This window comes from Castanea sativa, chromosome 1, assembly GCF_040712315.1.
Source record: "Castanea sativa cultivar Marrone di Chiusa Pesio chromosome 1, ASM4071231v1".
NCBI classification, from domain to species: Eukaryota; Viridiplantae; Streptophyta; class Magnoliopsida; order Fagales; family Fagaceae; genus Castanea; species Castanea sativa.
In genome coordinates, this window is record NC_134013.1 from 65949763 (window position 1) to 66021851 (window position 72089).

The following is a 72089-nucleotide window of genomic DNA, read 5'->3' on the forward strand; positions in this document are numbered from 1 at the left end:
TGCCCCCCTCTCCCCAAAACAAAAATTTATGACTATGCTCATGGTTGTTGTTGTTGTTGTATGTATGTATACATGCATAAAAATATACTTATACATATTTGAGATTGGATTGTGAAATTTTGTAATTAAGTTCATAAGATATCTTTTCTTCGAAAAAAAAATCATAAGATATCAAATTATTACTTGTAATTTATTTTTATAATTTATTAAACAAAAACCTTTTCTTTTTTTGAGAAAAAAAAAAAACCATTTGTTAGGAACCCGATGGTTCCTAATGGGGATTGATGGGAATTATAGGGGAATTGTAGGGATTTGACTTAATTCGAGGTAATCACCCTCCATAGAGAAAGAAAGAGATTAAGAGAGAGAGAGAGAGATGCACTAATGCACTAAGAAATTGGTTTATTCTTTAATTGGTATGCTTTACTATCCAGTTCTTATTACTGGCCTAAAATGAAGTTGGACATTGAGTTGTATGTGAAGATTGGTCTAGTTTACCAGCAAGACAAGGGCTTAACTCAAAAGGAAGCAGGTTTGCTGCAGCCTCTTCCTATACGAGAAAGTCCATGAGTTTCGGTTTTAATGGATTTTATTACTAGTTAGCCAAAAGTTAAGGGGATAGGTTCAATATTCGTAGTGGTTGATTGATTCTCAAAATATATTGTTTTTATGGCTACACCAAGTACATGTACAGTAGAGGTAGCTGCTGATTTGCGTTACAAAAATGTGGTGAAATACTTTGGGCTGCCTGAAGATATTGTAAGTGATCGAGACTCTTGATTTATTGGTTGATTTTGGACTATTCTATTTGGTTTGATGGGTTCATAGTTAAAGTTTTCTACTGCTAATCACCCATAAACAGATGGGCAAACAGAAAAAATAAATGTTGTGTCAGAAGACTATTTAAGGCACTATGTGACTGCAAGTCTAAAGAATTAGCTAGACTTGTTGGATTCTATGTAATTTACCTACAATTTGCATAAGTCTTCATCAACTAGGATGAGTCCCTTTGAGTTGGCTATGGGGCAGCAGCCTCTCACACCTCATGAGATTGCTAAGCAGTGTTCAAGGAGCAGGTGTCCTACAACGTACAAATTTGCTATCAACAAGCAAGAGCTAATGCAAGAGGCACAAGACAGCTTGTTGAAAGCGTAGAGGAGAATGAAAAAGTATGCTGATAAAGGGAGGAGGTCTCTTGAGTTCCAAGTTGGGGACAAGGTGCTGTTGAAAATGACACTGTAAATTTGGAGAAAGTTCGGAAATGAGGCAATTCACAAAGGTTTGATTCCTAAATATGATGGTCCATTAAGATTGTAAAGAGATTTGGTGTTGTGGCTTACAAGTTGAAACTGCCAGAAAGATTGCAAATTCACCCAATAATTCATATGAGCTTCTTAAAGTCTTATCATGGGGATGCAGGGGATCCTACAAGGAATGAGGCAAGGTGTGCCCCGCCTACTGTCATGGTCTAGTTTGATTATGAAGTGGATAGAATTCTTAACAAAAATGTGACAGGTTATCGAAAGGGAGGAAATATGATAACTTACTACTTGGTCAAGTGGAAAGGGACAGCTAAAATAGAGGCAAGTTGGGAGAAGGCATCTTCATTGTAGTAGTTTAAGAAAGAGGTGAAGGCATTTGAGGATACCCTACTGACGAGGACGTTGGCTTCTCTGGTGGGGGTGGTTTGTTAGAAGTTTTACGAGTTGCTGATGATGGCATGAAGAATTGGAGTGCTTGGAAAACATCAGGCTAATCACTTGGTTCTATGTTTTCTCAACACACCAATGGCTCCTTATGCTTATCTAATGAAGCTCTTAACTGCTTTTTGAGGGGGACAAACTCGGTCTCAGTGCTAAATTTAGAATGATAAGCAGTGATGAGGGACAGCATATGGAGGCACCTTTCTCCACATGATGCCCCAAGGCCATGGCAGAGGAAGACCATGGTGGGCAAAGATGGATTTTAATGATGAGCGACAATAGGTGGTGCTGACCCCATATGATGGTGTATGGCATTGGAGGCTTGGTTGATGGTTGCTTTATATGTGGCCTGGCTTGAGTGCAAGGCAGTGCTGGGTTGCTGTGATGATAATATGTTGTGCAAGGCATTGAGCTGGTTGGTGCTGGCAGAACGCATGGACTTGTGTGAGTGGACTAGTGGCAGCTGCTTGATATGCTGCAAATGGGCATGCTATGTGGGCTATGATGCTAATGAAAAGGGCTTAGGCAGGGGCCAAGCCTTCTAAAACGTGCTGGAACAATAGTGTGTGGGCTACTGGAGCATGGGCAAAAGCCCGATGATGATGTGCTGAGATAGGGGCTGGCATGTGCAGAGTGTGCAACAACAGTTACCAAGCAGTTCCTAGCTTTTTGGATGTTCAGACCTGCTGTGTAAGGACTAGAAACATGGAGAGCAAGCCAAGACAACATCAGTTGAAGGTGTCCTAAGTCAGACCACATGTGGCAGCAAGTCCTGGACAAGGGGGCAATTACCTAGCAGTAACTTCCATGACAGTTATTTCTGTGCATTTATCCTAGGTTGTTAGGGCTATCAATAGCAAAGTGTGTAATTTTAGCTTAGAGAATTTCATGCGTATTCTCTAGGCTTCCTTTGTACTTGATATTGAGTAGTAAAAGTTGTGGTTGGTGCACTGTAAAAACAGTGTGTATGTGTGTGTGTGGTGTATTGGCTGAGACTTAGTCAGGGGCTTAGTGCCATCACAGGTAGAAAATTTAAAAGAAAAATTGACCCTGTGACAATTGGTTTATAGGAGACTAGTTTTAATCCCATTGGCCCACATGACCTTATTCTATTGGTTCTATTATTCCTCATGTGCATTAACAATTTCAACATGTGTTAAATGTAATTAACATGCTTGGAATTGTAACTAACTAACCAACTAAATCTCAACACAACAATTATTATCCATATACTTATAGTATTCCTAACATTTCCTTCCCCTCAAAAACACCTTGCCCACAAGGCGTTGTTGTTGAATAGCATCTTCATCAAAAGAGATCTTCCAATAAACTAATACCTTAGTGACATTTTGATCACCATCTTCATGCATTTCTCTTTGACAAGCCGTCCCATGTGCATGAAGGTTTCTTCTTCGTAGATCTTCAAACTTTGCTCGAATTCTTGAGCCTTCAGTGGTTCTTCAATCTTCAATGTCTCATTGGTTCTTTGAAACTTGGAATGTTCTTTTATCCTCAAGATCTCATTTGATTCTAGAACCATTAAAATTGTTGGCGCTTGCATCTTGGATTCTTGGATCACTGACATTTGGATTTCCAATTATTGAATCATAGACTTTTGAATGGAAGCCTCCATTGGTGCATCAATAATTGGTTTTTAGAAGATTATCATCACCTTCTTTGTTGGTTCTTTGGACTGAACTTCAAGGGTAGCCTGTACATATATATCATTATCCACTTAGACACAAAAATCAACATCCTGGCTTGTAACAACAACAATAGATTCTTGGAATTTGATTTGTTCTTCGAATTTCATTGAATCAAGAGATTGTAACTCCTCTCCCGTCATGTTCTCAAGACCCTCTTGCAATCTTGAAAGCTTTTCATTCATGGCATTGTTAAACTTAGCCAAAGTCTTGACCTTCTCTAGAACATCGTTGTGAGATTCATACAAAGTCTTGACATCCTTTGAAACTTTGTTCACCATTTGTCGTAATTCTTTCCAAAGTTCTCTTTGGTCACATTCGTCCATATCAAGATTGATGGCTCTAATACCAATTGTTAGGAACCCAATGGTTCTTAATGGGGATTGATGAAAATTGTAGGGAAATTGACTTAATTCGAGGTAGTTACCCTTCGTAGAGAAAGAAAGAGATTAAGAGAGAGAAAGATGCACTAATGCACTAAGAAATTGGTTTATTCTTCAATTGATATCTAATATTAAATTACAATCATAGATTTATAGGAGACTAACTTTAATCCCATTGGCCCACATGGTTCTATTATTTCCCATAGACATTAATAATTCCAACATGTGCTAAATGTGATTAACATGTTTGGAATTGTAACTAATTAACCAACTAAATCTCAATACAAAAATTATTATCCATATACTTATAGTATTCCTAACACCATTTTATTTAATTAACTTAAATAATATAATTTTAAATATAATATAGTTATTAATAGTTAGTATTGATATTTTTGGGGTAAAATATTTAGTCATGCACTAACGCACTAAGAAATTGATTTATTCTTCAATTGATATCTAATATTGAATTACAATCATGGATTTAAAGGAGACTAACTTTAATCCCATTGGCCCACATGGTTCTATTATTTCTCATATTCATTAATAATTCCAACATGTGCTAAATATGATTAACATGTTTGGAATTGTAATTAACTAACAAACTAAATCTCAATATATCAATTATTATCCATATACTTATAGCATTCCTAACACTATTTTATTTAGTTAACTTAAATAATATAATTTTAACTATAATATAGTTATTAATAGTTAGTATTGATATTTTTGGGGTAAAATCTTTAGTCATTATGTTTACTATAGACTACAGATGAGGAAAATAATCGTGCTTAACATGTAATATGACTTGGTGATAAATCTTTAGTCCAACTCGATTTAATTTGTAATAAAAATGGATGAACAAATTCAAAAAATGTAATATTAAGCTCGGCTTGACTCACTTTTATCTCTCTCATTTATGGTGAGAGCGTGGACCACAAAGATCCAACGGTGGTACAATTTTTGTTGACAGTTTGTGTTTTTCAAAGACAACATGTGGACGAGGTTAGAAGAGAGAGTAATTAACTACTGGATATTGGAGGTTCTACTCAAATGTTAGTAAAAGAAATAAATAGATCTTTCTCAAAAAGAAATAAATAGATATAATTATTCAATTCTGTCATCTTATATTCTCGGTAATAGATTCATATTCATCATTCACAACATAATCACCATAGATTCTTATTTTGTTTTTGAATTTACTATTCACATTAATTTATTGTGATATTATTGATTTGTAAACATTGTGTAATAAAAATTGATAATAGTTTTAACCTTTTTAAAAGAGAAGTGTTACGTTCACAAAATTTTTATAACATTTTCACAACAAATTATAAGTGGTTAATTATTATTGGTTCAAATTTGAACCTAACACTAAGATTACTTTTTTGTTCTAACAATAACAACCAATAACAACCTGTCATTTAGTATTTTTTATAAAAATATTATGAAAATGTTATGCAAGTATCATTTGCCTTTTTAAAACCTCTAACGGAACAAGTCCTTAATATCCTAAACTAACCTAATAATTACTAGACTAACCTATTTTTTTGATGAATTAGTAGACTAACCTATCAACGTTTGACGTAGGCAACATTTTCATATTCTAATTAATATCGTTGATAGCTGTTAACAGCTATCCACGATATTTCTTTTACGTAAGTACCATCCTATAGCTATAGTATAGCTATAAGTGCGTCCAGCTATCAACGATATTTCTTTTACGTAAGTACCATCCTATAGCTATAGTATAGCTATAAGTGCGTCACACTTAAGAAAAGTCTTCTTGCAATAAATGACAATATTATGGTAGTGCACTTCAAATTTAAAAGTAGTATATATGGTACATCGTATAGTATCGTGCCGTAGAGGGGTAGCCCATTAAGTCTACTGTGATGTGTGACCTGAACCAATTTAGTTAATCACATTATTATTTTTTCCCTTACTTTTAAAGTGGATAATAAATAAAAATAAAATAATGTAATACTTGTTATGTGCTAACTTTTATATGATGTTATCTTTACTAATTTAATTTATAAATTTGTATTTTCTTATATGATAATGAAAAAATTTACTTGTTATATGCTATTGAAAAATTAGTTCTTATGTTATGTAATAATGGCATTACAGTAAAGTTAGCAAAGCTATCTTTTCTATTATCTTATTTTTCTTCTAAAAAAAATAATTTCATATTATACACATGTAATGAAAAACTAAAATCTTCTTGATACACACATTTTTCTATCATTCCCTAATTTTCTATATATATTTTTTCCTTCCATTCAAATGATCCTTAAACATTTATCAATTAAATCAATAAATGTATGTGTGGAACAAACTCTTTGTATAAGTTTAAGAAGAGTCAATTGGCAAAGTCTCTAATGGTTGAATAAAAAATTTAGGGTTCAATTCTCACCTACGCTAAAAACTTATTAGTGTCTTAGTCTGATAATAAGAGCACAATCATCAAAATGGGACACTAGAGGTCAAAACTCTAAATAAAAATAAAAATAAAAATCTATTTTTTTCATTTTCTTTAAAAAATAAGAAAATCAATTCATAAATCTAGAACAAAGAGTCTTCTACCTTAATATCCTAGACTAACCTATAAGTGGATCACACCTAAAATAAATTACACTCAAGCTTTCATTTATTTTCTGTAACCTAATTAGTATGTAGTACACTTCCAAAACATTTGAGACTAGGGCTAGGTGGTGGTGGTTGTTGTTGCTGTTGTATGTATACATGCATAAAAGTATATTTATATAGATTTGAAATTAGATTGTGAAAATTTGTAATCAAGTTCATAATTAAGAAGTCAAATTATTATTTGTAAATTATTTTTATAATTTAGTAAACAAAAACTATTTTTTTAATTTACTCAAATAATATAATTTCAATTATAATATCGTTGATGACGTGTAAATCGTCAGTCAAGTTAGTTCGTCCAAATGGTGCTAAACCCTCATCACTGCACCTGCAAAATGGGATAAAGGCTCTCCTGAGATGGTCACCGATGTAACGCCTGCCACAACATCTTTGATGTCAAAGTCAGTATGTAGAAATCTTTTTAGAGAAAATGAGAAGTGTAAAAGTATTTTTTGGGTAAGAATTCGGTACCTTTTGTGCTTATAATTAGTGTGTATGTATAGCTTTGTGGTTTCTAGCTGTTGAGGCCTTGATTGTGGTTTTAATGCTCTTCTTGAAACGCCTTAGGGCTAATTAATGCAGGTCTTGATGAGGCTTTAACGGTCTAACAGCTAGCTAGTAACTGTCCGAGGTATTGGATTCTCTTATTAATGACCTGCCTGCCTTCGTCCATGTCATGTTGAGGTGGACGACACTAACCCATGAGGTCATCCAAGTAAAGAGGTCTCGTCAGTCCCATCAGCTGCCTCCTAGGTTCCATGGTCGTTGTGGTGTGTCAGGACGACCATCAGAAGATGAAAGGTTTTGGACTAGACATGGCTCTTGGGGTTTTGTTCCACATTTAATGCATAGTGGCGACGCCACACGCAGTTTTGACCAGTGAAGTTAATGCCCCAATTGGGTGACTCTTGGTTTTCCCGTTGAATTTCAATTTTTTGTGCCTAGTTTTACTCAATCATTGCTCTATGCATCTTCTTCTCCATCTGTTCCCACGATTCTCTTCAAGTTTCTTCGCGTTTTGTAGTTTGAGCCTTTGCATTCAGTGGTTGCTCCTTTCAAGGTATGCTTATCTTCTCTCTTTTCCCTTGTTTTTTTTATGGCGTTGAGTGAATAGTGTTTGATTTCTGATTTTTTTCTCCCCCCCCTTATATTTTGTTTTATTTTTTTTAGGATTCTTCTCTTCCTCCTCCGTTTTTTGGTTTTCATGGTCAGTAGCTCTGAGGTTAGGGTATCTTACGCTTCAATTTCCTTCTTTTTTAGGTGCCTCTTGTGCCTTTTTCCCTTGGTTGAGAATTTTTTTTTTGAGGGTAGTAGTTTAGGCATTGTGTTGGGTGACCTGCTCCCCTTGCTTTGTCAATCAATTGACTGGTTTGAGGGTTTGGTGAGAGAACGAGGGATAATGTTTGAGGTGAGGTTGAGTGAGCTTGAGACTGGGTTGTCCTCTAGCGACTACCTAGTGGAGGAAGATACCGTCGTCTCCGTCCCTCGCGAGGTTAAGGCTTTCCATGCCCTTGGGGAGGTTTATGGTTTAGACGGTGAGACGCTTTCCAAATTTAGGGGTAGATTCCAATTCCTTGATAGGGTTAGGGTTCGTCTTCCTCGTGAGGATGAACGAGTTTGCCACTTCTCGCTTGGGGAGGTATGCTTCTACGAGTTTGCCTTCTTGAAAGAGCTCAGATTCCCGGTCCATCCTTTTATCATGAAGCTTTTGAACCATTTCACCAGTCCTTCGTCAGCATTATCAATTTATTATCTTTCTTTTTGGCTCACAGCTTGTCACTACTAACTTTCTTACCTGCTATTTTGTGTACAGTTAAGAGGTGGCCAAAGCTTAAAAGCAGATATAGGCAACGTGTTGAAGCAGCCATCGAGTACGCAAGGACAATCGAAGATTTTGATGATCTTGTTGACCTGCAGACTCTAACTTTTCACTGCCTTGGTCCGGAGCCCTCTGCCTCTGTCTTGCGTAATATAGAAATTGAATAAAAGAAGAGTAAGTGTTTGTTGAGCTCGTCCATGTTGACCTTTCTTCACCTTTCTTCCTTCTCTCTTCTTCTTCTTATTTTTTTTTTTAATTTTTTTACAAGTGTTTTTCTTTTGCAGGGATGACAACGAAGTTTAATCAGGGGATGTACGCATGAATGTGGGCTAAAAGGAACGAGCCCCTTTCCAACATTGGGACCAGGGCTGTGCGTGTGATGGATTAGGGGGCCTTCGTCACTCCAGGTACCCTAGCCACCCCCGAGATTGAGACAACGAGGACAGCCTCCCTGGCTACCTCAGTCGAAGAGATCATCCCCCAACGAAAGAGTCCATGGACTAGTGACAAGGGGAAGGATAAAGCTGACTCTTGTTCGTCTAGTGTTTGAGACGATCCTAGGGTTGTGGTAGCAAGGGTGCAAGAGACTTTTACTTCCGAGGAGATGAAAGTGTTCTCGGGCACGTCTCCCAACGAGGTTGTGGGTCGTCACTTTCACAAGCTCGTCCAACTAGTGTACTTGTGCAAATTCATCTTCTTCTTTTTTGGCATTGTCTTGAGGTCTGGTTCCTTTTTTCTTCTTCTTTTTTGCAGGTGTTGGGGGAGAGCCTTGACATCACCTCAGAGTTCCTTACTAGGAGGCGTCGGTGGCTTCGGTGGCGTCCCTAGTGGAGGTTTTGGAGGTAGAAAACTCCAAACTAAAGAAGGAACTAATTACTGCTATGGGTGAGGCTAACATCGTCAAGGAGCAGGTTAAGGGCCTCTCTAACGAGCTGAGGGTGGAGAAACAGTTAGTCTTGGAGAAGGACAAGCAGCTTTTGGCCGTGAAGGAAAAACTCAAGACGATTGCTGCTAAGTCCGTGGAGGCCTTTTAGACAACGAAGGAGTACAGCACCGTCCTCTTCAGCTGGTACTTCAAGGGTTTTTAGTTCATGAGGCGGTACCTTGCCAAGCACCCCACCGGAGTGGATCTAGAGAATCTGGATTTGGAAGAGGTGGGCAAGAAAATGGGAGCTGACGAAGTCTCCTAGCGCACGGCTTCTGAGGACAATGCTCCTACGAGTGCTCTTCCTCCACCTGCTGCTAATGCTTGAACTTGCTTTATCTATTTTTTCTTTGTGATTTCTTTATATATATATATATATATCTGTGTGTGTGTGTTTTTTGGGTGCCCAGTATGTTTTGGGCTTTCTGATTCTAGTTTCAGAACAATGTTTTCATTTTACTTTAAGAACGATGTTTTTGCCCCAGTGTTTATGGGCTTTTAAATATAATGCTGGATGCTCGTTATTTTTGGGCCTTTAATCATAATTTAGTACTTACTTGTTTCTGCTCCTTCCTTGCATGATACTTAGTGAATGTGTGTGGTCTTTGTCTACTTCGTCTATATGCGTCAGTAACTTACACTACTGTTACTTAGCTCGAATTTTCGCTGACTCACACTTAATGAGTGGGTCTTGATCCGTTAGTAACTTGCATTCGTCTAGGCAGGATCTTGTTGCAATGCTAATTTTCTTTGACTCACACCCAATGAAAGGTTTTTGTCATTCTAGGCTTCGTCAGTAACCTACATTCGTCTATGTGAAATCTTGTTATTTAGCCAATTTTCATTGACTTACACCCAGTGAAGGGATTTTGTCATTCTTTGGCTTCGTTAGTAACTTACATCCGTCAGAGCGGAATCTTGCTACTTAGCCAATTTTCTTTGACTTACACCCAAAGAAGGGATTTTGCCATTCCTTGGCTTCGTCAGTAACTTACATCCATCAGAGCGTAATCTTGTTACTTAGCCAATTTTTGTGACTTACACTCAGTGAAGGGATTTGTCACTCTTTGGCTTCGTTAGTAACTTACATCCGTTAGAGCGGAATCTTGTTACTTAACCGATTTTTGTGACTTACACCAATTTAAGGGATCTTGTCATCTCTTGACTTCGTCAGTAATTTATACCCGTCAGAGCGGATTCTTGTTACTTAGCCAATGTTTTTTTTTTTTTTTTGGCTTTTAAACTAGTAGGTATGTTTGCACTAAGTCATTGGCTGAATAATCCTTTTTATTACTTTAAAAAATGAATACAATTAATTGTTACATGTATTGATGATACTACTTCAGGTGCTCAATGTTCCATGGTCGTGGCAATCTTTGCTCATCTAAGGTCTCCAGGTGGTAACGGCCTTGTCTAGGATAATGGACGACCAGGTAGGGTCCCTCTCAAGTTGGACCGAGTTTCCCTTGGGCCGAGTCCTTGGTTGCTGGGGTGACTTTGCGCAGGATAAGGTCTCCTATGTCAAGTCATCTGAGCTTCACTCTCTTATTGTAGTACTCGGCCATCTTCTACTGATATTTAGTCATTCTGCTGGAGGCTTCGTCTCTGATCTCGTTCAAGCAATCCAGGTTGATCTTTAGTTTATCGTTGTTGCCTTCTTCTTGGAATGTTCCTTGTCTTATGCTAGTTATTCCCACCTCAACTGGGATTACTGCATCATTGCCATAAGTGAGTCTAAAGGGGGTTTCTCCTGTCGAGGTTCTAGTTGTAGTTCTATAAGCCCACAAGACATTGGGTAATTCCTCCGGCTAGGCTCCCTTAGCGTCATCCAGCTTGGCTTTGATGATCTTGAGCAGTGTTCGATTAGTTACCTCTGTCTGTCCATTCGATTGTGGGTGTCCTGGGGATGAGTATTGGTTCTTGATCCCTAGGCTTGGGCAAAAATCCTTGAAGCCTTGACTGTTAAATTGCTGTTCGTTGTCTGATACGATCATTCATGGAATCTCGAACCTACAAATTATGTTCTTCCACACGAAGCTCTGGATTTTTGCCTCAGTGATGGTTGATAATGCCTCTACTTCAACCCATTTTTTGAAGTAGTCAATAGCGACTAGTAGAAACTTTACCTGCCTTTTAACTCGGGGCAATGGGCCGATGATGTCAATCCCCCATTGTGCAAATGGTCATGGGGAGGCCATCGTCATCAACTTCTCTGCTAGAAGGCATTGAACATTCTCAAGCCTCTGGCATTTGTCACATTTCTTGACGAGCTCCCTCGCGTGCACCTACAGAATAGGCCAGAAGTAACCTGTTCTGATAACCTTGCTTACCAAGGATCTAGGGCCTGCATGGTCTCCGCAAATCCCTTCATGGATCTCCTCCAAGATGTATTTGGCCTTTTCTTCGTTGACGCACTTCAAGTACGGCAAGGAATAGCCTCTCTTGTATAAGGTGCCGTTCAGGATTGTGAATCTGGTTGCTCTCTTCTTGACTTTTCTGGCCTTCTCAACATCTTGCGGAAGGTGTCCATCTTGAAGGAAAGATATGATTGGGGTCATCTAGCTACTTGTGCTCTGGATTGCAAAAGTAGAGACTTCTTCAATGCTGGGCTACTTCTAGACTTCAATTTTCAAATCTGTATCTGTTGGCCCTGCTTCCGACGATGACTACCTCGCCAGCTCGTCTACCCCCATATTCTGGCTTTTGGGGATTTGTGTAAATTCCACTTGGTCAAACTCATGTACCAAAAGCTTTGTCAACTTCAGGTGCTTTTGCATCCTCTCCTCCTTCGCTTCGAACTCCCGCTTTATTTGACCTACAACGAGCTTGGAATCACTATAGAGGAGTATATTTTTGATTTCGTGACCCTTAAACCTATTAGTACTCCCTTGTATTTGCTTCGTTGTTAGTGGCCGAGAACGCTAACTAAACTCCATACATGAGCGTCTCTCCTTCGGGGGCAATGATGATAACCCCTACTCCGCCTCGTTTTTGGGATTGACGATCGTCCATTTTACCACTCCGTCCATTCTATCCTCGTCGGAGACTGTAAATTCAGCGATGAAATCTGCCAGTGCCTGCGCCTTAATGGCTATCCTGGGGTGGTACTCAATGTCGAACTGGCTAAGCTCGATTGCCTACTGAATCATTCTACTTGCTGCCTCAGGCTTGTTCATGGACTTCTTAATGGGTTGGTCTGTCATTACTAAGATGGGGTTTGCCTGAAAATAAGGTTGCAATTTTCGCGAAGCTACTACCAACGCAAACGCAATATTTTCAATCCTTGGATACCTGGATTTTGCCCCTTGGAAAGCTTGACTGACGTAGTAGACTAGGAGCTGTTTCCTTCCTTCTTCTCTAATCAAAGCTGCGTTGACGGCTGTGGATTGCTTAAGTAATGCTTGAGTTCTTGAAAAGCTACCTTGCATTCGTTAGTCCAAGCAAAAGCTTGCTTTAATGTCTTGAAGAAGGGTAGGCACTTGTCCATTGCTTTAGAGACGAACTTGTTGAGTGCTGCTATCCCCCCTATAAGCTTTTGGACTTCTTTGACGATCTTTGGTGACGTCATGTCAAGCATGGCTCGTACCTTCTCTGGGTTTGCTTCTATCCTCCTATGGGACACCATAAATCCCAAAAAATTCCCTGAGGCTACTCCAAACGCACACTTGCTGAGGTTCAATTTCATCTGGTACTGCCTGAGTGTGTTGAATGTTTCGCTGAGATCGTCCAAATGAGCAAGTTCCTCTTTGCTCTTGACGAGCATGTCATCCATGTATACTTCCATGTTTCTCTCGATCTGCTTGCTAAACATTTTATTCACTAACCTCTGGTAGGTTGCCCCTGCATTTTTCAATCCAAATGGTATTAGCTTATAGCAATAGAACCCTTGGCTCATGATAAAAGCAGTTTTCTCCTAGTCTTCTTCATCCATCTTTATTTAATTGAATCTCGAGAATGTATCCATAAACGTCAGTAATTTATGCGCTGCTGTAGAATCCACTAGCTGGTTTATCCAGGGCAGAGGAAAACTATCTTTTGGGCAGGCTTCGTTTAGGTTTGAGAAGTCCACTCACATTCTTTATTTTCCATTTTTCTTCTTTACTAGGATGACATTGGCGAGCCAATCTGGGTAGTAGACCTCCCGAATAAAGCCTGTTGACAACAACTTGTTAACTTCGTCTATAATTGCTTGGTTCCGCTTTGGAACGAAGACCCGTCGTCTTTGTTGGATGAGCTTCTTCTCAGGATCCACGTTTAGCTTATGTTGGATGACCTTCAGAGATATGCTTGGCATGTCCTCGTGACTCCATGCGAAGACGTCCATGTTTTCTTTAAGGAACCAGATGAGTCTCGTCTTCATCTCGGGACTCAAAGTCGTTTCTCCTTCGACCAACTCTACTGTCTCCAGGGCTTCCACCTTATCTTCTTCCCTCTTCTTGATCATCCATGTATGGTTTTCTTTTACAGCTAACACGGCCTAGTAACACTCCCTGACCAATACTTGATCTCCCTTTACTTCGCCTACATCGTTTTCTGTCAGGAATTTCACCTTCAGGCAATACATGGAAGTGGCTGCCTTCCAGCGCTTAAGTGTGGGCCTCCCAATGGTCACATTGTATGACGAGGGGCAGTTTACTACCAGGAAATCTAACTGTCGGGTCAGCTGCTATGGATAAGACCCTACCATGACTGTTAGCATTACTATACCTTTAAGATACACTCTGTCTCCACTAAAGCTAACGAGGAGGGACTAAAAAGGGCGCAGTCTTTTTGGATCTAGCCTCAATTGTTGAAAAGCGAAGAGGTAGCTGATGTCCGCGGAGCTGCCATTGTCCACGAAGATCCTCCTTGTATTGAACCTTTTTATCATGAGCATTATAACCAAGGGGTCGTCATGAGGTTGCTTCACTTCTCTAGTGTCTTCTTCACAGAAAAACATATCCCTGTCCCTTTGTCTCTGTTTTAAGGGGGGTATCCTGTGGATGCTGTTCACCTGTCTTTGATATGACTTCTTGAGGGATTTGAATGACCCTCATGTGGATAGCCCACCTGTGATGGCCTTTATCTCCCCGATCACGCTTGACGGACGCTGGGACGTGCGATCCTCGTCCTTTGGTGAGGTTTCACAATTGCCCTTATCATCGTCCCTGGTCCTACTGGGCTTTCCCTTCTTTATAAACTGCTACAGTTTCCCTTTTTGTATGAGCTCCTCTATCTGCTCCTTCAGGTCTCTGCAATCCTCTGTGTAATGGTCGTGATCTTTGTGGAAACAGTAGTACTTCTTCCTATCACATACGTTAGGTGACAAATGTAATGGCCTAGGCCATTTGAGGTAGTGCTCATCTATAATCTGCGCTAGAATTTTGTCAAAAGGCATAACTAAAGGAGTGAATTTACCGTCCGATGAGCTTTCTCGTCTTTCCTTTTATCCCCGTCATTAGTTTGATGATCTAAGTGTTCCCTTTTTCGTCCTCTTCGGTCATCCTCTTTCCTTCCTTTTTCATTGGTTTTCCCTTCATCTCTTATCGCGGCTAAAGCGAATTTGGCGTTCATATACTTTTGTGCCTTCAGGAGTATCTTAGCCATCGTTTTTGGAGGATTCTTTGCGAGTGAGACCACGAATTCCCTGGATTTCAGTTCGGCTTTAAAGGTTGTTAGCTGCACCTTGTCATTAGCTTTGTCTACCTCCAAAGTCTTGTGGGTAAAGCGCTTCACATACGACCCTAGGGTCTCCTTCTCTCCCTACTTGATGGTAAGTAAGTGGTCTGCTGGCCTCCTCAGGCGCTGTCCCCCGACGAAGTGGCGTAGGAAGGAACTGCTCAATTGTTCAAAGTTGTCAATGGACGAGGTGGGTAGCTTCGTGAGCCATTCCCTTGCGGCCCCTTTAAAAGTGGTAGGGAAAGAGCTGCACATTATTTCGTCGGGGGGTTGTTAGAGACCTAGTGTCGTCTTGAAAGTGTTGAGATGGTCCAAGGGATCCTTAAGCCCATCAAACTATTCAAGCTGAGGCAGCCAAAACTTTGACGGTACTGGGCACTCAAGAACTGCTTCCGTGAAGGGGGAATTTGTTGTCCTGACCATCCTGTCCAAGCTTCGATCTGTTTATTCTTTGATAGTGTTCCTTAGTTCGTCCATTTCCTTCTTCATTTCTCAAAGAAGCTCTGAACTTGGTTCATTTGGAATGGCTGGCCTTTGATAGCTTCGTCTCTAGCTATCCCCCTTGTCTTCTTGATTGTCTCTAGACTGGTTGGCTTCCAACTGGAGCCGCTACCTCATCTCCTGGTTTTGTTTGGTGAGTTCTTCTATGCTAGCTATAGGTGCTTGGATTTGCAGGGCTAGTGCTGCAGGGTCTTGGTTGGACTCCATCTGAACTTAGAGAATGACTGGAACTATATTCTCGATCCTTAGTGCGAAAATTTCATCCCCATAGACGGCGCCAAACTGATGATGTGTAAATCTTCAATCAAGTTGGTTCGTCCAGATGGTGTTGAACCCTCGTCACTGCTCCTACAAAATGGGACAAAGGCTCTCCTGAGATGGTCACTGGTGTGGCGCCTGCCACAACGTCTCCGATGCCAAAGTTAGTATGTAGAAATCTTTTGAGAGAAAATGAGAAGTGTAAAAGTATTTTTTGGATAAGAATTCGGTACTTTTTTTGCTTCTAATGAGTGTGTATATATAGCTTTGTGGTTTCTAGCTATTGGGGCCTTGATTGTGGTTTTAATGCTCTTCTTATAATGCCTTAGGACTTATTAATGCAGGTCTTAATGAGGCTTCAACAGTTTGACAGCTAGCTAGTAACTATCAGAGGCATTGAATCCTCCTATTAATGACTTGCCTGCCTTCGTCTATGCCGTGTTGAAGTGGATGACACTAAGTCATGAGGTTGTCCAAGTAAAGAGGTCTCGTCAATCCCATCAATAGTTATTATCAGTTAGCATCAATATGTTTATGGGTAAAATCTTTAGTCATTATGTTCACTATAGATGAGGAAAATAATCATACTTCAACATATAATATAACTTGGTGGTAGATCTTTAGTCCAGCTTAACTAAATTTATAATAAAAATGAATGAAAAAGTTCAAAAATTTTAATATTAAGCTCGGCTCGACTCATTTTTATCTCTTGTATTTATGGTGAGAGTGGTGATAGTGTGGACCTCAGATATCCAATGGTGGTACAATCTTTGTTGACAGTAAAATAAAAAATTGAAATGTGTTTTTCAAAAACAACATGTGGAAGAGATTAGAAGGGAGAGAAACTACAAACTGGATATTTAAGGTTATATTCAAATGTTAATATTAAAAGAAATGAATTATCTATCATCTTATGTTCTCGGTAATAGATTCATATTCATCATTCCCAGCATAATTACTATAGATTGTTATTTTATTTTTGAATTTACTAATAACATTTATTGTGAAATTATCGGTTTGTAAATATTGTGTAATAACAATTTGTAATAGTTTTAACCTTTCTAAAAACTCTAACCAAACAGGTCGTTAATATCCTAGACTAGCATAATAATTTCTAGGCTACCCTACCAACATTTGACGTAGGCAACCTTTTCTTATTCTAATTAAAGAACTGCTGATGATCTTAAATGGCCTTTATTGCTTTCCATTCCTCTTTTGCCTTCTTTGCTTGACTTCTAAAAGTTCTACCAGAAATACGGCGTAATTTGAAACCAAACCACAAGACTAACTACCTACGATCGGCAGAGAATAAATATACCCAGCCTTAGCAAGCATATTATAAAACCCATGCACCTCTGCGACTTTATGAAACCACAAAGCTTCTATCAACTCCAATGGCCACACTACTTTTGTACCCAGCATTACTTGTAGCAATAATTCTATGCTTCCTTTTTCTTTGTCATTTGAGATGGAACAAAAGCCGAACCATTACAAATTGGCCTGTTGTCGGAATGCTCCCAGGCCTTCTTCAAAATGCATCCAATGTGCACGAGTATGCTACCTGGCTCCTAAAACAAAATGGGGGCACTTTCAAGTTTAAGGGTCCTTGGTTCACTAACATGACCTTCATGGTCACGAGTGATCCCATGAACATCCACCACATGGTGAGCAAAAACTTTTGTAACTACACAAAAGGGCAGAAGTTCCAGGAAATTTTTGATGTTCTGGGAGATGGGATTTTCAATTCTGATTCTGACTCGTGGACATATCAGAGGAAGCTACTTCACACAGTGTTAAAGGACAACAAGTTTAAGTTGTTCTTTGAGCAATTTGTCAAGGGAAAAGTGGAAAAGAGCCTCATTCCAGTTCTTGATCATGTCTCAAGTTTTGGAATTGAGGTGGATTTACAAGACATTTTTCAACGGTTCACATTCGATAGTGCTTGCTTAGTGGTTTTGGGTTTTGATCCAAAATGTCTCTCCATTGAATTCCCAGATGTTTCCCATGCAAAAGCATTTGATCAATTAGAAGAATGTTTGTTATACCGACACATTGTGCCAGAAAGATGGTGGAAATTACAAAGAAGGCTTCAAATTGGTTCGGAGAAGAAGCTATCACATGCTTGGAAAGTTTTTGATGAATTTGTGTACGAATGCATCTCAACCAAGCGAGAGGAAGTGACCCTGAAGAAGGAGGAACTAAAATTCAACTTGTTGACAGCTATAGTTATGGAGGAACGAGAAGGAGAAATGAGTAGTAATATTACAAAATCCGACAAGTTTCTGAGGGACACTGCAATTAATCTCTTGGCAGCAGGGAGAGACACCATAAGTGCCGGACTCACGTGGCTTTTTTGGCTTCTTGCAACACACCCATCAGTGGAAGCCAAGATTTTAGAAGAAATCAAGGAGCATTTGTTGGACAACGGAAAGTCAAAGGATTTGAACCTAGATAAGCTAAGTAAGCTAGTTTATCTTCATGGAGCGGTATGCGAATCCTTACGCCTTTTTCCACCAGTACCTTTCGAGCACAAATGTTCAGCTCAATCTGATATTCTTCCTAGTGGTCACTCTTTGAGGCCAAATACAACAATGTTATATTCTTTATACTCAATGGGAAGGATGGAAAGCGTATGGGGTGAAGATTGCTTGGACTTCAAGCCAGAGAGATGGATTACAGAGTTTGGAGGAATAGTGCATGTACCATCTTTCAAGTTCATAGCATTTAATGCGGGAGCGAGGACTTGTTTAGGTAAAGATATGGCTTTCATTCAAATGAAAATAATTGCAAGCGCCATCATTTGGAAATACCATGTTCATGTGGTTGAAGATCATCCTGTTTCACCAAGTATTTCCGTTGTTCTTCATATGAAACATGGTTTGAAGGTGCGGATCAGCAAGAGATATGTCTGACAAAGAAATTTTAGTTCTAGCTAAAGTTGCATTTAGGCAAAAAATCACTCATGACCCTTCAAACCAACTTCGGCTATATATGTATTTCCTTATTTAGTTTTGTGTTTCATTGTAATTTTTATAAGTCAAGGTGATGTATTAGTCCTATATAAATGCCAATGCTCATGAGTCATGACCCTTTCACAACAGTAAAGAATTTTCCAAGAAATTGAATCGAAAAATTGAGATGAAAAAAGGGATTAAATTTAATAAGAATTTGGTGCTCAAGTCCTTATTTTTACATTATTCATTCGGTACTAGTGTTCAATATTAGAGTTCTACACAACCTTTCTGTTAGGACATATGTGATTGGATGTTAGGAACATATGTCAACATGTTATGTATTGGCTAATCCTTTTGATAAAACACACTTTACTTGTAACTGGGTAGATCTAGGATGTGTTTAATGCTTCAAGAAACAAGATTTCAAGTTCAAATGTTAAAGCCATACAAGTCTGTCCAAGCAAAAAGTGAAGAAGTGTTGTTCGTTAAAGCTCGACAGCTAGCATCTATCGAGATTTAAAGAACTGATTTCCATCCAATCCATGATTATGTGTTTGGACTTTCTTTTCTCACAACCCTAAACATATATAAAGATTATTTTAAGGGTCGTATCAGGTTGCACAGCTAAGAGAACAATTGCACAAGAGAATAATTCCTCAAGTGTGACCGGAAACCTAGTTTGCCCTAGTTTTTAAGAAGTTGCTGTGTTTGTACACTGTAGGGTTTTATGACCAAGCAACTTCATGATCTTCGAGTGTTGAAGAATAGAAGAACTTTGCAGCCAAAATCCTTCTTAAGTTGGTGATCAAGTCGCGTACTGGGATCCACGCATCTTTTGGTTAGTCACGTACTAGGAGCCATGCAATAAAAAGAGAGATTGTCACTACAAAACAAGTTCAATTGGGTATTGGGAAAATGGTTCAACTGTAGGTTGGTATAAGGTACTGAGATTACTTTACATGTAACCGCTTGTTTTGATAATAGTGGATTCTCGGGAATGGTGACCTTAAAATCACCCAGTGGAGTTTTTGCCGTGTAAGTTTTCCCTATTCGTAAACAAATCACCATGTCAAATTTAATTTCCGCTGCATTTAGTTATTTGGTGATTTGTTTGTATTGCCATGCTCATTGCATGTAATTGAACCTAATTAATTCACTTGACTAATTAATTGGTTAATTCATCACAAGAAGTCAATACATTTTTAGCCTATCACTTTCAAATTGCCCATTTAAGAGAGAGAGAGAGAGAGAGAGAGAGAGAGAGAGAGAGTCATACCCATTGAGATAGTCATACACAACCTTTCTCTCTTCTCTTTCCCTCTCCCCGTTTCCATATCAACGAGAGGAGATTATTTTCATCACTATCTTCACCATACTTGAGTGTTGAGAGTTTTTGGAAGCTGGGAATCATTGTAGCAATACCACAAATCCAAGGAGACTTGGTTACTTGCGGTTGGTGGCTTAACTCAGATCTTGCAACTAGATGAAGAAATGACATGGTGTAATAGGTTGTTAGCTAGAACTTGGAGAGTTCAAGTACGAGCATAGCATTAGGCTTAGAGGGTTTATTGTGTATTTTGTACTGCAACTATTAATCTAGTTTATGGTTTCAGTGTCGGTTTAGTAGATTGACCCCGGTTAATTAATTCAATTACCCAAGTTGATTATTAAGATCAAATTACATGTAAATCGTGGAGGCATCAACAAATCACCAAATAAACTAAGTGCATTGGAAATAAAAGGACTCTTATTTTTCTATGAGATTTATGCATTTTTCAAACATAGAAGTATTGACATTTAAAAAATAAAAGGCAAAATTGGTCCCAACATTTTGATAGCAGTCAATTTGATCTTATTTTCAACTTGCAATAAAATTAGTCTCCTACTGTTATCTTGTTAATAAAAAATGCCTACCTGACAAACGATGTGTATCATTGGCGCACATGTGGCTAATAAAATAGTAAAAAATTATTTAATTGCTACTTAAAAAAGCCATATCAGCAACTTTAATAAATAAAAAAAAAAAAATCAACATCAGAAAGGAAAAAAATTGTAAGATGAGAAATTTCTCCTTTTTCTTTTCTTTAAAAAAAAAAAGAAAAAAAAAGCCATCAAACACAGCAACCCATAAATACAAAAATCAATCTCAACCAATAAAATTCACCATAACCCAATCTTGTAAACCAAGCCAGACTCAAATACCTCAGAATCATTACTGGTACCTAAAAGTAAAACCCCCAACATAAAAGAAATTCATTATCTGGCTTAAGCACTTACACCAAGCCAAAACCCAAAATCACTTTCCTTTTCCGCACTAACTTCGATCTCTCTTTCGCTACCTTATGGGAATCCCACATAGCTGATTCCTTCAAGTTAGATTCGAGGCGCGTGAGGTTGAAGGCTTTACGGTGACGAGATCACCCAGCGGTAGTGGTGATTAGGAGGTCTATGACTGTGAGAGGGCTTTGATGGGACCTTGGGCCATGGTAGCTCATGGCGGCACACAAATTGCAGAGGTGGCGAGGTTGATTGTTGGGGTCGTCGATGGTTGTCAAATAGAAATTTAGAATATCAAAATTTTTAGGGTTTCAGTCTTTTTTTTTTTTAAATAATAATAATTTGAGATAGTTATTGTTGGTATAAGTAAGGAAAATTTGTTTAATAATAACCTTTTGTTTATGAATTGTGAATTAATCAATTGATTTTGTTAGTGTAAAATGAGGAGCAGTTGTTGAGTACTGTATGATTGTTCGTGTTCATGTGGCATGGGATTTGTTACTTTTGTGTTGGTAAATACATATTCGAAGGGTCAGTAAGTGATAATGATAAGTCTTATTGCAAGATAATGAATGCATTTTTTGGGTATAGCTTGATTTTTGTGTTTTTAGTTCCTCTGTTTGGCTAACAAGAAAGTCCAAGAAAAGCTTGATAATTTGTTTTTAAAAGATAATCCTTTCAAAAAAAAAAAAATTTGATGTGGATTTTTTATTCTTAAAAATTGCTGACGTGGTTCTTTAAGCAATTGAATATTATTTTAATATATTATTAACCATGTGTGTGCCAACGATGCACACCATTTGTCACGTAAGTATTTTTCGTCAGTAAGTTAATGGTATAAAGACCAATTTGACTACAAATTTAAGTTAATGGTATAATGACCAATTTGACTACAAATTGAAAATTACAGAGAACAAATTGACTGCTATCAAAATGTAGGAACCAAAATGATATTTTCACTAAAATAAAAAAGAAAAAAGCCCTTGAATACACTATGCCCATTCGATGAAATGACAATTTTTGCATTTATTCAACATGACCCATACATATGATACTTGACACGAATTCCGAAATGATGATAACAATTATATGGGTAAGACCACTTTGTCATCATCTATATATATAATTGAAACTTTTGAAATTCTCACAATTTTTCACGTCACCACTATTTTATTTTTCTTTTTTATGTTAGGTTCTTTTTATTTTAGGTTTTATATCTTATATATTTATTATTTCACTTCAATGTGTAATTATCTTATCAAGTGTTACAATAGTTTAGTTTAAGTAAAACTCTATTAGACATATGTTTCAAGAGCTTAAAAATTCTACTTCAACTAAAATTCTATAACAAAAATTTTAACAAATATAAATTCCTGCCATGATCGAAACCCTTCATACTCACTCAAATTTTCACAAAGAAAACACATACAGAAAATTGAAGTCATGGTAGGAAGTATGAAGGTTCAGAAGAAACAGAGAACTGAAAGAGATGATGACAAAGACCTTTGATTTTTTGTTCACCTCTTCAGATCTTGTCACATCATTATTATTTTTTAAACTTCATTATTATTTTTTAAAACCAATTTTTTATTTTTTTTTAACTACATGATCGGAGTCAAGAGAGACTCACGTTAGGGACTCTTCTCTTCCTAAACGTGAGTCTCACATTTAGGACTCACGTTCACAATTTTTCAAACCCAAATACACAGCTTCTGCAAGAGTAATTTAGATCACATAAACAAATTGAAACATGCCTTTCCCCCCTTCGTTCCTTATTTAATCCAAATTCATTATTTGCCACCTCACACTGAAATTTTTAAAACTTAAATCAAAACAGAAAAATCTAAAACCCACAAACCCAAATCCTTAAACAAATTTTGTTAGAGAAAATTTCTCAAAATCCAAATGGCTCTCGATGTTACTTCTCCTTCTTCATCTACTGCAATTTCTAAAGGTAGTTTATTTTCATAGTTTGAATGGAATTGTTTTTTTTTTTTTAAGGATGTTTGGTTGTTCTGATGATGACTGTTTGGTTTTTTTAGATAAACTCCATAAATTTATTTATAATCTTTTATATTATCGATGCATTTATTCTTTATTTAGCATGTTTACACGTTTTAATATTTGATGAGTTTTTTATGTTTGTGTTTTGCGGTTCGTATTGTACTGTGGTAATCAACATGGTTGCATGTTCAACTTCTAGCCAAATACAATAACAAACTTCCACCATCCACTACTTCTTTTCTTAGCCTCTTCATACGCTGCATGTCATCTTCCTCTTTGCTCACATTGGTAACGTATTGCATTGATTTGGTTTTTGGAGTGCCTTCAAAACTTGGGTTTGGATTTATTTTGTCAAAAAGGTATGTAACTTTTTCATCAGGTTTAATGTTAACAGAATTAAAGAACTCACAATCTGAAAATAAAAAAAAAAAAAAAAAATAGATAAATAAATAAAGGATCATGTTAATAAGTGCCCTTAGGGCATTGGTTAACAATCCATTTTAGGAAAGTTTTGACATCACTTTTATGGGAAATGAAAAAAGCTATCAAAATATTAATTGCTTTTCTTTTTTTCCCTATAAAAACTTTCTTTAAATGGATTATTAAATAATACCCTAAAGGCATTCGTTAGCATTTCCCATAAATAAAAATTAGAAAAGTGATTGTATTAGTTTTTTTTTTTTTTTTGTATGTTTGAAGTCATCACCATAGAATAGCGAAAATGTTGTGAGCCACCCCAATATGTGTTATGTGAAACCAATGATACAAAAAAAAAAAAAAGAATTTTCTAAACTTTTATTTTGAATAAAATTATTTATTTTCATTCAATTTCAATCATTTTCAAGTCATACATTTTTTAAACCAAGTCACAGATATTTAAGCAAAATAAATATTTTTAATTTTTACTGCAAAAAAATAATAACTATTTTTAATTTTTATTTAATATCCCGTTTATTGCACGGGTTAATGACTAGTTACTACTTATTACTATCATGCATTAATTTAAAGTAATAACTATCCCCTCAAACAAACTTCTTGTGTGTGCAACAATAATTTCCTGTTCACAAATAAACATGTACCAATTTAGCATTTACAGACAAAACGTGGAATGAAGTTTTCACTATTCCGTTCTCCTCACAGATTTATTGCCCCCGACAGATTTTCCTGAGATCACCATGCTCACCGGTATCTACGATCTGACAATGTAATGTCTTCTAGCAGCTAATTATTATCTGACACTAACCTATCGCCAACCTTATCTTAAACCTGAAAATGGATTTCAAAGTAATGGTACACCATTCTTCCTGGTCGTGCCTTGAGATCAAAAATTCATATAACATTAGGGAACTAATTAAGAGAACTTCATAGAACTCCGATGGCCATACTCTTGTATCCAGAAATACTTACCTAGATTTTTAGGTAAGTTTCTCACAAGGCTTGTGGAGTAACTCCTCAAGCATAAGGATTAAAACAAGACAATATCAAAAGTTGAGAATCAAATATACAATTAATATTCACGTATATAAAATAATAATTTAAAAGGAACTTTACTAATAAACGTGTACTAATTAGGCATCTATGGATAAATGTGGGGATGAAGTTTTCATTACTCCATTCTCCGAAAAGAAGGTTTGTCACCGACAACAAATCATAAAAGACAAAAGAACGTAATCTCTTCGGCATATATGCCACCCATCTGCAACCTTATCTAAACTAGGTAACAAACAAGTGGACTTATTTCTTTATATCCTAACTGATATTTTACTTCATTAGAAGGGTAGGCAAAGACTCTTCTATGCAAGCCTAAAAACTTCATACAACTTTGGGGCCTAAAGAAAACTTCATACAACTCCGATGGCCATACTTTTGTACCCAGAGATACTTGTAGCAATAATTCTATGCCTCCTTTTTCTTTGTCATTTGAGATGGAACAAAAGCCGAACCATTACAAATTGGCCTGTTGTCGGAATGCTCCCAGGCCTTCTTCAAAATGCATCCAATGTGCACGAGTATGCTACCTGGCTCCTAAAACAAAATGGGGGCACTTTCAAGTTTAAGGGTCCTTGGTTCACTAACATGACCTTCATGGTCACGAGTGATCCCATGAACATCCACTACATGTTGAGCAAAAACTTTTGTAACTACACAAAAGGGCAGAAGTTCCAGGAAATTTTTGATGTTCTGGGAGATGGGATTTTCAATTCTGATTCTGACTCGTGGGCATATCAGAGGAAGCTACTTCACACAGTGTTAAAGGACAACAAGTATAAGTTGTTCTTTGAGCAATTTGTCAAGGGAAAAGTGGAAAAGAGCCTCATTCCAGTTCTTGATCATGTCTCAAGTTTTGGAATTGAGGTGGATTTACAAGACATTTTTCAACGGCTCACATTCGATAGTGCTTGCTTAGTGGTTTTGGGTTTTGATCCAAAATGTCTCTCCATTGAATTCCCAGATGTTTCCCATGCAAAAGCATTTGATCAATTAGAAGAATGTTTGTTATACCGACACATTGTGCCAGAAAGATGGTGGAAATTACAAAGAAGGCTTCAAATTGGTTCGGAGAAGAAGCTATCACATGCTTGGAAAGTTTTTGATGAATTTGTGTACGAATGCATCTCAACCAAACGAGAGGAAGTGACCCTGAAGAAGGAGGAACTAAAATTCAACTTGTTGACAGCTATAGTTATGGAGGAACGAGAAGGAGAAATGAGTAGTAATATTACAAAATCCAACAAGTTTCTGAGGGACACTGCAATTAATCTCTTGGCAGCAGGGAGAGACACCATAAGTGCCGGACTCACGTGGCTTTTTTGGCTTCTTGCAACACACTCATTAGTGGAAGCCAAGATTTTAGAAGAAATCAAGGAGCATTTGTTGGACAACGGAAAGTCAAAGGATTTGAACATAGATAAGCTAAGTAAGCTAGTTTATCTTCATGGAGCGGTATGTGAATCCTTACGCCTTTTTCCACCAGTACCTTTCGAGCACAAATGTTCAGCTCAATCTGATATTCTTCCTAGTGGTCACTCTTTGAGGCCAAATACAACAATGTTATACTCTTTATACTCAATGGGAAGGATGGAAAGCATATGGGGTGAAGATTGCTTGGACTTCAAGCCAGAGAGATGGATTACAGAGTTTGGAGGAATAGTGCATGTACCATCTTTCAAGTTCATAGCATTTAATGCGGGAGCGAGGACTTGTTTAGGTAAAGATATGGCTTTCATTCAAATGAAAATAATTGCAAGTGCCATCATTTGGAAATACCATGTTCATGTGGTTGAAGATCATCCTGTTTCACCAAGTATTTCCGTTGTTCTTCATATGAAACATGGTTTGAAGGTGAGGATCAGCAAGAGATATGTTTGACAAAGAAATTTTAGTTCTAGCTAAAGTTGCATTTAGGGAAATAATCACTCATGACCCTTCAAACCAACTTCGGCTATATATGTATTTCCTTAATTAGTTTTGTGTTTCATTGTAATTTTTATAAGTCAAGGTGATGTATTAGTCCTTTATAAATGCCAATGCTCATGAGTCATGACCCTTTCACAACAGTAAAGATTTTTCCAAGAAATTGAATCGAAAAATTGAGATGAAAAAAGGGATTAAATTTAATAAGAAATATGGAGCTTAAGTCCTTCTTTTTACATTATTCATTCGGTACTAGTGTTCAATATTAGAGTTTTACACAGCCTTTCAAATTGCCCATTTGAGAGAGAGAGAGAGAGAGAGAGAGAGAGAGTCATACCCATTGAGACAGTCATATAAAACCTTGAGTGTTGAGAGTATTTTGAAGCTGGGAATCATTCTAGCAATACCACAAATCCAAGGAGACTTGGTTGCTTGTGATTGGTGGCTCAACTCACATCTCGCAACTAGATGAAGAAATGACCCGACGTAATAGGTTGTTAGCCAGAACTTGGGGAGTTCAAGTACGAGCATAGCATTAGGCTTGGAAGGTTAATTGTGTATCTTGTACTACAACAATTAATCTAGTTTATGGTTTCAATATCAGTGTTGCAAAGAGGTTTTTTCGTCTATGTTAGGTTATAGTAGATTGACCCGGTAAATTAATTCAATTATCCAAATTGATTAATTAGATCAAATTACTTGCAAATCGTGGAGGCACCAAAAAATCACCAAATAAACTAAGTGCAGCGAAAATAAAATAGACACGGTGATTTGTTGACGACTAAAGAAAATCTCTCGCAAGACAAAAATTTCACCGGGTAAATTTCAGGTCACCACTCCCAAGAATCCACTAAGCAAGAACAAGCGGTTACAAGTATAAAGAATCTTAACACTACCAGGCCAATTCCCAAATACCAACTTATAGTTGACCTACTCCAATCTCCATTTGAACTTGATCTTGTGGAAGATTTCTTCCTTTGCACGGATCCTAGTATTTGACTAACTCCTAGCAATTGAATAATTGTTGTGGGTTGCAAATTTCTTCACTCCAAAGTATGTTGAAGATTTAGAAGCACTTGGTTACAAAACCCTAAGGCTCACCAAACAGAGTAACTTCTCACAGAGAGTATGAATTCTCTAAATAAGTCTCTGTGTGTTCTCTAATTGAGTTTCTACATCATTGATGACTTTAAAATAAGCCTTTTATATGGTCTAGAGGTTTAAAGAACGAAACCCTTGCATTCCAAGTCATCATAGGCCAAAATTCAAATCTGAGAATTCTAAAATCATAGTTCTCTATAGATCGAGCTTGTGTCGAGAATTCTTCATTAAGTCTTAATAGATGCTAGTGTCGAGCTTCACTAAATCAGCTTTTCTTTATTTGTTTCTTGGTTCAATTTTCATGTCTATAATGATACCACTTGTAATGTAAACTTTACATACTTCTTGATTCATTAAACATAACTTAGATCTATCCAACTATAAGTAAAGCGCATTTTGTCAAAAAATATGCCAGTATATAGAAAATATGATCCTAAGAGTCTGGTTCTTAGATTTTCTTCTTTGATAATATATCCAATGTTATCTTGTGATTTGCTGCTCTATTTTATTGCTTTATGCTTTAGATATTTATATTTAGGTCCATGCAATATTCAATTGGTTAATAACTTATTTTTGAAATTAATTGCTAGCTTAACTTAAAAGTGGTTAAGTTGTAAATTTGAACTTTTGGGTCTAAATCCATACCTAGGATTTTAGGTAAGTTTTCACAAGGCTTATGGGGTAACTCCTCAAGCATAAGGAATAACTAAGACGAGATCAAAAGTTGAGAATAATTATCCCTCCAAAGCTAGGGTCCTTGGTTCACTTTCAATTAATTTTCACGATTAAAATAATAACCATCCCTTGAAAGTTGAAACAAACTTCTTGTAGATATAATTTCAAAAGGTAATTTACAAATAAACGTGAACCAATTAAGGATCTACAAATAAATGTCGAGATGAAGTTTTCATTATTCCATTCTCCAAACAGAAGGTTTGTCACTGACAACAAATCACAAAAGACAAAAGAATGCAATCTCTTCTACATATCACCCATCTGCAACCTTATCCTAAACTAGATTGTTGAGAAATATAGACCCCGATTGATAGAATTAACAAGTTTTAAACCCAAGTTGTAAATTAGATTTATTATTAATAAATCTTGTTAAAACAAATAAACATCAATATCATGCACAGAGGAAAAGTAAATAAGACAAGATATGATGACCTATGAAAACCAATGAAACAAACTAGTTTTACAGTAAAAAACCAATGACTTAACATAGTCAATTATCGAACTTGGATGGCTCAAGTACTAAGATAGCATTAGGGTTTATTCTATATTTTGTACTACAACTATTCATCTAGTGGACCGTTTTGGTGTTAGTGCCCCTGAGAGGTTTTTCTGCCTGGTTCTCGGGTTTTTCTCTTCAATAACATATCTAGTATTATCTTATGGTTTGCTTCCGTTTGATAATCTATTATATTGATTTATATGCTTCAGATGTTTATATTTTTGTCCATGCACTATTTAGTTGATTAATAACTTATATTTGTAATTAATTGATCGCTTTTCTTTAAAGTAAAGTTGATAGCTTAATTAAATATGGGTAAACTGTAATATTGAAATTTTGGGTATAAATTATCACCTAGGTTTTTAGGGAAATTTTTAGCAGCTTGTGGATAAAATTTTAGTAGTTTTTAGGAAAATAATATTGAAATTTTGGGTATAAATTATCACCTAGGTTTTTAGGGAAATTTTTAGCAGCTTGTGGATAAAATTTTAGTAGTTTTTAGGAAAATTATATATATATATATATATATATATATATATATATATATATATATATATATATATATAACTAAAGATCAGAGAAAATATAATAAGATTTTACAATTGAAATCTAATTTGTCCCATATGTCTCAATTTTTTTATTTTTTTTTTGGTGTGAAAAGTGGGATAACAATATAAATATCCATCCAAATATTCATTGTATTCACAACAATGCAAAAACCGAGTCCAATTAAAAAACTTTTTAAAAAGTGAAACACCATTTCATATCTCACAGGTTACAGAAAAACAAAAACAAAAAACTCAAATCTATAGAGAGAGAAATTTGATCACCACCACCACCCACCATTACGCCGACCTCCACCCATTCAGATGACGACTCGGCTAAGGTGTGACACGGCTTACAAGTTTTACCCTCTAAAAATGTTTGGTTCATTTTTAATTTAAATCTTATATATATATATATATATATATATATATATATATATATATATATATATATATATATATATATAGTTTGGTCGGATATGATTAGTGGGTTTGATTGTTTGGTGGGTGAAAAATAAATCTAAGCTGTGGAGTTGAAACCATGAATCCAGAGTAGAGACAAGGAGATAGAGAGTTGGAGTTCCACAGCAAAAAGTCATCAATAATATTCAATAAAAATGGTAGGAAGAGAGGTTCGGGAATACACCCACATAAAAAATAAAAAAAATAAAAAATAAAAAAGGTTCGAGAATACACCAATCATACTGACTCTAACATTATTCAATAAAAGGTTATTTTTCCATTGCAGCTTATCATTGTTTTTAATAGTGTAATCAAGGTTTTGAAACTTGGATTGGACCATACGGTCCGACCGGAAAAACCTCGAACTGCTCATTTTTGCAGTTCTTTTAGCCTTAAGAACCACTCTATAGGAAAAAAGCAAGAACCCGTGCAAATTGCGGTCGGACCTCACAGTTCTGGGAGCCGTGAACGGTTCTCATAGGTCCCTTTTAAAAAAAAAAATTAAGCCTTAAACGGCACCATACCGAAATATTTACTATTTTTTGTCAAAAAAAAAATATCCACACAGAAAACGTAAAAAGAAATTAGAAAACGTCTGATCTAACCCAGAAAACGTCTAACCTTTGTTTTAGTCTCTTTGCTTCACTCTCAAAAAACGTCTCACATAATCCAAACACGAAACACAAAACAAAATCCAATTCTTACAATAAAGTTGAATCAAAACAAGCAAATATGGAAAAAAGAAGAAGAAGAAGAAGAAGAAGAACAAGCCGATCTCCACCGGCTTGTCCTTTCAGCGACCTTGATCTCCACCGACCGGCCTTTATCTGCTCTCTCTCTCTCTCTCTCTCTCTCTCTCTCTCTCTCTCTCTCTCTCTCTCTCTCTCTCTCTCTCTCTCTCTCTCTCTCTCTCTCTCTCTCTCTCTCTCTCTCTCTCTCTCTCTGATGTGAATGTGATAACTGTGAAGTAAATGTGAGGTTGAGAGTAAAGTCAATGAGTAATAAATTGGGTCCGTATGAAAATGTGTGGTGGTCTTTAATCTTTATCCCTTAGTTTTTTTTTTTTTTTTAATGCAATCGTGTGGGTTTTTTTTTTTTGGATTCAAACGTGTGGTATTTAATATTAAGAAATGGCAATTAAAAAATGATACCACAATACTTTCATAATAAATTTTAAGTAATAGATTGTGATTAGCTAATATTGGTGAGTAAAAACATAATTTCAGTAGTGGGTTCAAATTAAAACTAGTAACAACTTTTCACATAAGATTTTGATGTGATTTTTATGAAAATATTGCATAAAATGTTGTAGATATAACATAACAATTCTTTCTTTCATCTGCTTTTGTTTGTATTGCTTTTTTATCTCTTCCTTTAATTTCATTCACTTTTGTTTCTAGTGCTTTTTTTAGGTTCGTGAATGTGAGCTAGACAGCTGGTCACATGGGAATTGGAAAGTGGAAATACAATCTGAGATTTTGTTTCTTACAAAGCCTTGAGCCCCACATGATATGATGATACATCATATCATATTCTTTTGTCCACTTGCCAGTACAAATTGATGATTTTAATTTTCTTTTTATAAAAAAAAAATGGTTATTATTATTATTGGATAGATATTTCATATTTGGGCTTGGGATAAATATAGTAGACATAGTTAAAATATGGATTTATAGTTTTAATTGGACTATTTTAGTTATTTTTTCTATTTTTTACTAATTTGATATTTATATATATATATTTAAAATAACTATTAAATTAATTATGACGTCATCAAGGTTCAACCCCGGTTCGACCTCAAAAATCTTGAACCTCTCCCTTTTACGATTCAATAAACAGTCCGGATTTCAAAACCATGAGTGTAATATTATGTTGGTTGTGTGATGTTTACAAAAGGCTATGCTTCATCCTTTCCAGGTTTTATAGGTTGTGCCATATGATGCGTTGACTAAGAATTTTGCATTTGTTGCAATTGTAGATAACTTTTAGTTGTCACTAGAAAATTCATTGGTTAACTCAGAAATGGTAATTAATTTTGTATTAGAGCAGCCTTTTGGTCCTCTTACCTGTAGCAGCCTGCTCAATGGTTTTGTATATAGTCATGTTTGGAGATATAAAACGTAATGCTGTGTTGTAAAGAAAGGGAAGGGTGGAAACTGGGATGTAACCAAAAGCTTTTTCATTCTTTTATTTATCGCACTTCAAAGAAAAAAGAAATAAGAAATTAATTAAAGGTTGGAGCTTTATTATTTTGATGTGGATCAAAGCAATTATTGCTGACTTCAGTGGTCCATTTTGAGCACTTGCAAACCTGAAATTGAGATTTAGCGAACCTGCCCTCGAACTGTCTTCTTAAAGCTTTCTTTGAAGGATAGTAAAATGATGTGGAAGACATATAAGTAAATAAAAATGCAAGCAATTTAACAGCACAAATAGTTACATAAAAAAAAAAAAAAAAAGAGACTCTTATTTAAGGAAAACGGTGATCAATTTTGTTGTGAACTGGTTTCTTTATCACCTAATGATTGCATATTCACCAATCTCTATCGATATAGATTTGCAATTCTTGGTTGAATTTTCTGTTGTAAGTCTCATCACAGACCTAAGTACTATAATTGGAAAATGCATAAATCTCATTGACAAATGTATAAAACCCCAAATTAGAAGAAATGAAAAGTATTGACATTTAAAAAATAAAAGAAAAAGCACTGTTTTGGTCTCTACATTTTGATAGCAGTTAATTTGATCATTGTTATTTTCAACTTGCAGTTAAATTAGTCTCCTACTGCTCATTAACGGAAAATACCTACATAACAAATGTTGTATATCATTGGCGCACATATGGCTAATAAAATATTAAAAAATTATTTAATTTCTACTTAAAAAAAGCCACATCAGCAACTTTAATAATAATAAAAATCCACGTCAGAAAGGAAAAAATTGTAAGATGAGAATTTGTTTTTTTTCAAGCCAACGAGCTTTTCTTGCACTTTCTTGTTAGCCAAACACAACAACCCGTAAATACAAAAATCAGTCTCCACCAAGAAAATTCACCATAACCCAATTTTGGAAACCAAGTCCGACTCAAATACCTCAAAATCATTACTAGTACCTAAAAGTAAAACCCCCAACGTAAAAGAAATTCATTATCTGGCTTAGGCACTTACACCAAGCCAAAACCCAAAACCCAAAATCACTTTCCTTTTCCGCACTAACTTTGATCTTTCTTTCGCTACCTTATGGGAATCCCACATAGCTGATTCCTTCAAGTTAGATTCGGAGGCGCATGAGGTTGAAGGCTTTATGGTGACGAGATCACCTAGTGGTAGCGGTGATTGGGAGGTCTATGACTGTGAGAGGGCTTTGATGGGACCTTGGGCCATGGTAGCTCATGGCGGCACACAAATTGCAGAGGTGGCGAGGTTGATTGTTGGGGTCGTCGATGGTTGTCAAATAGAAATTTAGAATATCAAAATTTTTAGGGTTTCAGTCTTTTTATAAAAAAATTTAATTTGAGATAGTTATTGTTGGTATAAGTAAGGAAAATTTGTTTAATAATAACCTTTTGTTTATGAATTGTGAATTAATCAATTGATTTTGTTAGTGTAAAATGAGGAGCAGTTGTTGAGTACTGTATGATTGTTCGTGTTCATGTGGCATGGGATTTGCTACTTTTGTGTTGGTGAATACATATTCGAAGGGTCAGTAAGAGCATTCTTATCAAACCTTTCAAATGCTAAAATTCTTATTTTTTTTAGCATTTTTAACCCAAAATCTTGCTCCATCAAACCTTGTAAATGGTAAAATTTTTGCAATTGGTGAACAGTGCAATCTCATATTTGAGACCGCATCGTTCACCAATTGTAAAACTGATATTATTTTTTTATTCAGTGGGGCCCACTTCCTTTAATTCTTTGTCTTCTCATTTCCGTGTCTTTCTCTTTCACCATTTCACCATTTCTCTGCTCACTCTCTCCCTCTACTCGATGTCTCTACCTTCCTCTCTGACGAAACCCAGGCTAGAGCATCAAGCCAAGCCAATTTTTTTTTTAATTCACTCAACGCTCTCTCTCTGCTCTATCTTTCTCTTTCCTCTCTCACTTCTTTCTTCTCTCTTCTCTCTGTGGTTCACCGATGAGTGGGCTCCGCCGATGATTTTGCTTCGGCGATTGTGGGATGCCGATGGCTGTGGTCTGGTGATTGTGGTCATGGATCGAAGGGTCCGATGGCTGTGGTCCGGTGGCGGCAATGGAGGTTTCTTCTTTTTCTTTTTTTTGTTCTGCGTGGTTCTTCTTAGGTCTGATCATGCGAGGCCAACACAAAATGACATGCTATCAAATCTTTGATTTGATTTTGGGTCTTGATTTGGTTTTAGGTCTTGATTTGGTTGGGATGGGTCTTGATTTGATTTACAGGTGCAAAAGAGGACGTTAAGCCACGTCGTGGAAGAAGATGACGACAGGGAGGGAAGTGGTGTCCGTGTCCTGTAAGTTTTGGTTCGGCGTGATGGGTCTACTGGTGGCAGCGATGGTGGAGGTTTCTTTTCTTTCTTTCTTTTTTTCTGCTGTGGTTGGTGGTGGTGAGTGGATGTGGAGCTTGCTATGATTTTTTTTTCTTTTTTGTTAGTGGTGGTTGTGGTTTGGGTGGTGGGTGGTTGGTAGTTTGGTGCCGGCGGTGCTGTGAGAAAGAGAGAGAGATAGACAGAGGAGAGAGAGGAAAAATAAAAAAAATTATTGAAAAATAATAAAGAAACATTATTTAAATGAAATGGTAAAAAAAATAAAAGTTTTGATATATATGGTATTGTAAAGTGGTGTGTTATATGTTATAAAATTGAGTTTTGAGAGGCTAAATGCTATATTTTTTGACATGTTTGATAAGAATGCTCTAAGTGATGATGATAAGTCTTATTGCAAGATAATGATTGCATTTTTTGGGTATAGCTTGATTTTTTTGTTTTTAGTTCCTCTATTTGGCTAACAAGAAAGTTTAAGAAAAGCTTGATAATTTGTTTTTAAAAGATTATCCTTTCATTTTTTTTATGTGGATTTTTTTATTCTTATAAATTGCTGATGTGGCTCTTTAAGTAGCAATTGAATATTATTTTAATATTTATTAACCATGTGTGTGCCAACAATGCACACCATTTGTCACGTAAGTATTTTCCGTTAGTAAGTTAACGGTAAGGACCAATTTGACTACAAATTAAAAATTGCAAAGAACAAATTGACTGCTATCAAAACGTAGGAACAAAACGATGTTTTTACTAAAATAAAAAAATAAAAAAGCCCTTGAATACACTATGCCCATTCGATGAAATGAAAGTTTTTGCATTTATTCAACATGACCCATACATATGATACTTGACACGATTTCCGAAATGATGACAACAATTATATGGGTAAGACCACTTTGTCATCAACTATATATATAACCGAAACTTTTGAAATTCCCACAATTTTTCATTTCACCACTATTTTATTTTAGGTTCTTTTTATTTTAGGTTTTATATCTTATATATTTATTATTTCTTTTCAATGTGTAATTATCTTATCAAGTGTTACAATAGTTTAGTTTAAGTAAAACTCTATTAGACATATGTTTCAAGAGCTTAAAAATTATACTTCAACTAAAATTCTATAACAAAAATTTTAACAAATATAAATTCCTGCCACCCTCATACTCAAATTTTCACAAAGAAAACACATACAGCAAATTGAAGTCATGGTACGAAGTATGAAGGTTCAAAAGAAACAAAGAATTGAAAGAGATGATGACAAAGACCTTTGATTTTTTTTTGACCTCTTCAGATCTTGTCACATCATTATTATTATTTTTAACATCATTATTATTTTTTAAAACCAATTTTTTTTTTTAACTACATGATCGGAGTCAAGAGAGACTCACGTTAAGGACTCTTCTCTTCCTAGACGTGAGTCTCACATTTAGGACTCTCGTTTACAATTTTTCAAACCCACGTACACAGCTTCTGCAAGAGTAATTTAGATCACATAAACAAATTGAAACACGCCTTTCCCCCCTTGGTTCCTTATTTAATCTGAATTCATTATTTGCCACCACACACTGAAATTTTTAAAACTTAAATCAAAACAGGAAAATCTAAAACCCACAAACCCAAATCCTTAAACAAATTTTGTTAGAGATAATTTCTCAAAATCCAAATGGCTCTCGATGTTACTTCTCCTTCTTCATCTACTACAATTTCTAAAGGTAGTTTATTTTCATATTTTGAATGAAATTGTTTTTTTTTTAAGGATGTTTGGTTGTTCTGATGATGATTGTTTGGTTTTTAAGATAAACTCTTTAAATTTATTTATAGTCTTTTATATTGTGGATGCATTTATTCTTTATTTAGTATGTTTTCACGTTTTAATATTTGATGAGTTTTCTATGTTTGTGTTTTGTGGTTCGTATTGTTATGTGGTAATGATCAACATGGTTGTATGTTCAACTTCTAGACAAATACAATAACAAACTTCCACCGTCCACTACTTCTTTTCTTAGTCTCTTCATACGCCGCATGTCCTCTTCTTCTTTGCTCACATTGGTAATGCATTGCATTGATTTGGTTTTTGGAGTGCCTTCAAAACTTGGTTTGGATTTATTTTGTCAAAAAGGTATGTTACTTTTTCATCAGGTTTAATGTTAACAGAATTAAAGAACTCACAATCTGAAAAAAAAAAAAAAAAAAAAAAAAAAAAAAAAAAAAAAAAAATTCATCACCATAGAATAGAAAAAATGTTGTGAGCCACCCCGATATGTGTTATGTGGAACCAATGATACAAAAGAAAAAGAATTTTCTAAAATTTTATTTTGAATAAAATTACTTATTTTCATCCAATTTCAATCGTTTTCAAGTCATACATTTTTTAAGCCAAGTCATAGATATTTAAGCAAAATAAATATTTTTAATTTTTGCTCCAAAAAAATAATAACTATTTTTAATTTTTATTTAATATCCCCTTTATTGCATGGATTAACGACTAGATAATATTAATTACTATCATGCACTAGTTTAAAGTAATAACTATCCCCTCAAACAAACTTCTTGTGTGTGCAACAATAATTTCCTGTTCACAAATAAACATGTACCAATTTAGCATTTACAGATAAAACGTGGAATGAATTTTTCACTATTCGTTCTCCTCACAGATTTATTGCCCCCGACAGATTTTCCTGAGGTCACCATGCTCACCGGTATCTACGATCTGACAATGTAATGTCTTCTAGCAGCTAATTATTATCTGACACTAACCTATCGCCAACCTTATCTTAAACCTGAAAATGGATTTCAAAGTAATGGTACACCATTCTTCCTGGTCGTGCCTTGAGATCATAAATTCATATAACATTAGGGAACTAATTAAGAGAACTTCATAGAACTCCGATGGCCATACTATTGTATCCAGAAATACTTACCTAGATTTTTAGGTAAGTTTCTCACAAGGCTTGTGGAGTAACTCCTCAAGCATAAGGATTAAAACAAGACAATACCAAAAGTTGAGAATCAAATATACAATTAATATTCACGTATAAAATAATAACCATCCCCTGAAACAAACTTCTTGTACGTATAATTTTAAAAGGAAATTTACAAATAAACGTGTACTAATTAAGCATCTATGGATAAATGTGGGGATGAAGTTTTCAATACTCCATTCTCCAAAAAGAAGGTTTATCACCGACAACAAATCAGGAAGACAAAAGAACGTAATCTCTTCGGCATGTCACCCATCTGCAACCTTATCCTAAACTAGATAACAGACAAGTGGACCTCTTTCTTTATATCCTAACTGATATTGTACTTCAAATAGAAGAGTAGACAAAGACTCTTCTATGCAAGCCTACAAAACTTCATACAGCTTTGGGGCCTCAAGAAAACTTCAAACAATTCAGATGGCCATACTTTTGTACCCAGAAATACTTGTAGCAATAATTCTATGCTTCCTTTTTCTTTGTCATTTGAGATGGAACAAAAGCCGAACCATTACAAATTGGCCTGTTGTCAGAATGCTCCCAGGCCTTCTTCAAAATGCATCCAATGTGCACGAGTATGTTACCTGGCTCCAAAAACAAAATGGGGGCACTTTGAAGTTTAAGGGTCCTTTGTTTACTAACATGACCTTCATGGTCACGAGTGATCCCATGAACATCCACCACATGTTGAGCAAAAACTTTTCTAACTACACAAAAGGGTAGAAGTTCGGGGAAATTTTTGATGTTCTGGGAGATGGGATTTTAAATTCTGATTCTGACTTGTGGACATATCAGAGGAAGCTACTTCACACAGTTTTAAAGGACAACAAGTTTAAGTTGTTCTTTGAGCAATTTGTCAGGGAAAAGTGGAAAAGAGCCTCATTCTAGTTCTTGATCATGTCTCAAGTTTTGGAATTGAGGTGGATTTACAAGACATTTTTCAACGGTTCACATTCGATAGCGCTTGCTTAGTGGTTTTGGGTTTTTATCCAAACTGTCTCTCCATTGAATTCCCAGATGTTTCCCATGCAAAAGTGTTTGATCAATTAGAGGAATGTTTGTTATACCAACACACTGTGCCAGAAAGATGGTGGAAGTTACAAAGAAGGCTTCAAATTGGTTCGAAGAAAAAGCTATCACATGCTTGGAAAGTTTTTGATGAATATGTGTACGAATGCATCTCAACCAAGCAAGAGGAAGTGACCCTGAAGAAGGAGGAACTAAAATTCAACTTGTTGACAGCTATAGTTATGGAGGAACGAGAAGGAGAAATGAATAGTAATATTACAAAATCCAACAAGTTTATGAGGGACACTGCAATTAATCTCTTCGCAGCAGGGAGAGACACCATAAGTGCAAGAGTCACGTGGCTTTTTTGGCTTCTTACAACACACTCATCAGTGGAAGCCAAGATTTTAGAAGAAATCAAGGAGCATTTGTTGGACAACAGAAAGTTAAAGGATTTGAGCATAGACAAGATAAGTAAGCTAATTTATCTTCATCTGTACCTTTTGTAGAGTTTGTTTAGACCCCTTAAACACACAATTGGATTAACTTAGTTAACAAGCCAAGTTATTACTTAGTCCAAATTCCAGATCTAGGTTAACACAATCATATAATCATATCAATGTAAAGTGCGGAATATAAAAAACACAAAGATATGATGACCTAGGAAAACCAAACCGGTAAAAAATCTGAGGACAATTTAACCTAGCTATCCTCAAGGTAAACCTGAATCCACTATGAAAGAATTGAAGTGTACAATAGCGGCTTAGACCACTAACATCCTATTGCTACCTACCAGTAAAACTTACTGACACGACCACATGCAAGCTCTGAGACCACGAACTCCTTCTTTCTTAGATTCTCCAGCAAATACAAGCACTCCTGCTTGTGTATCTTTAAGCTCTTATGGAAGCAACTGAACAATCATCAAATCCTCGAAGAAATCTCCTTCTTGATAATCCTAAGCTTGTGTGAAGGTAAACACCTCTCAGATCTCACAAGAGATTCACACAAATAGCAATATGAGCAACAACAAAAACATGACTAGGGTTTGCTTTTTATACCTAGGGAAAAACATAAAACCCTACACATCATATGAGCTTAGGGCTGAGTTGAAAAATCTGTAGAAAAAACAATATGCACGACTTTCGATCGGTCAAGTCTAATTCTCGATCAATTGAGTTAGGCAGAAATGCACAGTAACTCCTACAATTAACTCGATTCCAACTTTACATAAATCACATACTTTGAGCAAGTCTAAAACACGCCAAGACACCTGTTTTGATCATGGTTTGCCAACAATACGTATTAGAGCTCTAATACGTTAGTTCCTAAATACTTAAAACCTAACAAACTCCCCCTTTGGCAATCTGTGACAAAACACAACTAAAAGCTCAAAATTTACAAAGAAAAGCCCTTTACAAAAAAAATGCCCATTAGAACAAATCCAATCCTAACTACTATCCATCAGTTGCAAGTGTAGGTAGTAGCTTAATTGAGTCAACCTGTATATTTCCTGGAATACTAAACAAAACGCATAAACATATATGTGGAAAATACAAGTAAATAAACATAACATTCTTGATTTCATAGAACACAAAATATAGACAAAAAGCAATGATATCAATGAATAACTCATAATCATAAGTAACTCATAATCATAAGTCTATAAGCAGTGAAACAAGAAACAATATAATTCCCCCTATCATGAATACATCAAGAGCCAAAAACAAAAAATACACAGTGAAGCACTTAAATACAATCTAATCTCCACAGGCTCTCAAGCTCTCCAAAAACAAAAAACTCCCCCTAAGATATACAAACTCAATTTACTCCCCCTTTTTGTGATGGAATGCCAAAGAACAAATCAAAATCCATCATCAAAAGGAGGCGGCGAAGACGAGCGTCTAAGAAGTGCCAAATCTACTCGCAAAGCACGGATCTCGTCTAGAATGTCCACCAAAATCTAACCATGAGCCACTTGAACGATCACGACAGACTCCAACATACGACGAATGTCAAAGTCATCCGAAGTCGATGGCGGAGGAACATCAGCAGCAATATCTCCAACAGGAGCAGCAGGCTCCTCACCCGAAGGAACACTTGTAGAAGAAGAAGGGGGAACGGTACCAGAAGACTCAACTCGAGGGCGTTTAGAGCGCTCTCTCATCTGAGCAACCTTCTGCCTAAGGAAAGTGGCACCAATGGGAGCAATAACATGAACGGGCTCAAACACAGGGAAGTCGGACAAACCTAAAAACAACAAGATCCTATGAATGAAAATAGGATGAAAAAGAGCATGAGCAGTAGAGGAACTCCTATACACTTCGTTGAAAGAATGAAGAAACAAATGAGGAAAACTAATAGGAGCATCCATAACCAGAGCATACAAGAATGCACATCACTCCAAAGGAATGGTGTGCAGATGCGAAATAGGCTACAGGGAATGACACGTTATCCTAAAGATAAGATCAGTAGACTCAATAAGCTCAGCAGAAGTGATCCGAGGATCAGAACCCCACCGGATAGAAGTACCAGTGATGTATGACATGATGTCGTCTAAGGGAGGAGACACAGCATAGGGGTAAACAGGAAGCTGAACAAGAGGCACCCCTAGAGCATTAGCCACTACCAAAGGAGTAATGGTATATTCATCACCACGAATGTAACTCCTCACAAGAGTGCCAGAATCATAGGGGTGAACAGAAAGGTTCGAATAGAACTCTCTAATCAACATGGCTAGAGGAGGAGCATCAAAATCCAAAAGAGACAACCAGCCTCGACACTCAAAGTTTGCCCTAATGGCAGGATCAATCTCATCTAACAGAAGCCTACGCTCAGCCCAAATCTTCCTCTTAGTGTTAAGATTCTCAAAAGTCTCTTGGTGCTTTGCACTCAAGAACCTATCACTCTCAAAGGAAGGGTCAGAAGAAGAGGTGGATGACCAATTGGCTCTAGTCTTCCTAGGCATGGTGCTAGAGAAATAAACAGAGCCACAAGAGAAAGAACAAAAAACAACACAAGGGTAGACTGCAAGTTAGCATAACAAAATAAATCTATATGATGCATGAAAAAAAAATGTCATGATGCATGCTCTAATGCAATGACAACAAGTTCTAATTTAAGTTTAGAATCACAAAATTGGCTTGAGCATAGAGTTTAAAACAAAAAAAAAAAACTCCAAAATTTTCAAAAACCACTTGTAGAATTTTACTCAATTGACCAATTGATTATCACATCACACAAGGTATAAAACAATTTATAATGATCAATTACATCAAATCAAAAAGCCAATTTCATCAATTCAACCTAAATTGAACAAAATCCCCAATTCGGAACAAAACAAGCCCTAGAATTTTCAATTCTTCATAAAACACCAAATTGATCAAATTAAACATTATGGATCATGATTATAGCATTATAGGACAAAAACCCATCAATCAATTTCAGAAAATAAGGCTTGAATCGTCAAAAATTCCAAAACTTGCTTAGTCCAAAAATATCCCTTAAAATGCATGAATTTATGCATGAAACATGAAATAAAATGCAAACTGAAGGGTATAAAGGTCTTACCGGCCTTTGAAGAGAAAAACCTTGCAAAAAAAACGAAGGAAAATGACAAAAAATTGGATGGTAGCCTTGATCGGTTCGTATGGAGAGAGAAAAGTTGAAAAACTTTTTGAAAAGTGAATGAACACGTGAGAAGAAAACTCTTTTTAAAAAGTCTCCATATGATTTTCGATCGATCGAAAAACAGATTCGATCGGTCGAAAATGCTTTGATTGATCGAAAAACCAATCGAGCACCGATCGAAACAGACAGTGGTTGACCAAAAATTTAATCGCAGTTTCGATCGATCGAAAAACATGTTCGACCGGTCGAAATTTTGGAAAACTCTGTTTTTGAAAAAATAAAGCAAATTTATACAGAAACTCCTCAAAGCATTGAATTTTATGAATAAAATGCATGAATATGAGATGAAATTCTTTTCAAAAACATAAATTTTGAACCCAGTTTCCCAAATATATAGATTTTCCAAACATTTTCCTTGAATTCTCAAGCATCAAAATGATTTTGCAAAATTCTCAAGGCATTTTCAAACTTGGTTGGTCAGACCAAAAACACACACAATAACATGTACAAAGTTTAACAAAGAGTAACTTGTGTAGTGTGTGCAACTAGCAAAAGCTTGAGAAACATGTGAGGTGATATGCAAGTAAAAATCAATTACAAAGTCTTCAAAATTCATCACAAAGAATGTAAAAGAGACTATCACCTAAAGAGTTACATCATATAACTCTCACATCTCCTAGATCATAAGCTTGCAATCATGTAAGTTTCTTAAGTTTGCCTCATAATGTACACACAGATTTTAAGATTTTCAGAAACTTATTAAATAAAAGCCGGGATAATGTACACACCAATTTTATGTATTTGATTTTTGCATTAAGTCCAATAATGTACACATTAATTTTAAGCAATTAACCCAAGGCTACACCTTATGTTCTTTCTTTTTTTGCATGTGCTACACTTTCTCGAGCACAAAATCTTATGATATGCACTAAGGTGTTCATGATTGGCCAGTGAACAGTGGTGAGATGGTTATTTATGTCTTTCTCAAAAGGATCAATTCCATCAGTCAAAGACTTGTGACTTCAAGTTCACGATAAAGTAGTCAAAACTACAAACATCTTCCCACACAACATGCACTACAAAGCTTTAACTAGTAAAGTGTAAGAAATAAGCTCATCCAAGCTAAACATAGTACATGTACATGGTAGATGAAAATAAATTGACCAACCTTATTTTCAAAAACCAAGAAAATAAATGCAAAAACATATTTGCTTTCCCTCTTTTTTTTTTTTAAATGAAAATTAACAAAAACATTCTAGAATGAAATGCATGAATGTTATGCAATGCAAATCCTAGAAAACAAAGAAAACAAAAAAAAAATGGTCACAAAGAGTATATCAATGAAGCATAAGGACCATGTTAGAAAGACTCACTTAGATTGAGCCTTTTGCATCCAAAGTCTTTTAGATGCACCTTGAGCATTGGAGTTCTTATTCATATTAGATTGATTTCTAACTCTAGAATTGGAATAAAGGTTTAGAGCCTTTTCCAACTCACCAATAAGTACCATAAGATCATGAGCTTGAAGCACAGGTACTTTAGGTTTATTTGCTCTCTTAGCAGCTTGAAGCTTGTAACAGTTTGGACGAATGTGCCCAAACTTTTCACAAAAATGACAAACCCATGCAGGCTTATCATGTGTCCCGTTCCTAGAAAGGGTAGACTCCTTAGGTTTAGACTCTTTCATATCAACCCTAATCTTCTTAGAAGGAGAAACTTCTATAGGTTTGACAACCTCACTCACAGGGGGTTCAGAAGAAGATGAAAGAACAAATATTGTGGAATTTGGTGCAGACACATTGATGCTCTCTACAAAACCTAACCCAGTTTTATCGGAAGAAGACTTTTGAACACTCAACATCTAATCAAGTTTGGAACTAGCAGACCTATTCGTTTGTTCTCTAGCAACAAATAATTCATGTTCCAAAGATTTAACTTTATCAAGCAAAAGCATGTTCTCAGTCTTCACATTATTCAAAAGTTCAGTAGCATCAAACAAAATCACAAGCAAATTTTTCTTTTCAAGCTCAAGAAATGCAATTTTCTTTAAGCCTAATTCAACATTCATAGCATCCTTTGCGGTAACTTTGCAAAGTTTATTGTAGATTTCTTGAAGATCTGCATCCTCAGAGAGTTCCCCATTAGAAGGGTTCTCTTCAACAGTCACACTTTCATTGACTACAGCAATAGCAGTGAAAGCAATAAAGTTTCCATCGCCGTCACAACCAAACTCATCATCAGAAACTTCATCATCACTAAGGGTTACATCCATAACCTTACCCTTAGACCTCAAGAAAGTTGGACATTTTGATTTCACATGACCATACCCTTGACATCCAAAACATTGAGGACCTATAGAATTATTTGAAGATTGACCTAATTTTTCTCTAGGTTTTTCTATTTTGTTAACCTTAATGGGATCATTCTTCCTAAAATTTCTAAGTTCATCAGTGTTTTTACCTCTTGCCCTTTTGTTGCTATTTCTAAGGAAATTTCTAAAGTTATTGTCAAGATAAGCAATCTCTGTAGCAGAGAGATCATCATCAAATCCACCAACCTCAACATCATCAACAGACTTAAGAGCCATTGATTTGGATTTGCTAGTTTTGGGTAGGTCCAACTCATAGGACTGAAAAGATACTACAAATTCATCAACAGGAATGGAGTCCACATCCTTGCTTTCAGTGATGGCAGTCACTTTGGGTCTAAAATCTTCAATCAAAGATCTAAGAATCTTCCTAACAATTTTAGGTTGATCATAGATTTCACCCAAGTTGTAAGCATAATTAACAATGTCATTTAGCTTAGCATAGAATTCATCGAAAGATTCATCATCAGACATCCTAATGCTTTCAAATCTAGTTGTTAATTGTTGCAACTTATTGATCTTAACTGCCTTTGCGCCTTCATGCACAGTCTGGAGGATATTCCAAGAAGTGTGAGCAACCTCAACATTAGAGATTCTCTTAAATTCCTCCATAGAAACAGCATTAAAGATAGCATTCATTGCTTTGCTATTGAAGGCTGCTGCTTCTTTCTGAGAAGTTTGCCACTCACTCATAGGAGTAGTGGGCTTTTCCCATCCGTATTCAACGAAGTTCCAGACTCTCTCATCAATGGATTTAAAGAAAGCTTTCATCCTTACTTTCCAGTAAGCATAATTATTCCCATCAAAGTGAGAAGGAATAACAAGAGAGTGTCCGTGTTCCATGACAACAGGGGTCAAGGATTAGCTTAGAGATCAAAAGATCTACACACAAGAGCTACTCGCTCTGATACCACTTGTAGAGTTTGTTTAGACCCCTTAAACACACAATTGGATTAACCAAATTAACAAGCCAAGTTATTACTTAGTCTAAATTCTAGATCTAGGTTAACACAATCATATAATCATATCAATGTAAAGTGCAGAATATAAAAAACACAAAGATATGATGACCTAGGAAAACCAAACCGGTAAAAAACCTGAGGAGGATTTAACCTAGCTATCCTCAAGGTAAACCTGAATCCACTATGAAATAATCGAAGTGTACAATAGCAACTTAAACCACTAACATTCTATTGCTACCCACCAGTAGAACTTACTGACACGACCACGTGCAAGCTCCGAGACCACGGACTCCTTCTTTCTTGGATACTTCAGCAAGTACAAGTACTCCCGCTTGTATATCTTTAAGCTCTTATGGCAGCAACTGAACGATCATCAAGTTCTCGAAGAAATCTCCTTCTTGATAATCCTAAGCTTATGTGAAGGTAAGCACCTCTCAGATCTCACAAGAGATTCACATAAACAGCAATATGAGCAACAACAGAAACGTGACTAGGGTTTGCCTTTTATACCTAGGGCAAAACATAAAACCCTACACGTCATATGGCCTTAGGGCTGAGTTGGAAAATCTGCAGAAAAAACAATCTGCACAACTTTCGATCGGTCGAGTCTAATTCTCGATCGATCGAGTCATGCAGAAATGCACAAAAACTTCTACCGTTAACTCGATTCCAACTTTACATAAATCACATAATTTGAGCAAGTCTAAAACACACCAAGACACTTGTTTTTATCATGGTCTACCAACAATACATATTAGAGTTCTAATACATTAGTTCCTAAGTACTTAGAACCTAACACCTTTCGAGCACAAATGTTCAGCTCAAACTAATATTCTTCCTAGTGGTCACTCTTTGAGGCCAAATACAACAATGTTTTACTCTTTATACTCAATGGGAAGGATGTAAAGCATATGGGGTGAAGATTGCTTGGACTTCAAGCTAGAGAGATGGATTACAAAGTTTGGAGGAATAGTGCATGTACCATCTCTCAAGTTCATAGCATTTAATGTGGGAGTGAGGACTTGTTTAGGTAAGGATATAGCTTTCATTCAAATGAAAATAATTGCAAGTGCCATTTTGAAATTACCATGTTCATGTGGTTGAAAATCATCCTATTTCACCAAGTATTTCCGTTGTTCTTCATATGAAACATGATTTGAAGGTGAGGATTAGCAAGAGATATGTTTGACAAAGAAATTTTAGTTCTAGCTAAAGTTGCATTTAGGGAAATAATCACTCATGACCCTTCAAACAGGAAGATTATTAGGCACTTTCAGGTCTCACCATGAATTTAATTAGTGAGACCCATCATTCATGTGAGAGGAGAGAGTACGCATTTATGGTACTCCTGGAGTACACAATAATTTCCCCTTCAAACCAACTTCAGCTACATATGTATTTCCTTATTTAGTTTTGTGTTTCATTGTAATTTTTATAAGTCGAGGTGATGTATTAGTCCTATATAAATGCCAATGCTCATGACCCTTTCACAACAATAAAGATTTTTCCAAGAAATTGAATCGAAAAATTGAGATAGAAGAAGGGATTAAATTTAATAAGAATCTGGTGCTCAAGTCCTTATTTTTACATTATTCATTCAATACTAGTGTTCAATACTAGAGTTTTACATAGCCTTGCAAATTTCCCGTTTGAGAGAGAGAGAGCCATACACAACCTTTCTCTCTTCTCTTTCCCTCTCTCCGTTTCCATATCAATGAGAGGAGACTATTTTCATCACTGTCTTCACCATACTTGGGTGTTGAGAGTTATTTGAAACTGGGAATCATTTTAGCAATACCACAAATCCAAGGAGTCTCGGCTGCTTGCAATTGGTGGCTCAATTTGCAAATCTCGCAACTAGATGTAGAAATGACTCGGCATAATAGGTTGTTAGCTAGAACTTGGAGAGTTCAAGTACAAGGATAGCATTAGGCTTGAAGGGTTTACTGTGTATCTTGTACAACAACTATTAATCTAGTTTATGGTTTCAGTGTTGGTTTCACAAAGAGGTTTTTTTTGTCTATGTTAGGTTATACGCCTGCAACAAAGTTGATTTTTTTCAAGGGTCAAAACCCTTGAAAAAAGTATTAAAAGCCCTCAAAAGATATAATTTAGAGGGTTTAACTAACCCTTGATGACATTTGAAACAAGCTCCCTTGAACTGGAAATTTCTACGGCCTTCATAGCCCTTGAAACTGAAATTTTAACAGCCTACATAACCCTCGAAACAAATGTTTTATCTTTATCAAAGATGGGCAACCTTTGAAAAACTGAAAAGGGGTAAGAGAAAATAGCCTTTTTTTGAGGGTCTCCCAACCCTCAAAATAAGGTTTTTCTCTTTTTAAAAAAATAAAAATAAAAACTCACAACCATGCACATAGACTTTAAAGAACCACATATTAAAAAATCTATATTATACCAAAACAAAAATATCAAAACAAAATTCAATTAGCTTTCCAAGTTACTAAATTCTTCATTCTTGAAGTTTATGTAGACATTTTCATATTAACATAAAGGAACTTAGTATTTTAACTAGATAAAGGAGAAAAAAAGGAAGTAGATGAAGAAAAATGAATCAGTACAAGAACCATGCATGATCAAAATCCTAATCTTAATATTATTCTACTTCAATGCAAAACAGCCTGATGTACTAATGTTTAAAGGGTCTCACATAAAGGATTCTACCTTCTCCTGGTACTTCTCAAAGACTGATACATAGCCACCAACTTTCCCTTGCATTAAGAACTGCAAGGAAATAAACAAATCAATTAATCATGCCCTTGTTAAATTGTTGAGGTGTTTGATTGAAAAATTGTCATACAACGAAGTCCATAGTGACAAGAACAAGAAGATGTAAGTTCAATAATCAAATCTCTGCAACCAGGTAAATATCCTGACCCAAAATGTACTGCCAACATTATCTATGAAATCTGTTTCCAGGGTTTTCAATTATTAGCCACACAATTTCAATCCAAATCAAAGCAAATAATTGACTCACTCCCAATTCTTAAAGGCATCATGCAAATAGGTCAAGTTCTCTCTTATAAAATGCACAATATAAACAGTTAAGGACATTTGAAATAAGATTAAACAAGTATGAACATGCATATACCTATTTCCTCATAAACAAAATGCACAAGACATTAACAAGTATTCAGCAGGATGTAAAAATGGTAAGGAATTATCAAATGATGATGCTCTCAGAAAACTAAACTGTGAATCCCTTGACTAGAACTTACATGAATGAAACCTTTGATAGCAGCACGACGGCAAAAAGCCTGTGGTAGTTCCTCGTGACCATAAATTGGATACATAAAAGCCCCAAGTGCATTTGGAAACCTAAGAGGGACAAGAATCATAAAAGCACATACTTGTGGTACCTTGCTTCTTAAAATAAAAACCAACCAAACATTCTTGATTCAAGGATGCAAACAAGAAACATAATGCTCTAGTGATATTGTCAAGACAGTAAAGCCCCAAAACCATCCATTATCCAAACAAAGATTACATTCACCTGATGAACCTATTCACACCATTTTAACAAGAAACATATATGTAATGGTTTTATTTCATGTGCAGGCTACTATTGATTGATGAAATTAATGTCCATATAAACTCACACATACAAAGAGGAGGTCCAATCAAGTTTTATACATTAGGCTTATTTGTTTTAGCAGAAACAATTTGGGAAAGTTTACTTATGCTCAATGAACTTGCATGACCATTACTGAATCTAGTAGCCGGCCCCCACATCTATAGCATTATTATCGAAATCATCATACGTCACAAGTCGTCTATTCCATTCCAGCTTCAATGAATTTGTAATCAAAATTTCAGAAAGAAGCCAACAGTAGAAAGCATAGGCAAAAACAATACCCATTAACTGGCTTCAGACGTTTCTGGGCTTTATCTTACTTTGAAGCTCTGAAACTAAGGATACCCTCTTGTTTCAATCTTTCTTCGAGGGCAGCTCCTACTTTTAACATTTCCATGCTTTGTACACCAACTTGATCACTCTGCCATATTTTAACAGTTGCACATTAGCCAAATTGCAGCAACAAATATTTATGTTAAAAGAAAAGATATATGGGGACATGTCCTAGATAAGGCCAAGTAGCATAAAAAGAACCATGTAACAGACTCGAAATAGTTAGGATTTATCTTAGTTGAGTTGAATTGAGTTAAAATAGAAAAATAAAAATTAAACATAACAAAAATGATTGATATCAGAAAAGAAACATGAAAAGCATAAAACTTATAATCTCAAATTTGTGATCACATCTCCATCAAGAATAATTCACTTGGCGTTTGCGTTTTCCTGCTTTGTTCTCACTATCCTTCAAAGGTTCCACGTTTTCCAACTCAGCTGTGTTATGAGGCTGCAATAACAAAAGAAAACTAAGACGTGAAATAAAAAGAGAATCACTCGAAAACAAAGCATGTATTTCTAAGTTAAAGAAGTAAAAACAAGCATGTTTTGTAGCGAAAACACCTACCACTGTTGTTTCTTGGGTTTCAAATGAAGGATAGGGCCCCTGATCTTTTGTAACAAAATAACTTGACAATTAGTATTCTCTCTACCCAACTTTACTACCATTTCAACCCCTTGATTGTTGTTCAGGAACTCCTCAAGTTCGGATGGAAGATTCCCATCAAGTTGTTTTGTCTATTAGTGGAGCAAACATTGAAAAGAAGCAAGTTGTCAGGGAAACCAATCCATATCTGAAATAACAAACCAGTATACCTCAATGACAGAATTGCTATAATCATCTTTGTGCACAAAATGAGAAGAAAAATATGGGTAGAACACAGGTACTCATATGATCATAGAGGTTAAACATTGTCACATATAAAGCAATTTGATAAATGTAATACATAGAAAAATAATTCATCTTTTCCCAGTTATTAACCAACTAGACCAGACCAATTTTTAATGATAAGCTTAGATCCTATCCACATCTTTTTAAAATTTACCAAAAATATACGGTGCATACCATATCCAGATATGAAAGTACTTAGTTTTAACTTGTACAACCATCTATTGCAGCTATGTTGGCATCGCTTTTTTTTTTTTTTTAATTATATGCAGTTTTCATCAAAAGCAATAGATAGGCATACTTAGAGACAAAGGCCACCATTCAACAATTGTCCTTATCTGAAAAAAAAAATACATATACATACATACATATATATATATATATATATATATCTGTGTGTGTGTGTGTAAGGTAGCAATTAAAGCATAAAAATTTTAGATACATATCTATATGTTATTTTAAGAAGCAACGCCCATCTATATAGAATTGCAATAAATCCTAACAATGACAGATTAGCAAAATATTTTAAATATTCCATTATACCTGGACACTTATTTCAATTTTTTTTAAAGATGAATTAGTATTAGATAGTGCATTATAATTTGGATCTTTCTAGCAGCACTAACAGCAGTTGACCTATCGGAGCGTCAGTCCATCAGAAACTTACACTTTTTTAGTTATAATGAATGAAGTGAAGCCCAGGACAAAGACATGTTACCCCTCCTTTTACTAAACCATTTTAAGTGGGCTGCTGGGTTCTTAAGGCATTCATTATAACAATTTATCTCATCAACCATTATTCTGGAAGACCCTTAAATTTCATAACGAGTCCATGATCTGCTGCTAATGGCAACTTTTCCCTTTGATAAAAGCATCAGACCCTTTACTAACAATCTACCTCTATGAGTATGGCAGAGCATCTACCAGCCAATGACAGGATGGCCATTGCATTTATATGTCTGTAACCCCCAATATGGAGGGTCTTGGAAGCACTCTGCCTATTTTCCAAGGTGTAAACAACGTGCACAAGTTTCTATTGAGGTAATGACAAAGGGAAGAACGCTTAACATAATTAGAGTGTTCATTGGATGCATGTGTGTGTGTTTAAGAGATTAAATTCTTCCCTGAAACAAATCTTGCAATTTTGCTCTGGGTTCTAAGCCATGCTTGAGTATCTAACCCCCCTTTTTTATGAATAAGAAAATTTTTATTTCAATGAAATACATCAGATCAGTACAAAGACGCTATAGAAGCACAGCTGGAACAGCCAGAAACACAGAAAAAATATAGTAACACATAGCAGAGAGAAAAAGAAAGTGACAAAGCGTGCTTGAGTATCTAACCTTATGGGCATTTTGAATTACTCCAGTTAGTAACATTGAGTACTCAACTTAATAGGCATTCTAAATAACTTTATTAACATTGCGTATCCAATCTTAAGGATTTATAGATCATTGATTCTGAAGATGTCATAAACTAGGTTAGGATCAAACATCCAATACAAACCTAAAGTTCAATTTTTATGACTGCTACTGCTTGTCCTTAAAAGGAAGGGAAAATCAACTGGGAATGCAATCTAAACATTCTTTTATCAAACAGCAGTCATACAAGTTTATTTCAGTAATCTTTCCACATAGAACCTAAAAATTCAAGATTTACTTACTATTTTTCATCCAAAATCCAAATAGCAAAATCTACCCATAATTTAAACTAAAATCAAACCAGAATGTACAAATCAATCCCAAAATCCTCTCCAATACATCATTCTTTTCCTACAATTTTTAGGCAACCAAACAGATTCTCAAATGAATCAAAGAAATTTAATAGAACTCAAATTGCAGCACAAGTTAACGGTTAGGGATTTGAGCTAGAAAATTTACCAATTGAAAACACCAACAATAAAATTATAAAAATAAATAAAATAGAAATAAAAATCTTCAACAAAAAAAAAAATCTCAACAAAACCAATACAATACAAACTCATTTATTTTCCTACAATTTCTCAACAACCAAACAGATTCTAAACGAGTCCAAAGAAATTTAATCAAGCTCAAATTCCACCACAAAGCTAATGAATTGAGCTAGAATTTCAAATCAATTGAAATAAATATAACTGTTAAAATAAATAAAAACTCAAACAAAGCCTATTCATTTCAAACAATTTCTCCAAATACAGAATCCGAGTAAATCTATAGAAATGCAATGAAATGAAAAGCCGTAGAAGATCGTACCTAGTAGAATCAGATATAAGTGTAATTTCCTTAATTTCTAGGGAAAAAAACAGAGAGAGATAGACCTATAATCGGAAAATGGGGTGGCGAAGAGTGCTCAGTCTATCAACAGCTTGCTTGTTGTCGGAGATGAGATAGCTGACCACCGCAAATCAACCCGTCAGAGATGAGATGAGCTCCGATTTTGTGAGAATTTTCTGATTGTGTGATCGGTTTCTGAGTGTGGAGCGTGAACAAAAATAAGTTTTCCCTTTTGTATTTTAACTAGTAAATTGCACGGTTAATTTTGTAATATCAATACTATTATTTATGGGCTTTTCTCATTTTTTTTTTTAGTTCTAAAATGCCTCTACACCCCTATGTTTAAGTAGAGACAAAAATAAAGGACAATCCGGTAAAAATACAACTTGTTAGATTTTAAGTACTTAGGAACTAATGTTTTAGAACTCTAATATGTATTGTTGGCAAATCATGATCAAAACAGGTGTCTAGTTATGTTTTAGACTTGCTCAAAGTATGTTATCTATGTAAAGTTGGAATCGAGTTAACTGCAGAAATTACTGTGTATTTCTGCCTTACTCGATCGATCGAGAATTAGACTCGACCGATCAAAAGTTGTGCAAATTGTTTTTTTTGCAGAATTTCCAACTCAGACCTAAGCCCATATGACGTGTAGGGTTTTATGTTTTGCCCTAGGTATAAAAGGCAAACCCTAGCCACGTTTTTGAGGTTGCTCATATTGCTATTTGTGTGAATCTCTTGTGAGATCTAAGAAGTGCTTACCTTCACACAAGCTTAGGATTATCAAGAAGGAGATTTCTTTGAGAGCTTGATGATCATTCAGTTGCTTCCATAAGAGCTTAAAGATACACAAGCGGGAGTACTTGTACTTGCTGGAGAATCCAAGAAAGAAGGAGTCCGTGGTCTCGAAGTTTGCACATGGTCGTATTAGTAAGTTTCTACTGGTAGGTAGCAATAGGATGTTAGTGGTCTAAATCGCTATCATACAACTTCGATTCTTTCACAGTGGATTCAGGTTTACCTTGAGGATAGCTATGTTAAATCCTCCCCAAGTTTTTTACCAATTTGGTTTTCCTGAGTCATCATATTTTTGTGTTTTTATATTCCGCACTTTACATTGATATGATTATATGATTGTGTTAACCTAGATCTAAAATTTGGACTAAGTAATAACTTGGCTTGTTAACTAGGTTAATCCAATTGTGCTTTAAGGGGTTTAAATAACTCTAGAACTAGTATCAGAGCAGGTAGCTCTTTTGTTGTAGATCTTTTGATCTCTGAGCTAATCCTTGACCCCTGTTATCATGGATAATTCTAAGTGTCTTACTGTTTTTTATTGTGATGATTTGAATAAAAAGGACACTGTTATTTCTGTTGATTTTATTGATGTCTATGAAACTCTCTGTAAGGAATTATTGAAATCTTTGAAAATTGCTAAGAAATTCAAGGAAGTTAAAATTGGCTAATCTTGAAAAAGAGGAATTGGTTGTTAGATTAGATGAATCTGATAAAAAAATGAATTTTTGAGAAATCAAATTTCCTCTCAAGATGAGAAGATGAAAAGTTTGGAACAAGAGTTAGTTGAATCTAAAGCTAAAATTGAAAAGTTGACTAGTACCAAGCCGACTGTTGATAACAGAAGTGTTGTTGTTTCTCTTAAGCCTAAAACTGAAAAAGTTTATATCCCTCCTTTCAAGAGGAATAATAAAGAAAAGGCTTATTGTACTAGGTTAGACAAAGGAAAAAGTTCTGCTGTAATCGCTGAAGTTTCTAAACCTATGTCTAAACCTACTCTTAGAGAGCATAAGAAATCTGTTTTTGTGCCTACCTGTCATCTTTGTGGTGTTGTTGGTCATATTAGGCCAAATTGTTCTTTGTTGAGGCAAAAACCAAAATCTGAGACTAGATTTGCTGTTAGGAATACTGATGTTCCTAAATTTATTCCTGTTTGTCACTTTTGTGGTGTCTTTAGTCACATTCGTCCTAATTGTCATAAATTGAAATTTAAAAATTCTGTATTTCAATCTAGGATATGTGATGGTATTTCTCCTGCCATAAGTCTAAATAAATTGTTTCATATGCTTTTGAAAAATTTAAGCTTGTTGGCTTGTGAAAGGAATTTGCAGGATTTTAGTCTTTCTCAGAAGATTGGTGTTATCCCTCAAATATACTCTAATTCTCATGGTTTTTCACCTACAAGGCCGAAGACTTGAGCTATATGGGTGAGAAAAGATTCTCTAAGGTGAGTGTTGTTTACTTGTCCTTGATTTAATTCTTTCAATAAATTGTGAACATGTTTTCTTTTTGTTTTTGGTTGATTTATTTTCTTAGGTTGTTTTTTATTAAAACAAAAAATTCGAAAACATTTAAAAATTTCAAAAAGAAAAAAATATTTTATTTTGAGTCTTGTTTTATTTTTCTTGAGAATTACATGAATTATGATATCTCTCTCTTGATTCAGAACATGCTTGATATTGTGGAGAAACTTGAATAGTATGTGTTATATAAGTGCTAAGCTATTTCTGATTTTGTGTGAGAGTTTACTAGTTTGTACATGTGCTCATGGATTAGTTAAGAAATTGATGTTTCTTGTTTGTGTACCCTCTATAGCTTAGTTTTGCATTGTCATGCGTTGTTTTTGCATTTTAATCATTTAGCAAAATGTGTGCTTTTAGTTTTGGTCATAAATTTTTTTTTTAACCATAAAGATTTCTGTGTTTTGTATTACACATCATGAATTTGTAATCAAGGTTGGCCATAGTATTTTTACATAACTTGTTTATGTACTTTGTTTAGCTTGGATGAGCTTATTCTATTGCACTTTACTAGTTTGAGTTTTATAGTGCGTGTTGTGTGGAAAAATGTTTATAGTTTTTGATTACTTTGTCTTGATCTTGAAGTCACATGTCTTTGACTGTCGGACTTGATCCTTTTGAGAAATTCATAAATAACTATCTCACCACTATTCACGAGCCAATCATGAATACCTTAGTGCATATCGTAAGATTTTGTGCTCGAGAAAGTGTAGCACGTGCACAAAAAGAACATAAGGTGTACCCTCGTTTTAATTGCTTAAAATTGGTGTGTACATTATTGGACTTAATGCTAAATCAAATAAATAAATTGGTGTGTACATTATCCCGGCTATTTTTAATAAGTTTCTGAACAATTAAAATTTGTGTGTATATTATGAGGCAAATCAAGGAACTTACATGATTGCAAGCTTGTTTTTTAAGAGATGTGAGAGTTATATGATGTAACTCTTTGAGGGTTAATCTCTTGTGAATGTATGTGATGAATTTTGTAGAAATTGTGATTGATTTCTATCTATGTATCACCTCACATGTATCTCAAGCTTTTGCTAGTTGCACACACTACACAAGTTACTCTTTATTAAACTTGGTACATGATATTGTGTGTGAATTTGGTTTGGCCATCCAAGATTATGTGTTCTATGGTGTTTGATGCAAAATATGGTTAAGAGTTTGAAAATCTTTGTTTTTAAAGATCTGGATTGAATTTAAGTGTTTTTGAAAAACTTTTAAGCTCATACTCATGCATATCGTTCATGAAACTCTATGTTTTGAGGAGTTCTTGCATTAAATTGCTGTGTTTTTCAAAAATTTGATTTTTCCAGATTTTCGATCGATCAAATCTGTTCCTCGGCCAATCAAAAATGCGTTAAAATTTTTGGTTAGCTTCTGCCTGACTCGATTGGTATTCGATCGATTCTTGATCAATCGAAACTGAAAAAATTTCAGTTTCTAAGTTTTTAACCAAATTTTTTTTCATGCATCATTTGTATTTAGGATTCACATGCATTGCATTGTTTTCTGTATCCATCTTGTATTTTTGCCATCATATCTCTCATTGTTTTCACACATAACATGCATACACTTTGCTAAATTGGGTACTCAACTTGATTTAAAAATTGATTGATTAATTTTTGAGTCATTTATACTTTCTAGTATATGCTATTTTTATGTGTGAACTATAAAAATATTTTTCTTAAGAGATATGATGGATAATCAATGTGCAAATATTTTCTCTACTCATGCAACTATTTATGGGTCACATAGTGTCAAGTTTGCATTTATTGAAAGAGAGAATATTTTTCTTCATATGTATCCTCAACTTATTTTTTTAGTTTGGTTTGTGTCTTTTTATTTTTCCCCACCTCCTATATTTTCTCCAAAACCGTTTTTTCCAAAACTTGTTTTTTTTTTTCTATTTTTATAGGGGGAGAAAAGTTTTTTTTTTTAAACCTTTGTTGTTCATAGGGGGAGTTGTTGCTCTTCATTGGGGGAGTTGTCTCTATTTTCTATAGAGTTGAGTTGTTTTTTGTTTCCTTTATTCTCTATTTTCTCTTATCCTTTGTTGCGTATGTTTTCTGTTTACTCTTTGATTGAGTTGTCTTTGTCAATACGTGACAAAAAGGGGGAGAAATAGATAAAATGTCTTTGGGAATCCTACGTGTTTTGTTTAGGGGTAGTTGAATTTGTTTTTGAAAGGGGGAGAATATAAAAACTTTTTGATGTATCTAACTTAGGGGGAGAGTTAGTTTACTTTTGTTTTTATACTGTGATTCATATTGGCTTACTTATATTTTCCACACATACGTTTATGCGTTTTGTTTAGTGTTTTAGGAAATATACATGTTGATTCAATTGAGCTGTTGTCTACACTTGCAACTGATGAATAGTAGTTAGGATTGTATTTGTTATAATGGGCATATTTTTGTAAATGGCTTTTCTTTGTAAACTTTGAGCTTTTAGTTGTGTTTTGTCACGGATCGCCAAAGGGAGAGTTTGTTAGGTTCTAAGCACTTAGGAACTAACGTATTAGAACTCTAATATGTATTGTTGGCAAACCATGATCAAAACAGGTGTCTAATTATGTTTCAGACTTGCTCAAAGTATGTTATTTATGTAAAGTTGTAATCGAGTTAACTGCAGAAGTTACTGTGCATTCCTGCTTGACTCGATCGATTGAGAATTAGACTCGACTGATCGAAAGTAGTGCAAATTATTTTTTTTGCAGAATTTCCAACTCAGCCCTAAGCTCATATGACGTGTAAGGTTTTATGTTTTTCCCTAGGTATAAAAAGCAAACCCTAGCCACGTTTTTGAGGTTGCTCATATTGCTATTTGTGTGAATCTCTTGTGAGATCTGAGAGGTGCTTGCCTTCACACAAGCTTAGGATTATCAAGAAGGAGATTTCTTCAAGAGCTTGATAATCATTTAGTTACTGCCATAAGAGCTTAAAGATACACAAGCGGGAGTACTTGTACTTGCTGGAGAATCCAAGAAAGAAGGAGTCGTGCTCTCGGAGCTTGCACGTGGTCGTGTCAGTAAGTTTCTACTGGTGGGTAGCAATAGGATGTTAGTGGTCTAAGTCGCTATTGTATAACTTCGATTCTTTCATAGTGGATTTGGGTTTACCTTGAGGATAGTTAGGTTAAATCCTCCCCAGGTTTTTTACCGGTTTGGTTTTCCTGGGTCATCATATCTTTGTGTTTTTATATTTCATACTTTACATTGATATGATTATATGATTGTGTTAACCTAGATCTGGAATTTGGACTAAGTAATAACTTGGCTTGTTAACTAAGTTAATCCAATTGTGCTTTAAGTGGTCTAAATAACTCTACACAACTCTAACTCCCACTAAAACATTGCCTAAAAAATAGGACCACCCTCCTATTAATTTTCAAATTGATTTATTCACTTATAAATTAGATAAATAAATAAAAAACACAATTTTATTTTCTACAAAATAGGACCACTAACAACAACAACAACAACAACAACAACAAAAAACCTAGTTTTATCTAAGATAGTTTTGGATAGTGTTGTGCATATATTATAAAAAATGTAAACTAAATTAGAGTAAAGAAATATATACATTTTAAGATTTTAAAAATTAATTTAGTAGTTTGACTGCATATTTATAGCCTTTTCAAGGTAAGTTTTTTTTTTTTTTTAAATCATGAAACCAAAAATAAATGCAAAAGAGTAACAAGACCATGAAAATCAATTAATTTGTGTTGCGTTCACATATTTAATACTATGAAATAAAAGTATGTCAAACTCTCTCACTATCTTCTACTCATCGATAATGCGACATTAAAATATGGTATGAGCAAGTGTGTATGTATGTGTCTTATAGATGATTTAAAACCATAGTAGAATATAGTTTTACATTGCGTACCAAGTATTCTATCTACTTATATACTTAAAACAAAAACTATCCAACCAAATGACCCAAACCTAGACCATATTTAATCCCCTAATTTAAAAAGAAAAAAAAAATACCCATAGGGGTTGGCGTCTTAATGGTGGTGGGATGCCAATATGATGGAGGCGGCAGGCCCTTAGATTTCTCTTTCTCTCTCTTTCAAATGTTTTGTCAATCTCAAGTCTTTTATTTTGGTAATATGTAGTGAAACAATGCATTTTATTTAAAAATTCACAATATTTTTGCGTCTCTCTATCTCTCTCCAAGGCCTTATCTGGTTAGTTATTACTATTAGTTCTTAATTATCATTTTTTTGCTTTTTTTAAAATATTAAAATGGTGGGTATGCTAAAAGATATGAAAAGGAGAGAAATGTGTGATGTAAGCTTAGGCAATTAATGAGAGATAAATGAGATAACAGTAAAATAAGTTAATGTAAACTTTTGAGTAACAGTAAAAAAAAACTTAATGAAAGAAGTAAAAAAAAGCTAAATGCAAAATTAGAGCGTCACTTGGCAAGACCTTATGCACTCCTGCATAAGATTTTTGCTTTTATATATATATATTGCCGATTATTCCTTTATAACTGCTATTGACGATTATTCCTTTATAACTGCTAATCACTAATCAGCATGAGTCTCAAAAAACTTTGTAATAGGACTTTATCATACGTACAAAATAAGCATAGTTTTTTTTTATCTCTATTTATAAAAAAATAATAATAATAAAATAAAAGATATTGCTATTGTGTTCATCCTTATAAGAATTTAAGCACATATTAAATTTTTATTATTTTTGACAATTTTTCTTTGATTTTATTGTAATTTATATATTGTGTTGGTTTAAATGAATTTTTTTCTCAAGCTTTCAAAGGATGGACTTTAGATAAGATGTTCAACTTTTATACGCCAAGCATTGACTGTAAGTCTTGTACAAGGAACAAATTGAGATAAGAAACTAAGAATATGGTCCATTTTGGTTGGTCTTAGCTTGATTTGTCTAGACATCAATTTTCTCTCTTGCCAAAAGTCCGACTTATTTTAGGCGAAAGTTTCCTTGGTTATTGCTTGTATACAAAATTCCAAGATCATTAAATTGGAATAGGTCCCTTACTAACCTAACCAATTGGAATAAGATGAAATTTCTTTCTATCCACACAAAACATTGTGTATACTCCAAATTTTTTCTACATCTCATAATGATACGTTGTGGAAAGGTGTCATCCAAGTTCAACACAATTTAGAATTGCAGTTGAGACTATGCCCAGAAGCTTTACTATTTAATATTTTGCGAGAAAAATTAAACACGCATTTGATGTAACAGGAGACTATAGAATTTGACACTGTACTAGGGTTTGTTTTTGATGTTGTGAAATTGCTGTAGGTACTAAAAACTCTAGTTTGATTAGTTGGCAAATCATGTTCGTTAAGTGTGAAAAGTCTACAATGGAAAACGTTTATGTTCCTACAATAAATGTTTTGGAGAGAAAATTGTTAGCCCCCTCATTCCATTGGGACCCCCTATTTATACAAAGGAAAAATGGTCCAATATTCTTGAGTGTTACTTAGTTGCATTGAATTTTTGTGCAATTGTGCCTAGATTTTTTAAAAAAATTTAATTATAATTTTAAACTCTAATTTGGTGATTTTTATATGATTCTTGTGGTTTGATTTTGATTTAGTAAAGACATATTGGCCAAAAAAAAGGAAGGTAGAGATATTAAAGAAATCTATACTTTCAAATTAGCAATTACCAATGGCCAATGCTGCATTGTCATTTGTGGTTGTGGTATGAATAAGCGGTATGTTGTTTGGGAGACTAAGGGTCAATTTGGATCAGCTAAAAACACTGTAGCAAAATAATTTTTAAATGTGTGAATAATATTGTGAGACCCATTTTTAATAAAAAAATTGCTGAAAAGTAGGTGCATAGTACACGCATAGTATATGCACAGTACGCGCACTGTGCGCACTATCCCCTGTAGCATAAACAAATAAATAAAGAAACAAGATGGAAAGCGTTGAACACACTTGCGTTCAGCGCTATCCAAACTAAGCCTAATTGAGGCAAAGAAATTAACCATATTAAAAGGGATTAGCAACTTTTTCTTTCTCATTTACCAATTGTGGTATGTATTTGCCTTTTTTACATATGCTCAAGTGAAGTACCCATTAGGAGTTCCCTTAATTATGATAAACATATTAATTTTTTTTAAAGAAGTTCTATATTTATTGAATGATATATATATATATATATATATATATATGTTGAGGGTCATGTAGCTGAATTGGCTCCTCTCCATACAAAAAGTGTCTAGAGTTTAAGGGTGAAAAGTTTCAAGTTGCGGAGTTAGCATACATATTGTAATTATTTCTAAATAAAAAAAGATAAATACATACATACATACATACATACATATATATATATGGCTCATTTTGGTTGGTCTTAGCTTGATTTGTCTAGACATCAATTTTCTCTCTTGCCCGAAGTCCAACTTATTTTAGGCGAAAGTTGATTATTACTTGTATACAAAATTAAAGGATCATTAAATTGGAATAAGTCACTCACTGACCTAACCAATTGGAATAAGATAAAATTTCTTTCCTTCCACAAAAAACATTGTGTATACTCCAAATTTTTTCAGCATTTCATAATGATATGTTGTGGAAATGTGTCATCCAAGCCTAACATGATTGAGACTTGTAGTTGAGACTATGGCCTAGAAACTTTACTATTTAATACTTTGAGAGAAAAATTAAACACTTATTTGATGTAATAGGAGAATATAAAATTTGACACTATATACACTGGGGTTTGTTCTTGATGTTGTGAATTGCTATAGGCACTAAAAACTCTAGTTTGATTAGTTGGCAAGTCATGTTCTTTAAGCATGAAAAGTCTACAATGGAAAACTTTTATATTCCTACAATAAATGTTTTGGAGAGAATATTGTTAGCCCCCTCATCCCATTGGGACCCCTTATTTATACAAAGAAAAAATGGTCCAATATTCCTAATTGTGACTTAATTGCATGGAAATTTTGTGCAATTGTGCAAGATTTCTTTAAAATTTTAATTATAATTTTAAACACTAATTTGATGATTTTTATATGATTTTTTTGGTTTGATTTTGATTTAGTAAAGACATATTGGCCAAAAGAAATTAAGGTGGAGCTATTAAAGAAATCTGTACTTTCAGATTAGTAATTACCGATGGCCAATGCTGCATTGTTATTTGTGGCTGTGGTATGAATAAGTTGTATGTTGTTTAGGTGACTAATTGAGGCAAAAAAATTAACCATATTAAAAGGGATTAGCAACTTTTTCTTTCTCCTTTACCATTTGTGGTACCTATATGCCTTATTCACATATGCTCAAGTGAAGTACCCATTAGGATTTCCCTTAATTATGATAAACATATTAATTTTTTTTAAAGGAAGTTCTATATTTATTGAATGATATGTATGTATGTATGTGTATATATATATATATATATATATATATATATATACATATATATATACATGTATGTATATATATATATATATGTCGAGGGCCATGTAGCTGAATTGGCACATCCTCATACACAAAGTGTCTAGAGTTCAAGGGAGAAAATGTTCAAGTTGGGGAGTTAGCATACATATTGTAATTATTTCTAAATAAAATTATATATATATATATATTATTTTATTTAGAAATAATTACAATATGTATATATATATATATATATATATATATATATATATATATATATAGTTTTCCTTTAGCTAAAGCAGTTGCGATAGAAGTGTGGAGTGGATGGTTTTTTTTTTTTTTAAATTCTTCTTTACCTAATAATGTTTGGAATTTTTTGTAAGTACATTTTTTCTTTAAGAAAATGAATAGAAATCTCACTTCATGTTCATGCTCATGTTAATGTTCATGTAGAGGTATTGGGCCCAGTAATTTATAATGGACGGCCCAACAAGGTCTTTTGGGCTAGAAACCCAAATCCGAAAACATCAAAATGATCGTGGAGTGTTTAAGTGTCCCATACCGTCCGAGGAGTAGATTTGTCCTCGGAATGTTAAGCCGAGGATGCACAGTATACGTGGAGGACAGCAGAAAGAGCGGTGGAATGTCTAAAGTAAAGCTGCTACCACCGCCCATATATTAAAGACCCTGTAATTGATACGCTGACAATAGAGATGGAAGGATGGGACCTGAGCATAGAGCTTGGAACTTGGTCCCAAGTCCCAGCGGGCTTTAGGGAAGAATGGATGGGACAAGTATCCAAAAAATGAGGGTCGCGGCCATAAAGTGGAAGATGATGAAGAGAAGAGGAGGGGTATAAATAGGAGGGAAGGCATACGAAGAAGGGGGGAGGCCTTCTGAGAAAGAAAAAGTGTATGATAAACATTATTTGTATCCACACTTGAGAAATACTATTAGAAACTGTCCTCGGAAACAGTCCGAGGAGGAATTCTCAATATTACTCTTTGCAAACGATTCTTTGTTTTGTTCCATTGGGCCCAAAGCCCGTTCTTTTTGTGATTGTCGAAAGTCATTCTTAAAATCTAAATTAGAAACCCATCCTCTACAAATTCATTGTGAAGAAAGGCCTTTCAAGCCCATTTTCCTCCTAGTCGTGGTTTGGGAATTTGAATTGTGTCCTTACAATTGGCGCCATCTGTGGGAATTTAGTTTTTAAGGAAGTTTAGGGCATCATGGTAGGATCGGAACCACCACGCAGTGCAGAGTCCGTTGGCTCCCAGCGTGAGGATCACTCCTTACGTCCCGATCGTACGGCAGAAGGAAGTGTACATACTACACACCATCGAAGTGCTAGTCATTCGCAAGGAGGAAGTAGAGTTCCTTATGAGAGGAATGCCGAGGGCCATGCGAGAAGAGATTGACGGCCTAAAGAGGCCGCGTCACGAGAGGAGAAGGAGAACTCCTCCGGTCTCGACCCTCTTCGGAAGGATCAGAGGATGACAATTACGAGCGGAGATCCGAACTCCCCAGGTGAATATGTCTCTTCCGAGGAAGACAATGCTGCATGGAAGGCGTGGCAGAGACTACCCCACAGGGGCTTGGGAAATGACACAATGGGAAGAGCGTTACACCAAATCTCCGGATCACCCTTCGCGCGCGATTGGAGGAAGGGAGGTTACCTCGGCGCTTCACACAGCCGGCCTTCACTCTTTACAATGGTCGGACGGATCTGTGGAGCACGTAAGTCATTTCGACGGAGAATGGCGGTGCATTCCAGGAATGAAACTTTGTTATGCAAGATTTTCCTTCTAGCCTAGGGCCCGTAGCCATGAGATGGTTTGACGGCTTAAGGGCAGGCTCCATTGATTCTTTCAAAGAGCTTACTAGAGCATTCGGTTCTCGCTTTATCACGTGCAGTAGAGTTCCTCGTCCATTGGATTCCTTACTATCCATGGCCATGAGGGAAGGGGAAACCCTGAAAACGTATTCGGACCGATATTGGGAAATGTTCAACGAAATCGACGGAGACTTTGACGATGTAGCCATAAGGACCTTCAAGGTCGGCCTACCAACGGAGCATGACTTGAGGAAATCCTTGACGAAGAAGCCTGTAAGAAGCGTACGTCGACTAATGGATCGCATCGACGAGTACAAAAGGGTAGAGGAAGATCAGCAGCAGGGAAAAGGCAAGGCGAAGGTTATCCCACAAGAAAGGAGGGATTTCAGGTCGGACCGATACAACAACAACAGGCCTACGCGGGATTTTTCCGGGCGGGGTGGTCACGTACCCCCACGAGTGGTCAACACCGTCTTCAGAGCCGGTGCGGCGGGCATTGGAGAAAATAAGGCATGAGCCTTTTTTCAAATGGCCGAATAAAATGGCGGGAGACCCTTTGAGACGCAACCAAAATCTCCACTGCCATTATCACCGGGAGAGAGGTCATACCAGGAGGACAGTCGCACTTTGTGGAATCATCTGGAACAATTGGTTAAAGAGGGAAAGGCGAAGCGGTTCTGTACCAACCCAACGGGCGAGGAAACCAATCGGGAGTGGCAAACCACGATGGTCCTTCATCCGAGACCTCACTCTAGGTACTATCAATGTCATTTTTTGCAGCACCTGGGCTGCTCGGCTTTCGGGGTAATGTCGATTGCTCGAACATTTGCCGAGGAGTCACGGGATCGGCCGAAGAGGATTAAGGCAAGTATCCTGCCGGTCTAAGTTTCTACGAAGAGGACAAGATGGGGACCATCTCCGGCCTCATGATGATGCCTTAGTGGTAACCCTCGGAATAGGGAACTATGATGTAAAGAGGGTAATGGTTGATCAAGGTAGTGGTGCGAGATATCATGTACACGACCTATTTAGAGGCTTGAAGTTAAGAGTTGAAGATCTTATGCCATATGACTCACCCCCATAAGCTTCGAAGGGAGAGCTGTCGTTCCAAAGGGACGGTTAGGCACTGTGCAATCGAGTCCGGAGGTGGTAGACGTAGATTTCATCGTGGTCGACGCTTATTCTCCCTATACGGCTATTGTGGCAAGACCTTGGCTGCATGCGTTAGGGGCATTTCCTCAACCTTGCATGTCAAAATCAAATTTCATTCGGAGACCGAATTGGTGGAGTTACTTGGGAGTCGGTACGTGGCTCGACGGTGTGTCACGCCGCACAGTTCTGCGTCGACCGAGAACCGAACTTCCCCGTCCTCGACTATCGGTGAAGCATAGCAATCAAAGTCTCTTCCCATAGCCGAGGTAGATGAAAGTATGTGAAGAATTGGAGAAAATTATCATAGACAATGATCCGAAAAGTTCTTCCGGGTTGGAGTTCAATTGCCATAGGAAGAGAAGACGAGACGATTTTATTTTTAAAGAAAAATATGGATGTGTTCGCTTGGAACGCGTATGAGGCCCCGGGGGTTGATCCGAACTTCATATGCCATCATTTAAGGGTCAATCCAAGCGTAGTGCCGAGGAGGCAACCTCCTCGGAGGTCCTCGAAAGAACATTCGAAGCCGTCAAGGAGGAAGTGCTCGAACTCGAGAGCGGCGGGGGGCTATCAAAGAAGTGTTCTATCTGAATGGTTAGCCCATACGGTGGTGGTGAAAAAGAAGAATGGGAAGTGGAGAGTTTGTGTAGACTTCACGATTTAAACAAAGCTTGCCCAAAGGACTCATTCCCGATGCCTCGAATTGATCGATTGGTTGACGCTACTGTTGGACATCCTCGGATGAGTTTCTTGATGCTTTCCAAGGTTATCACCGAGATACCTTTAGCCGTTGAGGACCGGGAGAAGGCTGCATTCGTCACTCCTACGGGAAATTATCACTATAAGGTAATGCCTTTTGGTTTGAAAAACGCGAGGGCTACCTACCAAAGGATGATGACGAGGATGTTTGAGGCACGGCTAGGAAAAAATATTGAGGTATACGTGGACGATATGGTTGTAAAAAGTAAAGAAGTTTCGCACATGCGGAAGATACGAGCAACACTTTTCGAAGCTAAGAGAGTATAAATTGCGGCTCGATGCCTCTAAATGCTCTTTCGATGTGGGGTCGGGCAAGTTTCTAGGATATATGATGACTCGCGGGGAATTGAAGTGAATCTGCTCGGAGTTAAGGCGATAAACGGCTTACACCCACCTCGGAATCCTAAAGAAGTGCAAAGGCTAACGGGTATATTCTTGCTCTCAACCGATTTATATCTCGGTCCGCGGACGGATGCGAGCCTTTCTTTCAATTATTAAATAAATGGAAGGGTTTTGAATGGACCGAGAGTGCGCGGTGGCTTTCCAACGGCTAAAAGAATATCTCTCGCGACCACCGAGTTATGTCTCGACCGAGAGGTTGATGAGATTACGTTTGCATATATTGCGGTGGCTAACCATCTTGTTAGTTTGGTTCTTATCCGAGATGACAATAACATCCGAGAGACCGGTTTATTATGTAAGCAAATCTGCATGAGGCCGAGGCGGGAGTTATTTGCCCTTTGGAGAAAGCTATCTTGGCGGTGGTACATGCTACACGAAGACTTCCCCATTACTTCCAATCTCATACGGTTGTTGTTCTTACACGAACTCCCTGTAAATCAGTGCGAAGTGCGGATTATATGGGAAGAATTGCCAAATGGGGAACTGTCCTAGGAGCTTTCGATATCAAGTATATGCCCCGCACCTCTATAAAGGGACGGGTCATCGCGGACCTTGTGGCGGAATTTGTGAGCCTTCGTTGGAAGACTATCAAGAAGGCATGGGTAAAAAATCGGTAGGCATGATTTCGTGTGAAGGGCCTCCATTATGGAAAGTCCATGTTGATGGAGCGAGAATCGAGGGGATCGGGTATCGGACTAGTTTTGATATCCCCAGAGGGAATTACTTTTGAGAAATCTTTGAGATTGGGATTCTCGGCCACCAACAACGAAGCGAGTATGAAGCCGTCCTCGCGGGGATGAACATGGTTCATAAAATGGGAGGAAAGACGGTGCGAATGTTCTCGGATTCACTATTGGTGGTAGGCAGTAGAAGGCAAGCTAGAAGCAAGGATTCCGAATGCGAGAATACCTAACCCGAGTCGGTATATGCAATCTAAATTTGAGTCATTTCTACTATTGCATGTATCCGGATGTGGCAACACCCATGCCGACTCATTAGCCACGCTCGCGACGTCCTCGGCACAAAGTCTACCACGAGTTATCCTCGTTGAAGATGCTGTTGAAACCCGGGACGGATAGTAACTCCACTCAAATTCTTCAAATTAGGACGGGGACCTAGTTGGATGGATCAAATAGTAACATTTCTCGGGAATGACATCACACTTTGGAGAAAAGGCTGAAGCGGATAAAGTTCGCGGGAAAGCCACTCGTTTACGGTTATCAGAGGATCGAAAATTGTACAAACGTTCCTTTTCGGGACCATACTTGCTATGCATACACCCCGAGGCAACGGAGCTACTTTTGGAAGAGTTACACGAAGGGATTTGTGGAAGTCACACGGGAGGAAGGTCTTTAGCTCACAGGGCCCTTACTCGGGGCTATTGGTGGCCAAATATGCGAGAGAAGCGCAAAATTATGCAAAGAAATGTGACCAATGTCAAAGGTTCGCTCCCAAATATACATCAACCAGGTGGAGTCTGAATCCTCTATCTAGCCCATGGCCTTTTGCCCCGATGGGGCTTGGACATTGTTGGACCCTTCCCCAAAGCAAAGGGAAACGGACGGTGGCTTCTCGTGGGAACTGATTACTTCACCAAATGGGTTGAAGCGAGCCATTATCAAACATCGGAGACACGGAAGCAAAAAAGTTTGTATGGAAGAATATCGTTACCCGGGTTCGGCATTCCTCGTACTCTCATTTCGGATAACGGTTTACAATTTGATAGCAAAGCCTTTCGGAAATGCTGTTGTGATCTTGGCATTACGAATAGGTATTCCACTCCCGGCTTATCCCCGAGGAAATGGGCAAGCCGGCGTGTGAACAAAGTAATAGTAAGCGGACTCAAAAAGAGGTTGGGTGACGCCAAGGGGAGGTGGGTGGAAGAACTACCACATGTCTTGTGGACGTATAGAACTACACCACGAAGATCCACGGGAGAAACACCCTTTGCCATGACTTATGGGGCCGAGCGGTAATCCCCTTCAGAAGCGGGTTCCCAACCTGAAGAAAAACTCCTTTATTCCGGATAGCAATGATGATACGGTAATGAGAAACTTAGACTTAGTTGAGGAACGGCGAGAAAGCGCCATGGTTCAACTAGCTTATTATCAACATAAGCTCAAAGCGGGGTATGATTCTCATGTGAAACTTCGACCTCTTGGACCGGGCGACTTAGTACTAAGGAAAGTTTTGGGCACGATGAAGAACCTGCGTGGGGAAAATTGGGGCCCAGCGGGAAGGACCTTATCGTATTACTTCGGTAGCGAGGAATAGGGGCCTACAATGCGGAGGATTTGGACGAAAATGTTGTACAACGTCCCTGGAATGTAAATAATCTACGAAGGTACTATTACTAAATAAAAGGCACTACGGTCGTTCTTTGTTGTAAACTACATAATATTCTTTATCATCATTCGTATAAATATCAAGTGAAACTTGGTATGCACGGATCCTCGGACCACGTGCCTCGTCTAAATTGATATTCTTTACAAAGTGTTAAACGAACCTAAGTTACGTACGGTCCTCGGATCACCTACTTTGTGAAAATTAAAATTTTAAATTTATTAACATAAGTATCAAGCTTATTTTTGGTATTCTTTGATCCTCGTACCTCATTCCTCGTCTAATTTGATATTCTTTACAAAGTGTTAAACAGAACCTAAGTTACGGCGGTCCTCGGATCACCTACTTTGGGAAAATTAACATTTTAAATTTATTCGCCTAAGTATCAAGTGAAACTTGGTATGCACGGATCCTCGGACCACATACCTCGTCTAAATTGATATTCTTTACAAAGTGTTAAACGAACCTAAGTTACGTACGGTCCTCGGATCACCTACTTTGGGAAAATTAACATTTTAAATTTATTCACCTAAGTATCAAGGCTGAAACTTGGTATGCCCGGATCCTCGGACCACATACCTCGTCTAAATTGATATTCTTTACAAAGTCTTAAAAAGAACCTAAGTTACGGCGGTCCTCGGATCACCTACTTTGGGAAAATTAACATTTTAAATTTATTCGCCTAAGTATCAAAGCAGAAACTTGGTATGCACTGGATCCTCGGACCACGTACCTCGTCTAAATTGATATTCTTTACAAAGTGTTAAAACGAACCTAAGTTACGTACGGTCCTCGGATCACCTACTTTGGGAAAATTAACATTTTAAATTTATTCCCCTAAGTATCAAGCTGAAACTTGGTATGCCTGGATCCTCGGACCACATACCTCGTCTAAATTGATATTCTTTACAAAGTGTTAAACAGAACCTAAGTTACGTCTGGTCCTCGGATCACCTACTTTGGGAAAATTAACATTTTAAATTTATTCGCCTAAGTATCAAGCTGAAACTTGGTATGCCTGGATCCTCGGACCACATACCTCGTCTAAATTGATATTCTTTACAAAGTGTTAAACAGAACCTAAGTTACGTCTGGTCCTCGGATCACCTACTTTGGGAAAATTAACATTTTAAATTTATTTGCCTAAGTATCAAGCAGAAGCTTGGTATTGTTGGATCCTCGAATCATTTACTTGAGAAAAATTAATACATCAGATATTTGCATAGACCAAATGCCTTATCTTTACATAGTTCAAACTAGAGATCCAAAACGAAGAAACAAATGCTCAAATTGCATCACTTAATGCAGTTCTCGGCATAATTAAGCCTTCCTAGGAGTATCAATTTCAATTCAAGCTGTTGTTAATAACTTTGGTAAAAGATAAAGAGATGATATTTACGGAATGATATGCTCAGGACAGAGTAAAAAGTAAGAATCATCCAAACAAGCAAAACAAACATTCGTGCTTATATTAAATTCAAAGTAAGTACTTTTTTCTATCACATTTTAGAAATTACACTTAGAGATAAAAAAAAAAATAAAAAAAAAAAAAATAAAAAAAGATGAAGGAAGACAGCAGGCATTTATTGTTTCAGCTTGATCTTCAGAGGGCCTTTTGGGTCTTTAGGAGATGGAAGTTGGACCAAGGACTCAATGGCAATTCCTTTGCCTTTGGGATCATCTGTCAAGGGTATTGGATTAGCTTGATCACCCAACTCTTCCTTCGAAGATACCTGAAGGTCACTTGAGGGTTGTATGTCTTCAAGCGCCTTTTCTTGTACTGGATCAGCTTACTTAGAAGCATCTTCAGGAAGAGTTGAATCCTCAACCAAGTCAGCCCCCTTATCCTCAGATGATCCCTGGGCAGCTTCTTGGGCAACTTCAGGAATGGAAGAAGCGCGAATTGCGGGAGGATAGTAGACACTCTGCTTTCCAAAGAGTGGAAGAGGCATCAACCCCGGCTTGGGAGAGTGCCTCGTTTCCACACTTGGAGGCGATAATGCCTACATACCTCGGGAACCTGAGCCTTGAAGGTTTCAGTGACCTCCTTCACGCCTATATCATAACCGTCTTGTTCGGCTTGGTCCCTTGAGATCTCGGCCTCTTCTTTTGCTTTCTCGGCCTTTTTCTTCTCCTCAATGGCTTCCTTTTTGCCCTTAATGGCTTCCTCTTTTGGCCTGCTCACACTCGTCCGGATCTCTCTTGAGATCCTCTACGAGCTTGCGTGCCGTTAGGAGGTTGTTGTCGGCTTCACGGAGCTTTAGGCGCTGATCCTCGGCTTGATTAGTCGTGGTCTTCGGAATCGGCCTCCAAGCCCCTTATCACTCTCTGCCTTGGCCAACTTTGCGTGACCTCCTGCCGGTTTCTTCTTATGAAGGTCCGAGATCTTTTGTGCGGTTTCACGCACGGATTCCTCGGCCCTCAAAGATTTATAGGAGTTGATGGCAATCTCCTCGCCTATGGGCGGATTGAACGGCCTACGAACAAAAACATATAAAAATCGAGACATATATATATAGGAAATAAAAACAAAGGCCAAGATTTTAGAGAAAGAAAACTTACCATTGCAAGCTCCTTCTTCAAAGTCATGAAGACGGTATGGTCCCTTTTCTTTCTCGGCTCGGTTATATCCTCTCGGAGTAACGGCGCAGCTCCGAAGCATCCGCAACGCATGCGGTATCCCTTCATCGGAATTCCTAATGGATGCATCCACGGTAATGGCCTCGTCATCCATAGACATATCGGGGAGCCATAAAGGCGGGCGCACGGCCACACTGTTGGTCGGTTCTTCTCTCAGGCCTAGTACGTATAGTGCGGGCCTGCTTTGCACCCTTTTCCACCTCGGTCTCCTTGGAGACGAGCCCTTCCTACCTCCGCCTCCACCACTTCCTTTCCTTTCGGCGATCTCTTTTTCTTTTGAGATCGACTATATTGGTGCGTTGGGTTTGGGAGGATGGGAGGAGGAGGAAGCCTAGCTTCGGGGGCCTTTGTCGGCACCCTTTTCTTGAGTCCGAGGGCGCACCTCTTTTGGTGGTTCTTGGACTCGGGGGCCTTATCGGTACCCTCAAGGACATCCTTCAAACCGGGCTTAGTCTTTCGTTGGATGCCTATAGTGTCGAAGTTCTTCGGTGGTAGCCTTTGAAATATGGGTAGAGGTGCCGAGAATGGAAGTTGAATCTTCAGGAGAGTAGGGTTGATTAAAAACCTCAAAATCGTCCTCGGAATCTGATACCTCAACTACTTCTTCTTCTTCTTCCTTTACAATGGAGCGAGAGGGCGCGGCTTCCCCCAAATGTTAAATTTGTGGGAGAGGAGGCTGTGGGAATCCCAAGCTGGAACGAATGGTGGTGGTTGGATCGGTTGGGTGACCAAGGTGCCTTGAGGAATGGCAGTCCCCTCCGGTAGCAAAAAACCCTCGACGACGACAACGTCCAGGGAAGACGAGGATCGTGGGCTTTGAACACGCACATCGGCGCCAGAAAGGCATTGGATATTGGATTGTAGCCGAGGATCGGATGAGGCTGCTCGGAGTTGACCGTCGATATGCACAAAAACCTCGGCTTGTAGGATCCTATCCAACCGTCGAAATCAACGAGATTAGGATGACGATCCGCGGCGTGTGGATCTGTAGAGTTGTCCAAATAAGAGAGGGTAAGAATAAGTAAAAAGACGAGAGGATAATAGTATGTAAAAGAAATTTCACACCTGGAGTCCCTTCCCTTGTCGGACGGGGAGGCCGTCGTGCCAATTTCTGATATGATC

The 72089-nt window shown here is 36.6% G+C and overlaps 3 protein-coding genes, 1 long non-coding RNA gene and 1 pseudogene across 4 annotated transcripts; 3 read left to right on the forward strand and 2 right to left on the reverse strand.

Moving 5' to 3' along the window:
• Positions 1–11365: 11365 nt before the first annotated feature.
• On the reverse strand, positions 11366–11740 carry LOC142632448 (uncharacterized). Its single transcript, XM_075806849.1, has 2 exons — positions 11513–11740; positions 11366–11467 (listed from the first exon to the last, which is right to left on the reverse strand). Exons 1-2 carry the CDS (start codon positions 11738–11740, stop codon positions 11366–11368), a joined length of 330 nt encoding a protein of 109 aa, XP_075662964.1.
• Positions 11741–16879: 5139 nt separating this feature from the next.
• LOC142610245 (noroxomaritidine synthase-like) lies at positions 16880–18681 on the forward strand. The gene has a single exon (XM_075782010.1). The coding sequence runs from the start codon at positions 16994–16996 to the stop codon at positions 18509–18511; it is 1518 nt and encodes a 505-aa protein (XP_075638125.1). The 5' UTR covers positions 16880–16993; the 3' UTR covers positions 18512–18681.
• Positions 18682–24614: 5933 nt separating this feature from the next.
• Positions 24615–26417, forward strand: LOC142610344 (noroxomaritidine synthase-like). The gene has a single exon (XM_075782152.1). It carries the CDS (start codon positions 24689–24691, stop codon positions 26201–26203), a length of 1515 nt encoding a protein of 504 aa, XP_075638267.1. The 5' UTR covers positions 24615–24688; the 3' UTR covers positions 26204–26417.
• Positions 26418–37495: 11078 nt separating this feature from the next.
• Positions 37496–46244, forward strand: LOC142643219 (noroxomaritidine synthase-like; annotated as a pseudogene).
• A 2292-nt stretch (positions 46245–48536) lies between these two features.
• On the reverse strand, positions 48537–49898 carry LOC142612527 (uncharacterized). The gene is made up of 3 exons (XR_012840146.1): positions 49552–49898; positions 48932–49434; positions 48537–48849 (listed from the first exon to the last, which is right to left on the reverse strand). It is a non-coding gene; the product is annotated as an uncharacterized LOC142612527 (long non-coding RNA).
• Positions 49899–72089: the final 22191 nt, after the last annotated feature.

Excerpts from the sequence above, each read along its gene's own strand:
- LOC142632448 (XM_075806849.1), bottom strand. The coding sequence starts at position 11,740 with ATGACCCCAATCATATCTTTCCTTCAAGATGGACACCTTCCGCAAGAT. Across the intron at positions 11,468-11,512 it reads ATGCAGGCCCTAGATCCTTG|GTGCACGCGAGGGAGCTCGT; the intron begins GTAAGCAAGGTT and ends CCTATTCTGTAG.
- LOC142610245 (XM_075782010.1), top strand. The coding sequence starts at position 16,994 with ATGGCCACACTACTTTTGTACCCAGCATTACTTGTAGCAATAATTCTA.
- LOC142610344 (XM_075782152.1), top strand. The coding sequence starts at position 24,689 with ATGGCCATACTTTTGTACCCAGAGATACTTGTAGCAATAATTCTATGC.